Below are 72,089 nucleotides of genomic sequence, written 5' to 3' on the forward strand. Positions count from 1 at the left end.
TGTGGAGAATGACTCTAATACTCTGATGCTAATGACTAACAGGGGGACAATGTACAGTTTCCCATGAACACTTTATTCTTTCACCTCGTGTTCTCTTGATGAAACATGCCACATTTGAATGTCTAATGTTTGTCTTACAAATTCAATTGTCAATACGAAATGGCTTATTCTAGAAATAATTACAAATAAACAGCAAGTGACAATTAATTTTTGAATAATCCAATAATTGTTTTATTTATAACTTCAAGACATTATTGGTGTACATCTATCTATCTATCTATCTATCTATTCATCCATCTATCTATTCATCCATCTATCTATCTATCTATCTATCCATCCATCCATCCATCCCTCCATCTATCTATATATCCATCCATCCCTCCATCCATCCATCTATCTATCTATCTATCTATCTATCTATCTATCTATCTATCTATCTATCTATCTATCTATCTATCTATCTATCTATCTATCTATCTATCTATCTATCTATCTATCTATCTATTCATCTGTCTATCTATCTATCTATCTATTCATCCATCTATCATCTATCTATTCATCCATCCATCCATCTATCTATCTATCTATCTATCTATCTATCTATCTATCTATCTATCTATCTATCTATCTATCTATCTATCTATCTATCTATCTATCTATCTATCTATTCATCCATCTATCTATCTATCTATCTATCTATCATCTATCTATTCATCCATCTATCAATCTATCATCTATCTATTCATCCATCCATCCATCTATCTATCTATCTATCTATTCATCTGTCTATCTATCTTTCTATCTATTCATCCATCTATCTATTCATCCATCTATCTATCTATCCATCCATCCATCCATCCCTCCATCTATTTATCATCTATCTATCTGTCCATCCGTCGGTCTGTATATCATCCATCTATATTCATCCATCCATCTATCTATCTATCTATTCATCCATCTATCTATCCATCCATCCATCCATCCCTCCATCTATCTATCATCTATCTATTCATCCATCCATCCATCTATCTATCATCTATCTATCTATCTATCATCTATCTATTCATCCATCCATCTATCTATCATCTATCTATTCATCCATCCATCTATCTATCATCTATCTATTCATCCATCCATCTATCTATCATCTATCTATTCATCCATCCATCCATCTATCTATCATCTATCTATTCATCCATCTACACACATTCTACTTTAAAATTGGCCATTATGGGCCTGTGCTTATGTAAGAATCAGCGAGGATTACATGGAAATTCCTTCCAAGCAGATTTATAACAATAGACCCCAAGAGTCAAATACCTTAAACAATCCCTCCTATATGCACATAACATCCCAAAGTACAGCATGGCTCAACGACTTCGAGTTGACTGAGAAATAATGATTAAAAAAGTGTCACAGAATCTCAACGAAATTCTAATAAACAATCAAAACATTTCTGAGGATTTTATCATCAGTGCTCTGATTCCCATCTCAACATTGTGTTTCTTTTTTGATTGTTTGACTCATTGTCCCTGTGCTCAGGGTTTAGCAGAAGCTTGATAATCTCAAACAGATTGCTCTCCTGCGGCAGGGCTGTTTGATAGTGTTTGCATACATCTCAGGGTGTGTAACATACCAGACCACCTGACGGCACGCTTGCTTTCATGTAGACCAGGGGCTTTCAACCCGTGCAAACCAACTTTCTCCTTAACACTTCATGTTAACTTTATTTAACATTAACGGTATTATATTAAAATGAAATTCAAACATTAGAAATGTCATTACTTTTCACGTTTTCTTCACAGACTTGGCAGCATAAAATCCCCAAAACAACACGCTTTCACATAGTAATATTTAAAGTTAATAGATGTACTGCATTGTCTCATTTTAGTCATATTCACATTTCAACAATTTATACGCCTTCATATATAACTGCTTTTGAGACTAAAACATTAATCTTAATAGAAGATGCTACTTTTAGACGCAAGACAAGCATTAATATCCACCTTACGTTTCATTGCGGAAGTAAGAATTTCAATTCATTTTCGATCCACTGCTGCTTCATTGTACATCTAATGAGTGATTATAAGGTATTAAGCAATATGTTTCCGTCTAGATATCAAATGAGTTGAATGACTTCTCTAAGCTCATGAGATTTTACTAAGTTATAGAAGTTACCAGTGTGATTACTGAAAATGTTCTTTCATGTATTCTTTAAACGTGTGTATTTTATATCTGAGAGGTGACTGAGGACCCAATGCCAGGAATTGCTCATTTAGCCCGGGTTACAGGCATTAATTATGGACTTGTTTAAACATGTCAACACATGCATCTGCTTTTCTAGGGCAGGGGTTCCCAAACTTTTTGGGACCAGGGACCCATTAGAGCGGAGAAACATTTCCAAGGACCCCCTCATAACAATAACTGTGATTAATATGCTTAAAACTATTTATACTCTTAAATGCCATTGGGATTAATTGCAGTGGATAAGAACACATGCCTTTGGTGTGAGAGACCCGGGTTCGAATCCACTGCGAGACGCCAATGTGTCCCTGAGCAAGACACTTAACCCCTAGTTGCTCCAGAGGCGTGCGACCTCTGAAATATAGCAATTGTAAGTCGCTTTGGATAAAAGCGTCAGCTAAATGAAAAAAAAAAAAGGTACCAGAAAGTGTTTGGTTATGCGCATTCTTCAAAATATCTTCTTTTGTGTTCAGCAGGAGAAAGAAACTCATTCAGGTTTGTAACAACTTGAGGGTGAGTAAATGATGACACACTTTTCATTTTTTTGGGTGAAGTTGTGAACCATCCCTTTAAATTATGTAACGTTACTTCACGTGCATCAACTTTGATATAAGGTGCAATGAGTTCATTATTTTAATGGCAGAACAATCAACAAATCATAACAGAATTAACACTGTTGCAGAACACATCCTAGTGTTACACCAAACTTTTATTTTGGCGGGTTGTAGTGAATTTGTATTGTAGTGAGTTTTGTATTGTTATTATTTATTTAGGCCTATTTTTGTATCAAATTAAATCCTGAAACATCCTCAAAGAGACTCATAGCAGCTCTGGAGATGACACTCGTGTAAAGGCTAGAACATGTTTACTCATGTAGGCCTATGCCGCCTATCAGAGAGAATGAAAGCCCGTGTCCGCCGCATTAAACTATAAAAAAGGTAGGCTAATTGTGACTTTTTAATCTCACAATTCTGACTTTAAAGTCACAATTACCTTACCTTTTCTTTTCTTTTCTTTTTAAATTCAGTGGCGGAAACAGGCTTCCGTTACAAATGACATAGGCAAGCTACTAAACGTCTTAAACAATATTAATTTAAAACATTTTAAATAAACTGACGGATAAAAAAAAAAGAGCGGAAAAATGTAAACCTAGCCTCCTAAGGGATAGTTCACCCAAAAATGAAAATTGTCAGTATTTACTCTCCCTCATGTTGTTCAACCCCGTAAGACCTTCGTTCATCTTCGGAACACGAATTAAGATATTTTTGATTAAATCTGAGAGCTGGATCACTCCTCCATAGGCTTCTAAGGGATTGAAACTTGCCAGCCCCGAAAAGTTATTAAAGACATCGTTAAAATAGTCCAAGTGACTACAGTGGCTCAATCTTACGTTTATCAAGCGACGAGAATACTTTTTGTACGCAAAAACAAACATAAATAACGACTTTATTTCAACTATTAATTTCCTTCTCTGTGAGCCTCTAGTTAGTTAGCGTAGTGTGATAGCGTAGTGCTACGTCACATGTAGGCTCACTATTAGCCGACGCTGGTCATGTGTGTGATGCGTGTGACATACAACAACAGAAGCTTACGCTGTTACACTAGTGAACTGACTCGAGGCCCACAGAGAAGGAAATGAATAGTTAAAATAAAGTTGTTATTTTTGTTTGTTTTTGCGCACAAAAAGTATTCTCGTCGCTTGATAAACTTAAGATTGAGCCACTGTAGTCACTTGGACTATTTTAACGATGTCTTTAATAACTTTTCGGGGCTGGCAAGTTTCAATCCCTTAGAAGCCTATGGAGGAGTGATCCAGCTCTCAGATTTAATCAAAAATATCTTAATTCGTGTTCCGAAGATGAACGAAGGTCTTACGGGGTTGAACAACATGATGGAGAGTAAATACTGACAGAATTTTCATTTTTGGGTGAACTATCCCTTTAACTTTGATTTTACAACTAGGCTAGGATACTGTATATCCGCGGATTCACTCTTCGCTCTGGATATGCGTGCATGTTTGTGGGGGTTGAGAGTGAGAGAGCCGGTGCGCTCTGCCAAGATTATCCCTGATGGTCTGACTGGATTCCGGGGCTCTAAAATTATTTCGCGGACCCGTGGCAACGGGTCGCAGACCCCCACTTTGAGAACCACAGTTCTAGGGTACGCTGACTAGGTCACAGGGGTCATTGAAATCTATAGCTTGAGTGACCATTTCTTAGTTAAAGTCTTTACTTCACTGTTAGATTTAAGTGTCCTCTCCTTGAGAGACAGAACATGTTATCTTGATGTATTGGGAAGTCTCTCTTATTAATCGTTAGAGCCTGACCAAATCCAACCTTGAAGAAGCTGTGTGTCAGAGTGTGTGTTAGTCTTCTAGGAACAAGTGCATTATTGGAGATGGACTGACTTGTTTTCTTCGACATGTTGGCGTCTAGAAACGCAGACCTGGAAGGTTACGACGTCGAGCGTCAGCTGCATAATCGATGGAGATATGCTTCAGTCTATCGGTTTAACTCCGTGTGAGTCTTGAAGCTGAACTTCTGCATGAAGAACATGCAAACTATCTTCAGTTAAAATTCTCTTCAATTTATTATAATTCTGACTCTTGTCGTAAATTAACTGCACTTCTAACTCCTGGTCTTAATCTGGTCCTTGGGTCTTTAACTGAATAAAAACTAGAAGTGCGGTAAACAGCAAAACTACCAGTGTGTTTATGATTATGATAATAAAATAATATGATAAACCAGTTTGCATGTTTTCTACAGCTAAAATAACAAAAAGCGGATGATACCGGAATTCTTGCACATTCATGATTCAACCCGAAATGGTGTAAAAGTAAGGTGGATGAGGTCACTTTTAAAATAATTACAACCCCTGAAAGCCAATGTCAGGTATAACTGAAAAAAAAATGCAATTAGTGAAGTTACTTTCTAAAAACATTCGCCACACATGCTACTTTTGTCATTACATGCATTTATTTGAGAGGGAAAAGCCATACACATCTCTTTGTTTTAACCAGTACAGTTTGATTAATTTAACAGGTAATTTTAAAAATTACTAAAAATAAAGCATTACAAACATTGGGTTGAGGGCACAGAAGTGTAGACTTCAAGGTCAAAGATAATCTGGATGTAGAGGCAAAGCTTCTCTGAAGCCTGGCAGACTGAGCTCTGCTTTCACAGTCAGAGTCAACATCAACCAGACGAGAAAGAGAAAGAGAGAAACCGAAAAGCACCGACCACAGAGCCTGGAATGGTGGCAAGTACTACATTTATCGGGTCAAGCCTCGCTTCGATGTCTCAAGCTCCTCATTTGTCCTACGTTGGTGACATCTTCTGAGGTAAAGTCTAGTCTCTAGTGTCTCCAGCGGCAGTAGCTTCACACAAGTTTAGTGTTTTCTTCATGAAGTCTTGTGGTCCGGTCACTGCCTCTTTGTAAATGGCGGCTTTCATACCCAAACACACTCTTGATTTACATAATATACTCTCGCAGAGCTTCACCCCCATTTATATAAATCAACAGAGCCCCGCCCCTTTCCCAAACCCCAACCAATCAAAATAGGAAAAACTTTAAACTTAATATTTGCTCTTTATAGAATCTGAAAATATACACCAAAAGGGGGAAAATCCCACAATAACAGATTTTTTTTTTTAAAAGAAAGAAGAAAAACAAAGAGGGGGAACAGGGAGGGAGAAGAAAAAAGAGAGAGAAAAAAAAAATCACACAACAGACTCGGGTTGTTTAAAATAAATATAAACTGATTCAGCCACACAGCCAGAATAAAGAGCTGAAAAAAGGTTTAAAGGCGAGTCCTGTCTTCGGATGAGTATGTATGGTGACACACAGGGTTACCACCAATGGAAGACAGAATGAGTTTATTTATGTGTGTGTGTGTGTGTGTGTGTGTGTGTGTGTGTGTGTGTGTGTGTGTGTGTGTGTGTGTGTGAGAGAGAGAGAAAGAGAGTGAAAATTGTACAATTCATTCGCCTGTGTCTCCCGAATCTTCTGGATCACTCAGAAGATTCGCTAAAGATCAACAATTATCCAGCCGAGGCAGAAGCCGATTGCTCCACATAGTCACGCCGGGCTCAAGCGCGTGCGAGGCCCCAGAGATGCTGGTTGTTGGTGAGATCAGAAGTGGATGTTGTGACCGATTCCTGAGCAGCAGCAGGAACAAACGGAAAGCGGATGTGTGTGTCGCTTTGGTACGAGTCTTTTTTTGTGTGTGTTAAAGAGACAATAATAATGACAAACGCACACATACACTCGAGTGCAACGAAGCACTCGCTAAACAACTTCCACCAGCCGGACAAGATCTGAAAGCCAAAACCAATTAAATGTCTTTGCTCAAAGTGTTCCAGCTGATCAGTCTTTCTAATGCATTACAACCTCCAGTCCACGAGGGGGCGACGGTGAGCAGTGACGCGCCGCGATCGACAGCGTGAAGTGGTTGAACAGAAGAAGATCGCCGGTTAGCGAAAAGTGTTTCTCTGCGTGTGTGTCTTTGGTAACTGAACACCATCGCTGGACGAACATACTGAACAACTTTACGGCAACTCACCAATCACAGATGAGGTTTTCGTAATTTGAATATAATGCCAATTTTCACAAAAGGTCGGTCATTTGAGGGAAGGCGAGTCCCCTCTGCTGTTTTGAAAATGTATGGAAAAGACACGAGAAAGACGGAAAGAGTCCAGAGGAATATGAGCAAATGCCATGTGGCAAGAACAAACCGCCTCTTCTGATTCTCACTACACGTGTGGACCCTGAGAAGAGAAATACGGGTTAACTTAACCAGACTTCCTCTTAAAGCACATTCATAAGTTATTATTCCAGGAATTCCTTCATAAACATGGGAATTTCCTTGCATTACCTAGGTTACAGCATTATGGTGCATCTCTGCTGGCGTCCAGACTGGCATCAAGGAGAAGCTCCTCTAAATCCTGCCCGCAGCTCAGCTCTGCAGTCACGCTCACTAACACACACACACACACACACACACACATTATAAAACGGTTAGTTCCAGTCATTGATTCTGATTGGTCAATAGCCGTGTTTTATTCACGATAAAACACGACCGCCTCACGCAACGGTTCTATGTATCACTACACAACACCCCTAGCAACCACTCTTAGCAACGTAAACATGTTTGTTCTCATTGATCTTTTGTTCATTGAAGCTTATACGCTTATTTCACGCAGCCGTTATTTTGAAATCGAAAGCGAGGCTCCGGTGGGAAGAAAACCGGAAGTGTCGCCTTTAATCAAAGCAGAGTCGCGAATGCGATGGCGTATTGTTGCGTTTAATGTAGAAACTAGTTATTCTAAAAATGTACATACATTTCTTTCATACTTTAGACTATATACAGTGAAATTAATTTATAAATATATTTTTTTTTCAGAAAGTAAAAAAAGAAGCAGGGATGAACTATATACATATCCTATATTGGATATTAACATCCAATAGTGTAACTCGCGGCAGCAGTTTCAGGTTGGTAGTCCAAGGCATTGTTGTTTATCTTTACTTCCGGGGTTCTTCCCACCGGAGCCTCGCTTTCGATTTCAAAATAACGGCTGCGTGAAATAAGCGTATAGAGTAGAGTATTGTGAGAGATCGAGTACCTGCATTTACAGTAGATATAGCATTTTCCTTCAGGTCAGTCCTGTATTCGTAATACAAAATCAATTTGAATGTCCGCTGGGATATCTTGTCAGTTAAGGGGTTTTGCCGTGTCCTGACACTCTAGTCACTTGTCACTTGCGTCTTTCTTCTCCGTGTTCACAAGTTTCAGTCCTTTCAAAATAAAAGTCTTCTCTACTGACTGACTGACTCATAAACACAGTCTTTGCCGCCGTCTAATGCCGGAAATAAAGTAACTTCTGTTGCTGTTCACGGTCAGGGACTATTTTTTCTAGCGGAAGGAAGGCTAATAGTGATTTCACTTCATGAAAGTTGCATTGATACATATTTTTCATGGTAGAAAGCAAATACTGATACTGACATATGAAAATGAAAATGCAGCGAGATTGGGAGACCTCTCTGTTAAAAACCAACAGGCCTGGACAGGCGCATTAATGGGAGTTTATTCAAATCCATTTGTTTATTGCACCATACAGTCGCCTTTGGTCTGAATAGGCCTTAGCAAGAAAACACTGTTTTTCATAAGCATGCAAAAAATGTACAGCATGACCAGTGTAGTCCGATTCACAAGAAAATGAGTTTATAAAAAGTATTTTAGGTCTAATCTTCCACTGAACAAGCATTTCTGAAAAAACATGACTCACTAAATGAACTGCATGTTATTACTTTAAGTGATGTCAGTCTCATAATCAAAAGCAAGTGTAAATTTACATATTTGCATTTTGCAACAGATTTTCTTTAATATATAATAAAAGAAATGCAGATGTATAGAAAAGGTATGCATCAAAAATTCATGTTTTTGGTGCATATAATGGTCTGGTAATATTTTATAATAGGGGTGAGAATCACCAGAGGCCCCACAATATGATATTATTGTGATTTTAAACATTTAAGTCTTAATTATAAGAAGTCATAATCTGGAAGGGAGTAAATAATAATAAATATAAAAAATATATTATATTGGGTTTAATCAGACTGAAAGGATCGATACTTGGTGTCCGTGTATTGAAACAATATCCCCACGCAAAACATCGCAATACTATAATGTATCGTTTTTTTCCCCTCCATCCCAATTTTATAATGTCATCTAATCAACACGAAACAAATGATTGATGACTGTTTACTATTGTATTTTTAGAGCTGCTTTACAACAGAATTGAATTCTGTTTGCATCACTGAATCCTTATTTTCCTGTTTATCACTGTAAAGCTCCTTTGAAACTATCTGTGATTGTATAAAGCGCTATAGGTGACTTAACTTCACATTGAGATTGGTGTGAACAGGTCTTAGAAACCAATGAAATGTCATTTAATCAAATGACACTTCCGTACGCAAGTCCATTTACGCTTGATGGACTTCAAAAAAAATATATACCCATTAACTCCCATTATAAAATGGAAGAGTCAGGACATTATTTTAAACTCTGATTGTATTCGTCTGAAAGAAGAACGTCATATACACCTAGGATGGCTTCAGGGTCAGTAAATCATGGGCTAATTTTCATTTTTGGGTGAACTATCTCTTGGGGTGTTTTTTGGGGTCGACGGCTTACAAAAACGTATTTCTGGGTTTTTCGGCTTGTTTGCTGTACACCTTGCCACATAGCAGCTCTTAGACATTGTTTTATTTTTTGTTACAAGTCAGAAATGACAAGGAGGCATCTTCTCGCAGTGCAAAGTCAATGCAGACGGCTGGATTGTTTTCCCCCCGGTGGGCATGGTTTTCAGATTACGACGCGTGTCGGCAGGGATGGCTTACTGACCGGGCCTATGGGGCCAGTGCCCAGGGGCCCTTGACTACCAGAAGCCCAGGGAGGCCCTGGGGTTTAAGGCCGCGCAATCCAGATTGGTTGAGAAGACCCAATAACAATGAAAACTAATGTTTATTAATGCTGTAATATATGTGTCACATAGCATACACAAGGCTCTTGGACTATGAGGGCTCCCTGGAACTTATTGTTGGGCCATGTGAATATGAAGCCCAAAACCTCTTATAGAACTATTTTCACATCCTGTTTGAAAATATATTAGAACCAATCTTTGAGCTTATTTTTTAGTGTGAAAGGTATTGGAAAAAAGTTGTTACACGTTGTTTGAACCACTGTAAAATATGCACCTTAAAATAAAAAAGGCAATTAAGCAGAGTGAATATTGGAAATTACAGAATTTTTTTTACTGGTCAAACCCCAATTTTTGTAGCCACAGCACTCGAAACGACTGGTCCAATCAGATTGTAATACCTATCACCACTAGACTAGTGACGTCAAAAAGATCCACAGGGTTTTGTGAGACTATGAAGGGTGAACCTCAGTTCTTCTAGATCCGAGGGCAAGAAAAGTTTCTACATTTTTAAGTTAAATGCATTAATCTGAACTTTGAGAGTTCAGAAATATAAAAGCTCAAACCCATGTTCAGCAGGCAGCCTATGAATATAAATCATTAGAAAGGATTATAAAATATTGGGGGTGGTAAAAAAAAAAAACCTTCCATCACAATAAATGTATTGAAATTCTGTTTGGTCGCCAAATGTTTGGAAAATCATATTAAGTTGAGTAACAACATGTAACAAAGTTTATATAAAATATGGTAAATATCAGGTATCATATATAGCTACACGGTGTCGCTCTGTCTCTATAGATGACATGGACTACAAGGTAATCCAATGGGAACTCACCATGCTCCATAATGCAGCTGGCTGGTTTGAGTCCCTCCGTTTTGGGCAGGTGAAAGGCAAACTCTGGCTTCAGCCCATTGGGTAACACTATTCCCGTGCTCATAACCGGACAACCCTCGGCTTCCTCTTCTTCAGGAGATCCCTCTTGTGCACTAGAGACCTCCGTTTCCAGGAGTTCATGACCTCCTGTGACCTCCAGCTCTCGCTGCTCACTGGATTGCAGTTCTTCAGGGTTTAGCGCCCCGCCTCGAGACGGTCCTGACACTGATGGCTCTCTTTGGGTGGGACTCGACTCCTGCATCTGTTCAGTGTGAGAGGAGAACATCTGGTCCTCCTCACTGGTATCTTGTGATGTTTTTGTCTTTGCATTTACTGGTAACTCCTGCTCTAAGTGAGTCTGATCGAGTCTAACTTGGCTTTCAGATGGCGTGGCAAGTTCCTGTGAAGCTTGCTGAACTTCATCAGAAGGAGTTACATTCTCTTGCTCATCTGCAAGTGAGGACGTGTTTAGTACTTCGGTGGGCGCTGGTGTCGTTTCTGCATGTGATGTTAACGTACTGAGTTCAGACTCTGCTAGTTGTGTTGATTTCTGCTCAGGCGCTTGTGAAGGTGCATCTAAAGGTGCTTTTATATGGATTTGTGTGGGTGTTTCAGATGTTTGGCTGTCTACCGCCCTCTCGAGGACACATTTTGGCAATGCAGTCGCCTGTTGCTGCTCAGGAGGGCTTTCAACACGCGTTACCATAAAGATTTTGTGTCCTCTGCCAGGACTAGACACAGAGAAAAGGCGGCCAGGAGATGATGGGGCTCCGGAGGAAACACTGGCTTCTGTCACTTTAATTCCTGAAATGAGGGCTGGAGATCCTGGTAGAGGCGGCGCCAAGGGCACAAGCTTACAGGTGTTTATTGCAGGAATCGGTATTGGAGATGTGCTCTGTGTTGAAGCATTCAATGCCTCTATGGTCTCATCCTCATCCTCAGTGTCTGAGTCAGAGTCGTCTTGCAGTGTCGTTTCTTGATCTTTGACTTCTTGTTTCTCAAATACGTCCTCTTCATTGCCCTCCTCGCTTGATTTTTTGTGTACAGCAGCATTTTCTTCCTCGCTTTTCTCAGCAGATGCATCTTCCTCATCCTCCTGAGCTTGTTCCTCTGTGGTGATTTCTGGCATTGAAGCGGACTGTCTCATTTTCTGTTCTGTTTCTTCCTTCTCTTTGGCCAAGATGAAGTTCCTCTTGCAGCCATTCTGTATGTCTGCCAGCAGGGCGCGCTGTGTCTCAATGAAACTCTTCACCTGTACAAACAGAGAGAGAGGAAAAAAAAGCTGTAGTGCAGTTATGCAATAAACAGAGATCAATGTCATAGTTACATTTGCTGAACACTGTGGTAAATAATTAACTAGTTAGTGGAAAAATAAAATAAGTGGCTCCAATATAACATTACATTGTAAAAGAACAGCAATATTTACCTTGATCTTAAAAACAAAATCCCACATGAAGATTTTCATTTAGAGTTTTAAATCAGTCTTAACTCATGGAAATGATAAAACGTACCATATCTAATGTGGTATCTGTCTTAACGCTCTCATGCACATGGATGTAGTGAGATAAAGAAGGATCATGAAACTAGTCTAATTAAACTGGAAACATAATGCCCGAAAAAAAACAACACTTTGAAACTAATGTTGCGACATATTAGCATATTAGTAAAATCATTGTAAATGTACCCAGTCCTACTTTATATCAAGCTAAATCTTTTCCCCTCCCCTTTAACAAACACTCACCGTCTCTTTCTTGGGCTCTCGGTCCAGGTCGAGTCGGAGCAGAGATGTGTTGACTTTAAAGGCGAGGGAGAGAGCCATGAGGCCGCCGGTCTTGATTTCGTTCTCCCGCATGTCTAACCGGAGGAGCCTCGGACTCTCCGCGATGAACTCCGCTATAGCGACAGCTCCTATCACATGAACAAGCACACGATCATCTTTGTGCTCACACAAATTTAAGGGCTGCACGATATTGGGAAAAACGTACATTGCTGTATTTTGTTTTTCTGCAATATATATTGCGACACAAAAATAATTTCACCAGATGATTTGAATAGCTCTATTTTAAAATAATTCATCATTCTAGAATAATTGGGGTGATTTTGTAGAGGATTGAATCTGTGTAGAAAAATACAATAGAAGAAAGATACAACTGAATTAAGCAGTGCTTTATGTTTTTCAGGTAAATCTAACAGTATTTAGGTACAAAAATGTAATAGTCAAATGTAAAATAACAGTCTTCGCTATATAAATGAAGACCTAAAATGACATGCATCATTTTTTTTTCTCTGTTTACAACACATAACCGACTGTGTTTACGAGGATTCTCACCGAGACGGGCATTTTGTATTAATGTTACGTGCACGTGTCTGTTTAAGCTCACATGCAAATGACAAACTTTCACCCTATGATGGTTAAACTTTCCAAATAATCCACGAATCACATGCATTTTGAACCGGGCAGCATCTGGCGCATACGGATCAACTACGATCCCTATATTTGACATCGCATATCCTGCGATGTGACGATTACGGATGCGCACATCGCGATATCGATGCTAAAACGATATATCGTGCAGCCCTACTCCAGAATTCAAAGTCATCCATCTTAGATGAAGCAAATTCATAGTGGTCTTATGTAACTTCACGTTTGCACTCCAGATCGTACCTTCACAGGAGAGTTTGGTGGAGGCCAGACCCAGCCTGAGGATGGACCGGTTTGCTACGAGTCCATCTTTCAGTTTGTGCACTCCTTCGTTCCCTACTGCATTATGACCCAGGTTCAGTGTTTCCAAGCTTTGAGTGTACGGCTACAGCAGCAGAGAGAGAAAGAGATAGAAATAGAAAAAGAAAAACAATTGAAGGAACTGAAAGTGGATTAAATATTCAGTGTGAACTATGTACCGGTGAGGGATATTGTATATAATTTGCGAGAATCAGGGAGCTGCAATCAAAATGTGGGGTATTGAAATCGATTTTAAATGCACACTCGCTTTTTACATTCTCTTTCGAATTCGCAATCATGCATATTCTGCGTATAGGAAGCACCGGTCTGACAGCACATTTGACAAGATAATATATGTCATTAACGCTCAGGATCTGGACCAAATCCTCCCCCATCGTCTTGTCAGTCAACTTTTTTTAATTTTTAATTAATTAATTAATTTTATTAGGGACCATGTACAATTTCAAACATGAATGTTAACATTTGATGCATTGTACCAGATTTAGCCATAGGCTAATTTACATCTGCAGTCACGGTCATATCTCCTTACTCGTGTCATGTGATAAGTGAAATCTGACTCCAGTTACTCGTGCTGTTTGGAGCAGAACAGACGCTTTCAGTTCATAATTGTTGTGTCCGTTGTTCAACAGAACTGAATGGTAAATGGTTATGTGGTGGATATAAAAAAGAAAAAAAAAGTTTAAAATTGCAACATGTAAACTCAAAATTCCTCAGAAAAGTTAAAAAATTGCGAATGTAAACTGTGAATTATGAGAAAAAAGTTAAAAATTGCAAGATTTAAACTCAGAATTCATAGAAAAGTTTACAAATTGTGATATATAAACTCAGAATTCCAAGAAAAAGTTTTAAATTGTGAGATGTACACCCAGAATGATGAGAAAAAAATCTAAATTGTGAGATATAAACTTATAATTGCGAGATATGAACAAAAAGTTGCAATTACTACTTTTTTATTCCATGGCGGAAACAAGCTTCCATAGGAATCTAACAGGAAATACTGTATTCTTGCAGTAAAGTGTGTGGATGTACGCTCAGACACTGTTTATAAAGCACACAGCTTGTTCAGAAGGCATGCACATACTGCAGTGCATTACACACAAGGCTGTAAGAATGTGTGTGTCTTTAGTCCTTAATTAACAAAAAGATGCCAGGACACACATAAACAAGAGCGTTGCACAGTCAGCAGCTGCCAAACAGGCCCAGCATCCTCTCAATCTCCATAATGACCATCTGACTGACTGAGGACAAACCTCATCTCACGGTCATCTGTGTGCGGTGCTGTATTGTCAGTCATTTCACAAGAAGGCATAAGGAGATATTGTTATGTCGTATATGCAATACCGGTCAACAGTTTGTATTTTTAAATGTTTTTAAAAGGGGGCTTATATGCTCTCCAAGGCTGAATTTATTTGATCTAAAGAGTAAAAACAGTAAATATTTAAAAATACTGTTTTCTATTTGATTATATTTTAAAATGTGTAAGTAAGAGTGTTTTTTTTTAAAAGAAATTAATACTTTTATTCAGCAAGGACACATTAAATGGATAAAATATGACAGACTTTTATAATGTTATAAAAGATTACAATTATTATTCCTGTTCTTTTAACTTTCTCAAAGAATCCTGAAAAAAATAAAAATAATAATCTAAGTACATATTTGACAGGTTAAAGACCGATTGAAGTGTGAATTTTCACAGTTAAAAGATTTCAAAGAATGTAAGAAGTCAAAATGATGTTTAATAAGGAACAAAAGAGAACTGAGAACTGTCCTGTTGGTTGATTTTTGTAGTTTGTTCACCCAAAACATTGTAAGTATATCTAGCCAGTAAAAAATGTTTACAACCGCAAATATATTACTATAACTAACTAGACCTGAAAATATTAGTCGATATTATCATAAAAAATGGTCAGGGTTTTTTGTTGTTGAATAATCAGTCAAAAAATAAATCACCCTCATTAATCTAATAATGGTTAGATTAGTCGATTATTAAAAATAATCATCAGATGCAGCGCTATTACTAACTAGAGATTTTCATTGTCAATTAAAAATGATCAATAAATTGTTAATACAATATTACTATTATTTTCCTATTACTAAATTATCAGCTTTTTTCCAAGCACTTATATTTAGTAGTAGTAGTATTATTATATGTATTACACAATTCTATTTCAGTAATACTTAATTTTAGTTTCTGTTACATACTTTAGTAAAAATGATAAATCATGCTAAACCCTAAACCAAACCCTACAGCAAGTAAATGTTGTTAACTAAGATTACTCAGTAGTTCATTGTATGATTACACTAAAAAGGACACCTTAAAACAAAAGAGTAACCTCCATTTCTTACAGGAAATTTTCTCAGAAGACGACGGAAATCTGTGTTGAGCTTGGAGTGAATTTTGGGACAAAATCAGCTTTGCTTTGTCATGTTGCTCTTGGTGTGAATAAGCCCTGAAGATGTAGAAGTCGGTGAAACTGTGAACATTTTTAAGACGCGTTTTTTTTTATTCTTTAAAAATGCGTCTTAAGACATATAACATGTTTTATTGAGACTTTACTGCACTTAATCTGTATGTGACTTGTTTGTTGTGTGTTTTGTCTTATGCAGTGACCTGTATATTGCCTGTGAGGTGACCTTGGGTGTTATGAAAGGTGCCATTAAATAAAATGCATTATTATTATTATTACTGTTCATGGAAACTTGTGTGACATAATTTCATGGATGTTTACCAAAGCGGCGGTCAGGTAGCCCATGCCATTGTGTGTGAGCTGGTTGTTCCAGAGCACCAGAGTGACCAAACCCTTCCTCTGCTCCTTGAGTCCCTCACATATATACGCCAGCCCTGAGGAAACAAGAAAAAGCAGATATATCCAGAGAACACAAAGAGCTGAAGTGTGCTACAATTGGTTGAATGACAAGTACAAAGATTTCTGAAGGAGGAGACCGAGAGGAGAAACGAGGTCAGACCTGAGTCTAGTATGTGATTGTTTCTCAGGTCCAGAATCTGGATGTTGTAGTTGAACTTCAGGAGGTTCCCCAACTGAGCCGAATCCTGCAGACCGTTCAACTTATTATCAGCCAAATACAGCTCTCTGAGGTTCATGTTCATCTTCAGTGCCGTGGCTGCACACACACATGAAACAAGTTGCCTTTTAGTTGCTTCATTCATTTGTGGAAAATGGTTAACCCTATAAATTAGGATCAGAATCAGAAAGAGCTTTATTGCCCAAGTGTGCTTGCAATGCACAAACAAGGATTTTTTCTCGCTTCTATATAAATACAACAACAATACACATAACAATACAATTTAAAAAGAAAAATATGAAAAGCATAAAGACCTAGAATAGGCATATTTACATATATTGACTTATTTACAGTCAACAGTATCATGGATCATGAATAAAAGTGAATTAACAAGATATTGCACTAAACAGTGCAAGCCTATGGGAAGAATATTAAAGAAGTTCTAGTGCAGTGTTTCTGAAACGCTGGCCAAAACAGCCTGTCAAAACGACAATACAACTCATCCAGATCATCAGCCAGATGTTGATTCCCAGCATATTGAGGTGACGATGTCTTGTAATTGGTGAGGTCTTTGAGGATGTTACAGGATTGTTGGATGAAAACTGTTTATCCAGCTTTTAAGAGGAGCTTCTCTTTACTCTTTCATCAGGGTGTTTTTGGCCTGTTTGTACACAAATTTCCCCCCACTTCTGTAGGCATTTTCTTTGGCTTGGCAAAGCTGTTTGAGTTTTGCAGTAAACCATGAGGTCCTCGAGAATAATAAAAACAGAGTCCGGGTGATTTTGCTACACGTCTGCAATGTGATCAGCCAGTGTTTGCAGCGCTGTGCTCACGCGGGCTTGAGGAGGGATGTGAACATTAAAACAAACAAGAAAAACTCATGCGGGAAAATAAAAAGGCATTCTAAGTAGAGATGCACCGATTGATCGGCTGGTGATCGGAATCGGCCGATTTTCACGTGATCGGCCATGATCGGCGACCGGCTGGTCAGTCTGACATTTTATGCCGATTTTTTTTGCCGGTCAAATGCACTCGGGCATGATTAACATCGCGCAAAATCAGCATCACACGTGCTCACGGAACGCACATGTAGGAAACCTCGTGAATTATGGCCGTTTCACACTGCAAGCGTGAGCAGCGCAGGGGTTTTTTCCCCCCGGCGTGCATGTTTATCAATGAGTGCATTCACACCGAGAGCAGGAGCAGCGCGTGAGCGTCGAGCAGGAGTGTCGCGTGAGCTGCAGTGAAGCGGGGTTTCGGCGCAGAGTCTATTATTGCTGCGCTGCTCGCGCTCAATTAAAGTGATTGTTTAGCCTGGCTGGAAATGTGGCAGATGAGAGAAGAACTGTTTGCGAAATAAAACTTGCCATTGATGTACAAGTGATTGCAATAGGCTGTGTGTGTGTGTTTTGAGAAACATCTTTATACTGCAAGGCTATATTTATTTTATTTGCTATTTAAATATTATTTTATTGCCATTACCTGTTTTCATACAGAAGTTTAGTTTCGTAAATAAGTAAATATATCACTTTTTTTTAGTTGAGTATATGGAAATGAAAATGGTTCTTCCATACCATAACTCTGCATTTAGATATGTGTGAATTTCCCACAACAGGTGTAATAATTTATATAGTTTTATTTTATTTTATTTTATTTGTTCAAAAAATGTTCTATGTTCTATGTAAAATGTTCTATTAAAGAAAAGATGAAATCGGAATCGTCTAAAATCGGTATCGGCAGGTCAAACTCATGAAAAATCGGAAATCGGAATCGGCTTAGAAAATTGTAATCGGTGCATCTCTAATTCTAAGGCCTCTAAATTATTAGTGGCCAAAACTTGTACACAATCTACTAAATGCCTTATGTCATCTGATTGGTAGTTCACACTCTTTTAGAAAGGCATCATTTGTATATCGTTATTAATATTTCAAGATGAAAATGTACTCGACTAAAACAACAGGTTTACTTGATTTTCCATACTGAATTTTTTTTTTGTTGAAAAATCATGATAAAATGTGAGTATCAAATAGGATACATCAGGCTTTTTCATCAATCATTTTTATTTAGAGGAACAAACTGAGCAATAATATGCAATTTGGTGCACATGCTGATATTTATATGGCCAAAAAGGAAGATGACATTCTGATGTAATGCTTCTAATGCAAATCAATGAGATCTGTATAAAGGCATAGCACACTACTTGCAGAAAATGCATATCATCACTCTATATCTGCCAATAATGTCTTAGTAAGCTGATATTTAAATGCTTAGCAATTAATGCAATGCAATACAATTACGATTGAGAAATTAACACAAATAAACCTCCCTCAAAAGCCTGATGATCATATTAGACACTCACATTTTAACAAACAAAATGGATACAGGGTTCCCACACCTTGGTTAACTTCAAATTCAAGGACCGTCACCTTTCTCGGACTTTCCAGGTCCAATACCCTCAAATTCAAGGACTTAATGTTGGGACACATTTCAAGTGAGAGCAAGGTTACAACGTGTTACCTTGTAAGATGCATTGTTACAGTTTTCATGTGTCAAACACAATTATGCAAAAAAGCTTTTTTTTTTTCGTTCGTCATGGCAACGCACAACACAAAAGTACCTCACAAGGGAAACACAACGTAACTAACGTAAATCAAGCAATCTAGTATGCACAGGCCACGAAGTGTGGTGAAATAATATGGAATTATTTTCGAAAAGTTTTTGATGAACTAGGGCCTTGAATTGTTTCATCTCTCTTCAGATTCACAAACTTTCAAGGATTTCAAGGACCCGTGGGAACCCTTTGGATAATCATATAAACCTAAGTTGTGTTCCCGATCACTGTTTTTTGCATTCATTACCCAGCAGCATTAGCGGTCGTCCTGAGATGCCGGCGTTCTCCAGGTGCAGGACCGCCAGGCTGCCGCTGATCCGCAGCGCTCGGGCCACGAACGGGGCCGAATGGTCCAACAGAGGAGTGTTACGGGCGTCCAGGTACTGCAGAGAGCTCGTCTGGAGGACACACACACACATGGATAAAGATGAGCACACCGGCCGGAGCGGGTTAAAGGATTAGTTCACTTTCAAATTAAAATTAGCCCATGATTTACTCACTCTCAAGCCATCCTAGGTGTACATGACATTCTTCTTTCAGACGAATACAATCTGAGTTATATTAAAAAATATGCCCTGGCTCTTCCAAGCTTTATAAGCGGGAAATTGTATTTTGCATTCAAACGAATTGTGCTCTCCAGCGCCTCGCTTTTTCAAATGCGTGTTGCATCTACGGTAGCTGTTATGTGCCAAAAAGCTATGACAGGATGTCTTCTAACAGCACTTCGTCGAGTTTTCCATCGGGTGAACAGGTTTGTTATTTATAACAAACTGCAACTTGACACAACGAACACACAAATTTTACAGTATGAATAATAACAGTGCAATGCAGCCTTTTAAACTTGCCGGGGCCGTCGAGCGTCTCTCACTGCTCTGCTCCTCTGGTTCTGCTGCTTTCAGTCACATGACGCTGGCTCTGAACGAAAACGCGTTGTGGAAACGCGTTGGCCTAGTACTTTTTGACCCTCTCTGCTATTATAGTTTTGCGAGATGGCGGAACGACATGGAAGCCTCCTTGGACCTACCCGTCACATGTATATAAAGATAATAAATTCTTCGTTTACGAGGATAAGTCAGATAATTGGCAGAGGTATTTGTACACCATTGAGGACACATTTATGAATAAAAATATTAATTTTAGATAATAAAATACATAAAAAACTACACATAGTCCCTTTAATAACCCACAGGAGCCGTTTGGAGTTCGTTTACTGCCATTATAAAGCTTGGAATAGCCAGGATATTATTTAATATAACTCTGATTGTATTCGTCTGAAAGAAGATTGGCTAGGATGGCTTGAGGGTGAGTAAATCATTGGCTTATTTTCATTTTAAAGTGAACTATCCCTTTAAGGGTTTTTCTGTTAGAACGGTGTCGTGTTAGCGGCCCCTAAGTTAATAACTAATGATCTTTGCGACGGAAGTGAATCAATCAAAACTAACTTTAGCTGGACAATAACTTTACTCTAGAGCTGCTGTAAAGCCAAAACAATCTCTGTTACTTTAATTTCCTATTCTCACTGTAAAGCTGCTTTGAAACCATCTATATTGTTAAAAGCGCTGTATAAATGAAGGTGACTTGACAGATCAGCTGTTCCTAACAAGTGTGTCAGGCATGGTCTCACCTTCCTCATCATGTGTGCGGCGGCCTGCCACCCGCGGGTGCCGATGTGCTTGTTGCTGGAGATGTTGAGATGAGTGGCGGATTCATAGTACTCGATCATATCGAACAAAGCTGATGCTCCCTGAGAGACAGAAAAAGACACGCTCTTATTATTTTTTATTTATTCTGTACAGCATTTCAGAACAAAGAGCGAATTAATAGCAGCGTGTTTTGTTTAATCTAGAGAAAGAGACCGTGAAAGGGATGTTTTCAAAACACAAACACACAGACAACCTGAGATACCATGAAATCCACCGGCTGCACCTGTTCAGGGACTGATGAGGGAACAATGTCTCTGTTATCGCTGTTAAGGCACCATAATTAAAAACATTATTAACACATATCACCATGTACATACACAAACGGTCAAAGGTTTGGAATAATTAAGATTTGTTTTGCTTTGGAAATAAGTCTCTTCTGCTCAACAAAACTGTATTTATTTGTATCAGCTAAATCAGTAATAGCTTATTGTAAAATATTTCTACAATTTAAAATTGTAAACCGATTTATTCCTGTGATCAAAGCTGAATTTTCAGCATCATTACTCCAGTCTTCAGTGTCACATGATCCTTCAGAAATCATTCTAATATGATGATTTGTTGCTGAAAAAACATTTATTATTATCATCAATGTTGAAAACAGTTGTGCTGCTTCATATATTTTGAAAGTGTGACACTTTTTTTCCAGGATTCTTTGATGAATAGAAAGTTCGAAATAACAGCATCTCTTTTATGTTTTTAAATCTTACCCCAAACTTTTGAATGGTAGTGTATCACAGTTTTAATAATATCAGAAATATTTCTGGATCATCAAATCATCATATTAGAATGAGTAATGATGCTGAAAATTCAGCTTTGATCACAGGAATAAATTACACTTCACAAATGTAATTACATTTAATAATATTACCATATTTTATTGTATTATTGATCATAAAATGCAGCCTTGGTGAGCATAACAGGCTTCTTTTTGTAAAACATTTTACTTTTGAGCGGTAGTGTAAATAAAATAAAAACAATACATTTTTTCAAGGTAATTTTACTGTATGGCAACCATTAAAATAAATGTGTGATGATGATTAGTTATTTTATATTACAGTTATATAGATTTTTATTCCATCCAGGATAAAAGCCCAGACTGTGTCCCACATGACGCTATAAGTGCTGAGGATTAGCGTGCATGTTTGTACATGAGAAAATGTCTGTGCGTCTTGAAAGAAAATCTGGTTTTGTTTCCAACATTTACACTGGAGATTTACACTCTATCCTATAAACAGCACGAGTCATTCACTTTTCACACAGTGACCTCAGACAAGCCGAGACAAAACGCCTGAAATATTCACTTGATGGACAACGCAGAGCAAAAGGAGAGAGATAAGCCGGGTGTAAACTTAAGATGCGTTTTGGTCGATCGGATCACAAATAGTCGAGGGACAATATTTACGCATTAGGTCAGTAGGTGGAGAGTAGACCGTCTTTTGTGGCTGTTAGTACACATTCGACCACTTGAGCGTTTACACTAAGAAAGCAATCCGTTCAAACGCGTTTTCGACTACCTCTAAAAGTGGTCGAAAGTGCACACTAGGGGTGTCCCCGACTAAGCATTTTCATAGTCGAATCAGAATCGGCAAGTCTTCCCAATAGTCGACTAATAGTCGAATCGTGTGTGTGGGGTTAGGGAGGGGGCGGGGCTTTGACATTTTAAAGCCGCGATGTACAGAACATCACACAAAGATATAGAAAAAAATGTAGAAAAACATTTCGGATCAATACAACTAAGAAATAACATAAATAACTGCAGAAAAGCCACACTGCAGACAGGATTTGCATTTCACATGCAAATCAAATTAAATCGGCTAAATTGCCTGTGCGAGCAGGCTTACCTACAGAACGCAACATCTATGCACCAAAAAATAATCAAAAATTAATTTACAGAATTAAATTAGAACAGAATATACCTTTCTATAAAAAAAAAAAAAAAAAGAAATAAGTCTGAATCAAGTCACAAGATGCAGAACAAATGTGTGCAAAGTGCCGGGGAACATATATTCAAAACACAAGCAACAAATAGTTAAATTAGATTACCCTGAGTGATCAATAAATTCAAAAAAATATATATATTATTAAAACATTGAAAGTATAGCCAGAATGGTCAACTTTGTCTTTTTAACTGCAGAAACAACAATAAACGCTGAACTCGAGTGACAGTTTATCTAAACATGTTCACAGCATCCAAAAATCACATTAGAACCGGCTGAAATGTTTTGAAATCACTTGTACCCTACCTGATCGAGAGAGAAAAATCTAGTGTTTCTCACTGTCTGTGTCTCTGTGTCCGTTTGAGTCTTTTAAACTTGTGTGCGCGGGTAAAATACATTCTAAATCGCTTAACATGAAAAACGTTTAACGGCTTGATGTCCTAAGACAGTTATATTAAAACGCTAATTTTCCTCCCATTGAAAAACTTTATTATGAAGAAAACGCTTTACGTGACTTTCTATAGGAGGAACACGTTGCGTTCATATTCTGGGTTCATCTGCTTATCTGCACATTGTATGGTTTCTTAATGAGGTAGCCTACTATACATCAATTAAGCCAAAAGTGCCCTAGCGTTTTAAAAGCTTTTTTCACGTTAAGCGTTTTAGAATGTCCAGAGGAAAACCAACTTGAGATCATGGTTTTCCTGATGCTAAATCCAGTCTGGGAAAATGTATATATATATATATATATATATATATATATATATATATATATATAGATAGAGAGAGAGAGAGAGAGAGAGAGAGAGAGAGAGAGAGAGAGAGAGAGAGAGAGAGAGAGAGAGAGAGAGAGAGAGAGAGAGAGAGAGAACATCTCATGCCAGCATGCAAACGCATTAACCAGCTCTCAGTCGGCTTATTGAAGTGTGCATGTGTGATATGTAACCTCATTTATTAATAAAGTCTTGTAAACGTGGATTATTTGCGTTATCGGGTTGTATAGTGTGGGTTTTGAATCTAAACCTGAACACCAGGTCATTTCAATAAGCTCTTTTGTGAGTTATCAGCGTACTGGTGTGCATGTAAATGTTACATAATATTCTTTCTAAGCTCTAAAACATCAGAAAATGGTTTGAATAATAAAATTATAATCATAAACGTGCGATAAGCGGACTATTGGCTTAAATGAACGACTACTAGTCAAATACAGAAATATTTAATCGGGGGAAGCCTTAAATAGTACTTTTTTTTTTTTACACACACTCTGTGAAGACTGAAGCGAAACTCAGCTGTGTTTAATTGGTCCGAGCTCTGATGAGAAGCAGCGTATGGTGTTGTGCTCCACCACACACACACACACACACACACACACACACACACACACACACACACACACACACACACACACACACACACACACACACACACACACACACACACACACACAGGCGGGACAGGGCTCAATGTTTCTGGAGGACCCTAAAAACAAACAAAAATGTGCAGTTCATAAAGAGGGTTTGAAGGCGAGGAAGATTAGGAGCGCAGCAAATGCTTTTAGACACAGGAACACAACACACACATGATAACAGTGCTGAGGGTTTACAGGGGTGCAGCAGGGGGACAAAAACTTCCCATGGCCAACACTGGACTGGAGGAGGAAAACCTGATCCCAGACAAGCAGTTACGGGTAGCAATACTAATAATAATCATGCACACAAATAATATAAATAACTAATAAAATACTATAAGTCAACAAATAAATATCAATAAATGCACATTTATATATAAAGTGCTTTTGACAATACACATTGTTTCAAGCAAAATGTTAATATACACACAATAGTAATACATGTAGTAATACATGTAGTAATGTAGCAATATATATATATTAATCAGCACAATAAATATATGTATTTTTATATATATATATATATATATATATATATATATATATATATATAAAAATACATATATTTATTGTGCTGATTAGAATGTGTCTATAGAGTACATTTAACATCTTTTATTTCAGAATAGCAAATAAACAAATTAATAAATACAACAAGCCTGTCTTGGGAATAAATCGATTTCCATGACACATCTCCCTTCAGTAGTGGTGTTGAGGAATGAGTGTGTGTTTGTATATATAGAAGACGCTGAGAGATCCACCCGCTTATGACGCTTATGGCAAAATTAACTCAAAGCCCAGTAATTTGAGTCCAGGAGCGGCCTTAAGTAACCTTTTAGAAACAGACTGAATTTATGTATCCAGAGCTCCTAATATCTGTGTTTATGCTGGACACAATCTGTATCAGACCAGACAAACGTAGCCTAAACGGAAACACCACACAACTGTGGCTGCTTAGCCACTAACTAGATGTACATAGGAGATTTTGATTGCGTAACAGCACTGATAAATGCAATAAAGAGCACTGCACACGCATTTACAGAAGCTCAGGCAGTTTTAAAGATGGAAAGAGAACAAAATGAATGACTCTGCGGTCAGAAAGCTAATCAGTATAGAGCGGAAATGAGATAAAAAGAGCAGCACTCACGTCTTCGTCCAAGTTGGTCTGCTCCAGATCTACTACTTTAAACTGCACCCGCTTAAAGATTTCCTCCAGAGATTCACATGATTTATAGTCCAGCTTCTCTCCTACGAGAATGACAAATGATAAAGAAGAGATATTACTTTTAACTTTTGCACTGATACGGTTTTTTGTATTTTTTATATATATGGCAACACAGATCAAAGCCAAACACACGGCTAATTGCATGGTTTTTCTGTTACTTTACTATTTACAGTAAACCTGAATCCTTGAGGATGAGATCAGCTTGTCTAGGGACACACACCCATTAACTACACAAACTAAACAAGCATACAAACCAGTCGTAACATGCTGAACTCAACGAAGGGTGTGTGTATGCGAATGTGAATGTATGAACACATGTGACCTACAGGGTTCCCACAGCTTTTGACCAATTAATTTCCATGACAATCCCATGCCTTGTTCTAGTTGTTCATAATTCATGAACTTTAACTACATAGATATATTATCAAAAAGTTTGGGTCCTGAATATTTTTTTAATGATTTTCTGAAAAACTATTCTGCTCACCAAGCATTTATTTGATTAAAAATACAGCAAAAACAGTAATATTGTGAAATATTATTACAGTTTAAAACAGCTGTTTCCTATGTGTAAATTATTGCAGTGATCAAAGCTGAATTTCTTTAGCATCATAACTCCAGTCTTCAGTGTCACATGACCCTTCAGAAATCATTGTAATATGATGATTTGTTGCTGAAAAAACATTTCTGATTATTATAAATATTTTTTTTCAGGATTCTTTGACGAATGCAAAGTTCAAAAGAACATCATGTATTTGAAATGGTCACTTTTGGTCAATTTATTACATCCTTGCTGGATACATTTTTTTTTATTATATTATATTATTGTGTAAATGCAGGAAGCATTAGTAAAACCTTATGAATGGTAGTTATATATATGGTAGTGTATACAGTATATAGAGAGACTGAACATATATATATTTGCCAATGATATATTTTAAATAGGAGACAAACAAGAAAAACTCACATTGATTAAAGACATTCTCATGATTGATTACATTTCTATGACTATTCCAGGACTGGAAATCAACATTCAAAATTCCCTGAACCTTCGATGACCGCCCGAACACTGAACATTGTGATAAAGCCCATTTTCAGCTCACCTTTGAGGTCTAGGCACTCGTTTCGCTGTGTCAGGTCTTTTAAGTCCTATGGACAAAAAAAGAAAAAGTTTACTATTAAGAGATGAATGTTTAATTCTTATTGGATAGGTAACCTGCCAATATGTAACATTAATGTAACTCTAGTAAGAAAAGTGTGTGTGCAATGACAAGTGGTTTTATTTATTTATTTAAATCTAAATGGATAGACAAGAATCAATGAACTGACTAATACACTCAAGGGCAATTGAGGTCCTCAATGGGTAAACAGCTTATAAATCATACATAATTAGTTTTTTCTGAAAATGTAAAAATGCAGAAAGTTGTGTGTGATGGCTAGGTTTAGGGGTCGGGTTAGTGTAAGGGGAGAGATTACACCGTTTCTACAGTATAAACACCATTACATCTATGGAGAGTCCCCACAAAGATAGCGAACCAGACGTGTGTGTGTGTGTGTGTGTAGTAACATATCTCACACTGGAACTAGGGGACTAAGAGCTGAAAGTATGCCAGTATAAACGTTGAATTCATACGTTTCAAGGCTGTGTAAACACTAGGATGTCTGTGCTGTGAAACACCAGGGGCAGCTGCCCTAAACCTGTTCTCTGATCAGCAATCTCTCCAGAGCATTCAGAGTCATCACCTGACATTCAACGCTGCCATGCAAACAGCATCTGACCCTGAGCTTTCTAATGTGACTTCAATGAGCCTTGTGTTTCTGCTGTTATAAAAACCACCTGCGGTCATCTTTTCCTCAGCAATCAGAGACTTGTGTGGTGTGCACTTGTACGGGTGAGGAGGGAAACTGTATTAAAGAGGATCTATTATGGTTTTTTTTCCCATGTTCATCTTTCTTTAGTGTTAAATTTAGCTGTTTGAGCATTAAAAAGCTCTGCAAAATCCCTCCAGCGGGAGTTATTCTCTATATCAGTGTTTCTGAACTCCCTGAAACGCCTCCATTGTAGTCTTGAGTTTCTTCTGGGAACGAACACGTCACAATATTCCTCGTTTAAATAATGAATACGCAGAATAAAGGGGCGGGGCCTGGTTGAGTTAGTTAGTAGTGTGTTAAACTGGTGGTTATGGGAAAGGACGGGACATTTCCCAAACACACTCGAAGCACTCGACCAATCACAACACACTGATCCAGCCGACCAATCAGAGCACAGTGTGCTTTTCAGAAGGAGGGGCTTGATAGAGACAGGAAGTAAACAGAGCGTTACTGACAGACTGAGAAGAGACGAGCTGCAACAATGGATTATGGGGACAATTTTCTTTTTTTTAAATTCAAGAATGAAAACCTATTTAGTAGATCCCAAACCAATCAAGTGCATAATATGGCCTTAAAAAATAAAAAATATATGGCCACTTGCCATCTATGTTAAGTAAACCATCATAAATGGAGCATTAATCTACTTAGAAGCTTTCTCTCTCTCTCTTTCTTTTCAGCGCATTTCTTTTATAGGCCTGTTTGTGAAGTCATTTTTCCAGGGGTGACTAAGCAATTAAGAGAGAGGAACACAAGCACAGACTGAGGTGGTGGAAAAACACATACGTACACACGCACTCAGTAATGACCGGCTATTTTCTGCCCTGGGGACTCCCAGTGGAAATTTACCACGATGCCCTCGGAAAGGATTTAACAGACTGATGTCCTTCTGCACAACTACAGGTTACACATATTGCACCCAAAATACATTACATGAAAAAAGTACACTTGCAGAGAAAAATAAAGGAATGGAAAAGAAACAGATGGGAAACACAAAAGAACGGGAATGGAGGGAAAGAGGGGAGGAGAACGACAGCATGTGCTGGTTGGTGAGTGATTGTGGGTGTTAGCTGGCATCTCTGTGCAAACATCAGGCCATGATAGCATAATCGCTCTCTTTCTGTCTGTTTTCAGTGACTCAGCTAGTAGCAGATGGGAGAAACTGCTCACTCTCTCTCTATCCATCGATCTGTTTCAGCGGGCATGCACGTGTCCTCCTGTCTCATCAAAACAATCTGCATTCTCACCTGAAATCTTTCATGCATGTTTGAAATCAGATTTCCATTACACAAGAGTAGATGTTAAAACTTCATGCTGAAGTTAATTAAAAATCACCCCGTCTATTTTCTCATCATGCATTCAGGTCCGTTTTGATATGCAAGCCTATCGATGAACCATTGCAGTGTGGAAAATTTAACGTCTTTTTTCATCTCAAAGTGAAAGTTACGCAACAGTAGGTTTCATCAATTTGGACTGTTTTTTGGGCAACCATGAGTTATAAGTTTAAATTAATTTAATTTAATGAATTGATTTCAATTGGGGTTGATACTGGTAATTCTCAGATTGTATATTCTTAAAAAATTCATATATATTTGAACAAATATTCTATTTTTTTTTCTTGCATCACATTGGTTTTTCTGTGTTCATGTAAAATTTCAACAACAAAAAAATTACCAAAAGAGCTAAAAATAATAACATGGTTTTATCATCAAGTTTTATTTTTCTCCAACCACAGCCATAATTCGTTTTTCATGACCTGTTTTTTGTTGTTGTTGCTGCAGAACCGTTAAGACTCTTGTAGTAACGACAAATTTGAACCTTTGAAAATCATAACATTAGTAATTACAATGGATAATTGCTTATTGTTATAGGAAGTCTAGTAGTAGTTAAACATTAACTGACAGAAAACAGGCACAATCCCGTTGAGCTCCAGCCAAACCATTATAATGCTACATGCAAATAACCCAGAATTGGACTGGGTGTCTGTGTGTCATCAGGACAAGGAGAAATTATGTTTGTTGACTCAGTATGGGCCGTTTACAACGCTGTGCCTTTAAGAGGCTTTAAGTAAGCGAGGCGCAGCCAGAGAGAGTCAGGAGGCATGTGATTGGTCCAATGCCAGAGGTTAGTGAGGTTATATGTTTGTGATCAGAGTACAAATGTAATCCAGAACAACAGGCCAACTGGGGATACAATAGAGATTACTAACGTGCACAGTTAAGCTTTCTTCAATGAGTGTGTAATGTATGGAGAGTTGAGGCAAAAATGCCACCAAATTTCAAGGTAAGGGGTAAAAAAAATGCACAATAAAAACATAAATTCAATAAAAACATAAATTCAAGTCATGATGTGAAAATGAAGTGTCAATTGCAGCATTACATCTAAATCTGCTCATGTTGCATCAAAGACTACTTTTACCTATTTTTTTGCAGCGTTGAGAATTATAACCAACACACAAATTTTTCTGTTGAGTGTATGAATGCAATGGCCAATCAGAGGTGTTTAGATGAGTCACCAGCAACTGAGAAATCAGCTGAAAATGGCAGTTTTGTTCAGTGCGCGCACTTGCGAACTCTCTAATCATTAAAGGGATAATGTGTAGTTTTTTAGGTATTTTATTATCTAAAATCAATATTTGTATTCATAAATATGTCCTCAATGGTGTACAAATACCTCTGCCAATTATCTGACTTATCCTTGTAAACGAAGAATTTATTATCTTTAAACACATGTGATGTAGTTCTGCCATCTAGTCAAAAAGTACTAGGCCAACGCGTTTCCACAACGCGTTTTCGTTCAGAGCCAGCGTCATGTGACTGAAAGCAGCTGAACCAGAGGAGCAGAGCAGTGAGAGACGCTCGACGGCCCCGGCAAGTTTAAAAGGCTGCATTGCACTGTTATTATTCATACTGTAAAATTTGTGTGTTCGTTGTGTCAAGTTGCAGTTTGTTATAAATAACAAACCTGTTCACCCGATGGAAAACTCGACGAAGTGCTGTTAGAAGACATCCTGTCATAGCTTTTTGGTACATAACAGCCACCGTAGATGCAACACGCATTTGAAAAAGCGAGTCGCTGGAGAGCACAATTCGTTTGAATGCAAAATACAATTTCACCGCTAGATGGGAGAAATTCCTACACAATGTTCCTTTCACAACAAAGTGCAGATATGATGTAAACGAGATTAATTTTGAAGTGAAGACAGCTTCAGTGATTTCAACAGGAGTATTTGCCAGAGTGCATAACTCCGTGACCTTGCACTAGACTAAAGTCATGGACTGCGCGCTTTCTGTATACAAGTTACTCGAGTTTTAATAACCTTTTTCCTTTTTGATACTTAAATACAAGACATAATAATGTTATGTCTTGATATTCTAATGCATACAAATCAATAAATGAATTCATATTTCTAAACTTTTGTCTGAGTACCATACAAAAATATGACAAGCAATTTCCCCACTCATAATTTATGTATTCTATTAATCAACATTAACAATCATTATTACAACATCAAGAGCAATATTCTGCAATTTGTCATAATATTGCAGTTCTGCCATGTAATGAATTCCTTTTTTTATTTTAATTTTTTTATACTTTGTATACTTTATGTAGGATATTAACATTGTGCAATTGTTGTGTAAATACATGTATGCCACCTTTGATCAGCATTAAACAGTCTGTGTAAATAAACATACCATGTCAGATGCAGCTTCTGTTCCACCTTTGCAGTATACAGATGTCTTTTGTTCATGTTGATAAAATTGGTAACAATCAATAGTATTCTGACTGATTAAAGTAACTGGTTGAATACATTTTGACATAAAGAACAACACAGAAACATATAATATGGTAATCAAATATTGCAAAGCAAATATTGCCTCAAAATGGTAAATAGTTACTTTCTGACCCAGGTGTGAATGCAATGCTTTTATGACTTCGAAGAGGACTTGAAATAATTTCCAGCATGCTTTTGCGAGGTGTTACCTGTATCTGTTTGAGCACTTTTGGGATTGGTTTGCAGTTGAGCTTCTGGCATGCTTGTCTGTAAGCATTCAGAATCTCCTCCACCGTCACATTCTGGGCTGCAGAGACAAAACCACACAAAGAAAGGGTCAAAGGTCACATACAGTGTATGCTACATATCATCAGTATCATCAAATGGCATCAGTATCAAAAGTGTAGCGTCTGGACGAGAAAGAGAGCGAGAGAGTAGGGCTGCTCGATTATGGCAAAAATCATAATCACGATTATTTTTGTCAATATTGAAATCACAATTATTGGTGGGTGATATGATCAAAGTCATAATTTATGATATAAGTCCTTTTAAATGCAAGTGAAATTTCAGAATTATCAATACAAAAGCAAAAACTAATACTAGGTTGATTAATGCAAGTAAAAAGTCAAGACAAGTCAACAGTTAGCAATACAATCAGAACAAAGAAACTAATAAAAAAAAAAAAAGAGTCAAAATACAACAGAACAAAAATACAATAAACAGTATAAACAGTAAATAAACAGTGCTTTAAATAAACAGTGCTTTATGTTTTTCAGGAAGATGTACTAACAGTGATATTCAGTAGAGCTGCACGATTATGACAAAAATCGTAATTGCCGATTATTCCCTTGAAATTGTAATTGCGATTATTAATTACGATTATTACAATTTACATTGAATATATATAGGCATTTTATAATACATGTTTACACAAAAATTGTTAACACACACACAAGTACTGTCCCCCTTTACTTAACATAAATTGTAAGAATGACTAATAGTAAAGACTACTAATAGATAAACATTAGGACTATGCTAAAGCAATTAAATAGCAGTCCCAAACTAGTTTTTGTTAATACAATGTTGATATGAGCCACCACAGTCATTTAAAAATATAAAAAATAACACAAAGTGAACAAAAGTGGCATTTCGGGGTTATGGAAACGACACTTACCATGGTAAATACACAATACTAACAAGAACTGTTAATGAAACAGCTCCTGGTGAATAGAATGAAAATCATACCTGCATGCAAATCCTTCTCAGCTAACACGTGATTTATTGGTATTTTACTTTTATTTCGTGACTTACTAATTTACATTGTAACGACGTTGCATGCTCCTAGTTTCTTTCGCACTTCATACAGTGAAGCGATACACAGCGCGCGCCGCCGTATTTGCGCGTGCAATTGAAGAGTGTCCGCGCTACGAGCACAGTATACCGGCTGACAGGACAGTAAAGTCCGTTTTTCTGAGGTGAAAGTCTTTTTATTTCAGCTTACACTTACGACACTGCCTGGTATGTCATATTGTGCTGGGTTTTCTGAAGTTGTCGTGATTAGTCGTCGATAACAACACTATTTTAGGGTTCAATTCTCCCTACTAACTAGTTGCTTATTAGCTAGGATATTGGCTGTTTATTTGTACTTATAAAGCACATATTAATGCCTTAGTCTACATGCCTTAATCTTAACCATTACTAGGGCTGGGCAATAAATCGATTTTATCGAATAACTCGAATGAGCAGTTTACGTCGACTTGTTTGAATGAAAATCGTTTTTCTCTTTAACCTCCGCTGACGCTCCTCTCTGAGCTCCCGTAAGTCCGAACTGTATACAAACTATACACAAACAACATGGCAAATAGCACAAGAACACCCGCCAAAAATATTTACAAACTGAATCCGCAGGGCTGCCAACTCTCAGAAATTCACCGTGAGACTCACACAATTGTCACTTTTCACACGCTCTCACGCCACACATCATTTTCTCACGTAGAGAAAAATCGCGAAGCAAAGAGGACACTGACACCGACAGACAAGACAGAGAAGGTTACTATTGATGACATGAAACAAATTCTCAGCTCTCAGATTCTGTCAATTTAATTACAACTTTCAAACAATAAACACCGTATCAGCGCTTGTAAAAGTAACGTGAGTGATCGCTGACAGATCTCAGTTCAAGCGGCACGTGAACCGATCTTCTGTTACTCTTTATTACTAGTTAACAGTAAATAAACACGAATAATCAATAGGCAATTTGAAAGATACAGTTCAACTTACCAAAATGTAATAAAATGGATCAGTGTATATTTCAACCGCGGAAAGAGGTCCATAAAACAGCTGGAGAACAATGTGTCACGTAACGTTAACATTAGCCTCAGGAAAGCCATTTAATGACCATAGCACGTTAGTTGGGCTTAAAACAATTGCTTTAGAGAGGAGTATTTTGCCAAATATGATAAATATATATTTTTTTTAATATTTTTACCTATATCATTAAAGGTGCTCTAAAAGCGATGCTACGCATTTTTTTAGGCCAAAACATTTTTTGTCACATACAGCAAACATCTCCTCGCTATCTGCTAGCTGCCTGTCCCCTGAACACACTGTTAAAAAACGCGGTCTCTGCAGACACCCCAGGCTCCACAAACAGCAACAAAAACAAACTGGGCTAACCCGCACCACGAAACATAACTGTTCCAGCCAATAACCGACAAGAGGATTTTTTTTTTGGGGGGGGGGGGGGGGGGGGGGGGGGTTAGTGCGCGGATGAGGAGGAGGGAGGGTCTAGCTAGCCTCCATTTTGTTTGACAATACTTCAAACGTCAACAAGTGACGTCACCCAACATCGCTTAGAGCACCTTTAAAATATTATAACTTTTTTTAATAAAAAACACATTATATTTAATTTGAGATGTTATTATTACATAACACATTAACATATCTACTGTACCTAATATTTATCCAAAGGAATCGATATTGAATCAAGATCAGAATCAAATCACTTGAACTGAAATTGTGAAATTTGTGTCAAGCAATAATAAAAACAGTAGCATACCAGTCATTGTACAATATAAACATTGTGTTGTCACTAGAGATGCACCGATTGATCGGCTGGTGATCGGAATCAGACGATTTTCACGTGATCGGCCATGACCGGCGACCGGCTGGTCAGTCTGATATATTCCGATTTTTTGCCTGTCAAACTCAGTCGGGCGCCGCATTATTAACATCGCGCAACATCAGCATCACACGTGCACACGGAACTCACAGGAAACCTCATGAATTTCGTCCGGTTCACACCGCAAGCGTGAGCAGCGCGTTTTTTTCCCCGGCGTGCATGTTAATCAATGAGTGCATTCACACCGAGAGCAGGAGCAGTGCTGATCCACTTGTCCGACACAGTGTTGCCAGATTGGGAATGTCCAATTATAGTACCAGTAGTTCAAAATTATCGTATTTATTGTAAAATTATCGTACACGACGTAAACGTGCAGAATACAGCTATTTATCCCAACATGTAGGATGGATTGTTTGGTTTTGATGATTGGGTGGGGGTGGGGGTGGGGGGGGGGGGGGGGGGGGTAGTGTTGACGTGCTGGCCGGGCGACACCGTGTGGTGCCTGTGTGTGTGTGTGTGTGTGTGCTTGCGTGCAGGCAGGCGAGCTTGCGAAATGATTCTGGGTCAGAGAGAGAAGCGGTAGGATGGGTGTTTGGACGAACGACTGAAAACTCTGAAATTATCGTACATTATGAGATTTTTTCATTGATCGTACATCGTAGAGAGGTCAAAATTATCGTACAAATACAATAATTATCGTACATCTGGCAACACTGGTCCGACACGACTGTCGCGTGGTGTCTTGACGCCTCCCCCACATTAGTACATTGATGGGCGTTCCTCTGTTTACCGCTATGGGCCTGGTTTTGACCGAGCGGGACATGTTGCGTATCAGAACAGAGGACCTGCGAGAGACTTCCCCCCGTCTCCATGTGCTCTACTTCTATTGGATAGACTCATTTGCATAAAGATGGGCATCGGCCAGCTTTTTGACGCGCGACAATTTTTCAAATGAAGCGCCACCTTCCCAGAATGCTTCGCGTGACGTCACCCATAGGAATAAAGCGGAGCGCAACGCGACAGAACTGTCGCACGGACAAGTGGATCAGCACCGTCGAGCAGGAGCATCGCGAGACCAGCACGGAAGCGGGGTTTCGGCGCAGAGTCTATTTTTGCTACGCTGCTCGCGCTCAATTACAGTGAAAGCACACTTTTGTTGGACAAAATAAATATGATTTCACCCAAAAAGAGCCCAGTGCATGTCTGGTGTGTTTTAACAAGAACTGGAGAAGGCTATGTCAGAAAAGAAATTATTTTTATTATTTCCCAATCGTTTCCCTGCATTTGCTTCACTTGCCCAAGCTTAGCGCTTGTTTAGCCTGGCTGGACATGTGGCAGATGAGAGAAGAACTGTTTGCGAAATAAAACTTGCCATTGATGTATTAGTGATTGCAATAAGCCTGTGTCTTTGTGTGTGTGTGTGTGTGTGTGTGTGTGTGTGTGTGTGTGTGTGTGTGTAGAAATATCTTTATACTGCAAGGCTATATATATATATATATATATATATTTTGCTATTTATATATTATTGCCATTACCTGTTTTCATACAGAAGTTTAGTTTCCTAAATAAGTAAATATATGACATTTTTGTATAGTTGAATATAGGAATTGAAAATGGTTCTTCCATACCATAATACTGCACTTACATGTGTGAATTTCCCACACCAGGAGTAATAATTCATATAGTTCAATTTTATTTATTTTGTCCAAAAATGTTCCATGTTCTATTAAAGAAAAGAAAGAAAATAAATATTTGTGTTTGCTGTAAAGTGGTTAGAAAAAAATGTAATCGGAATCGGCTAAAATCGGTATCGGCGGGCCAAACTCATGAAAAATCGGAACCTAGAAAATTTTAATCGGTGCATCTGTAGTTGTACTAAACTTAATAAAATTCTGTTTAGTAACCAAATGTTTTGACAATCACAACACACTTATTGTGATACAAGTGTTTTTTTGTTGTTGTTTTTTTACATCCCCTCAATCCCAATCCACCCATTTTATGTTATGTTACGTTATGTTATGTTACATTTTCACTGTTTACAAAGGCAGGGCCTGCCATCTTGTCTTGTTGGCTTGTTGTTTCTGATTGCACTTTAACCCCCAGGGGTAAATCCAGGTCAAATCCCAGAAGGGAAAATCAACAAAAAAAAAAGTTAAAACTTGTTTTGAACAATTTCTTTGTCATCTGCAGATTGAATTTAATTTGGGGGGTTGGGGTAGGAATTGATTTAAATCGGATTTGTGAAAAAAATCAGGGATTTTTTTTTAGGCCGTATCGCCCAGCCCTACCTAATACCTAAACTTAAATGCAAAAAAAAAACTACCTTACTAACTATTAATAAGCAATAAATAAGGAGTTTATTTATACCGAATAAAGAAATCCAATGTAAAATAACACTGCTGTGCTATATACATTAAATATAGACTAATCCTCATTTAAAACTACAAAAAATATTCATTCAAGAGCAGCGAGAGATTTTACCTTTGTCTTTTCTCGTTTGATTAACATTAATGACTGCAGCAGTCATGTTGCAGGCTACGGTCACTTTAAGAGCTGCACGGATCCAATATACTGTTACACACGCGTTTCGAATACGCTTTCTCAAATGTTTACATTTACTTAAGGCATAACCGACTGTGTTGACGGGGCTTACTGCGCTTTTAATAACACTATTTAATATCAAGCATGTCCCACAGTTTAGCAACAATAGACTGCATTTTAAATCACTCACTTGTTCGACTGATTTGGATGTTAAGTTTGACTTTGGGAGGAAAGAAAGCCCACCGCTGTGAAGGAAAGAAAGGTGCGTGGGACATGATTAACTTGATTATCTTGATATTATAGTAGAGTCACGCGACAAATGTGTAAGGGAGGCAGGACCTGCGTTAAAAACTGGTAGAAAGTGGTCAGCAAAGAAATCTGTAGTAGAGGCAAAGGCTGCCCTTCAAATTGGGGATATCATGGGAGAGGTACAGCATGGAAGAGTGGGTTTTGGGCTCAGTTTAGCTCCTCCTAAATGGCACAAGGCAGGCCCAGCTCAAAGGAGGAAGCTGGTAGTCAACGAGGTGCGAAAGCAGGAGGAGAGGATGAGAGGTATAAAGGCCATTTCCCAGGCCAAGCAGGGAGATTGGATGAGATGGGACAGTGTGGAACAACACAAGATGGGCTGGCAAGACCTTTGGTCAATGGAAGAGAGTAGGATCCGTTTTCTTTATCAGGTCAACATATGATGTTCTCCCATCACCACAGAACCTAAACCTTTGGGTAGGAGAGGATCCTCTTGTCCTTTGTGTTTATCACCTGCCACATTAAGGCACATTTTGACAGGATGTAAGTTGCCACCTGTTCTAGCAAAACATTACACACAGAAGACAATATTGCTCCGCCCAGGCGAGCAACCACCAAGAAAGGGTGTTAAAACCACTTCTCGTCCAGGACAACTGGAAGCTGCTAGGGACTGGAAGATGCTGGCTGATCTTGATCAACGGGTTATTTTTCCACCTGAGATTGCCACTACTAACCTCCGACCAGATATTGTTCTGTGGAAGTGGGTTGTCGAGGTTTTGTGGCACACTCTACAACCCGGTTCCTCAGAGACGTCGGATTCAGTGGCCAAGAGTTGTGTCGCACAGTAAATAACTTATCTGAAGCAGCAGAAAGGAGCAGCAACTGGCTGTGGTTGAGACGGAAAGATTCTGGCTGGCTGTGTACAGGCCGCCATGCTACGGTTTCGAAAAATTCTTGAAAACTCTAAGAGTCTGTTGGTTTATTTATATAGTATGCACTGTAATATTATGTTCCTGTGTATTTTGAGTGAATGAGGATTGGTGTTTGGACAGATATTGTGTTTTGCGGTAGTATGCCATACGGAAACGTTGCCACTGAACCTGCTTTAATGACGACAGTGGGGCTCGACAGCCTTAGTCAAACGGGGTTGGCGCATATGGTCGGGTTGTGGAGAGATTGTGAGAGACTGTGGTTAGGTCACATGTGAACTGTGAGGAAGAAGCAACCTCAGGAGTAGGAGGGAGGTAAAGGTCAGTAAGCTGGGCTGAGTTGAGTGGGGGACGGAGGGGGGTGACTCTGGGACGCCAGAGTCACTGTCGAGCCCTCTTGAGGTGTCGTGGGCTAGTCGACGAAACACTGAGGACGGAAGGTGCCCACTTGAAGACCCTAGAGATGTCCCCTACTCAGCTCAATCCAGACGGTTGTCATGGGGGGACCGCACTGTGGTTGCAGCCGTTGTGTGTGCTGACGCGTGTTAACACCAGACAGAAGGAGATTTACATCACCATATGGAAAGAAGCGTAAATGGATGGAGAAGCATAGGTTACTTTAAAGCTACGTCTTAGTTGGTGCTTATCTTGGCGAAAGCTGAGTACAAATCAGCATGAAGTTTTAACATCTACTCTCGTGTAATGGAAATCTGGTTTTCATAATCGTTAGAAGCCAAGCCGATATCAAAATACGAAATCGCACAGTCCTACGAGAGAGCAAACGGATCTGTCCTCATTGAGTCTGGGAAGAGATCAGTGTGTGTACACTGTGATTCTTGAGCGCTCTCAGAAGGGCCTTTGTGTAACACGAACACACACACACACACACCCACGCGGTCTAGACCTTCTAAGCGCCGTCTAAAGTCATATGACGTCATACATTCATACTTATTGTTTTGAGGTGACACATACAGATTGCAATATGGTTTAAGCTAAAATATCAGGGCCCTACAGTGTGAACATTCGCTTGCATTTGCCCTGCGGTGATACTACAGTGTTATTTGTTATGCAAATACATTAATCATAACATAAAAGTAGGCGACTGAAATCTTAAAACAAAAGGAAGCACCAAAACCTATTACATGACAACTGTTTTGGCACAAAAAAACTTTAACATTAGAGGCAGATATCAGAAAAAAGAATAAAAAAATGCTTAACATAACCCACTTAATATAAAATATATATATATATATAAAAAATTTTAAGTCATTTAAAGAGCAGACTCAATGTTCATATGATTCGCTTGCATGACGCATGAAAACAACATGAGAGTTAGTAAATGCAGAATTTAAATTTTTGGATGAACTAGCTGTTTGCAGTTTGGGAATCGTCAATTTGATGCTTTCTTGCGATTAGAACTGTGATTGATAACACTGATCATCTGAAGCGCTGGAACGGCACTCCTCAGAGTGAAAGCACAAACACACATTTCAGATCACATTTAGTTTAGAAGTATGATTATGTAAAGCGTTTAGAATATCGCAATAGTAGCTATCGTATAGAGAGCTTAGTATTGCGATTTGTATCGAACAATGCAGCAGCGCATTAGTTTAGAACGGCGATTAATTTGCGTGTACAATAAACAGTTTAAAACGTGCATTCACCCGATAAATTGAGTATCGAGATGGTATAATCAACTATAATCAACTTGTGGAGCGCACTCCGAGTATGCATTTAATTGCCACTTTTTGGAAATGGTGCGTAAAAGTGGACTTCAAATATTTCTTATCCTGTTGCGCCCTCTATAGGCCATGAACAGAGACTAGTCGATGTCAAGCTTAAGCGACATTAAAGTCGACTAGACGAGTAGTCTGTGACCAAAGAGACACAAAAGTTAAAATTCTGGTTTATTTTTACCCTGTAAACCAGCTGTGCATGCTGTTGATTACCGCATACAAACACATACATGCACCGCATACGTGTATAAATGAACAGGAAACATGTTTACAGTAAACAATCACAATGCAAGCTTTGCAGGACTGAAGGTTCAATAGGAATACTCAATCTTGTGTTTCTGTTCAAGCATTCTTCAGTCATTTTACTGAATTTCTTTACTACAAATGTAGGTAGGGACGATGTACAGAGACCAATCGGACACTGTTTTACAGCTGTGCTTGGATTGATCGCACAGATTGACAGGTCTTGATTTACTATGTGACATAAAACAGGAGTGCACAGCTGAAACAGTGCTGGAAGATCAGCACTCATCAACCAGGAACTTCTTATTTATTCAGTGTATAACTATGTTATGCTTTGTGGCCTTTTTCACATGTAGCCTAAGTAGTTCTTATGTTCAGTAAAACACTTGTGTAAAACACAATAGTTGGCTCAGATGCAGTTGACATGATTGTGAACAAGCCCAAACTTGATTTTATGACCGGTCATATATACTTCATATCAAGCACAAATAACAACAAATTTTTATAAATATTTTTTTTTTTTAGGGGTCTAAGCACAGCACAAGAACCTCTGAACATGATAAAAATAAATTTTCTTCAAAATTTGAAAGGATTTCTATCAGTTGAGACCATGTACTTCATACACCTTGATGCCATAACTTTAAGTATGCCACTTAGATGAGAAATCATTTAAAATGCCTTCAGTGTGATAGGCTGATCATGATGACAAGAAATCAATAGTTGGTATGGGCTGCAAAAATCCTGATCAGAGCATCCCTAATTATTGAGCATGAGGTCATTAGGTTGAAATAGTGAGGAGGAAAATATCAGTCATTAGGCTGAAATATTCTTTGTATATGCAGAAAAATAAAAACACTGAATTCAAGAGAAAGACTCACATAGTCAAGGTGTTATAGAGTCTCTGTTGTTGGTTTTTTGCACACACAAACGTATAAACACCACAGAGCACCAGTGACCATGTGATGATGTGCTGGTTGATGACTCTAATGATAATTACCCGTTTGGATGCAGTCCTTCCACGCTTGCTTTCATCTAATAAGCTGCAGACTAATCATGACCAGTCACTTTACATGGGCTATAAATAAAAATAAATACATGAACGAATGAGACGATTCAGTTAGAGTGCATCGTATGTCTTTCAACTTCTCCTCAGGCAGTCTAATTAAACTAAAGTCTGCTCTAAAAGATTTTCAATGGCTCATTCTCCATGAGCGGAGCTCAGGAACGTCTTCTGGAGTTTCAGCAATACTTCTATAAGCCAGTCTCTCCAGTTTTTAATAAGCAATAGGCCTACCAAACCAATGCTAAATAATTACAACAAAAACTGCAAAGTCGTAAAGACAAAACAGTTAGTCACATTACAAAAGTTTTTGGTTAATTTAAAGATTGGTAACACTTTACAATAAGGTTAATTAGTTAATGCATTAACTAACATGAACTAACAATGAGCAAAACATTTGTTTTGCTCAGTGGTAATATTTCTAAATTGCATTTGAAAATGTGGCGGTGATACTGTGATAACCACAACACTAAAGTATCACAGTATCTCCGTTCCTAATGGTACATCCACTACGTATATAGATTATGGTATCACGAGAGTGGGGTGAATTAATGAAGAACTGTCTATCAGCAAACAGTCTTTGGGGAAACCTGTGGTTTGCATTCCTCTGAATGGCGTCTTTCCAACAGGGCCGATGGAGAACACTTACTGGAGTGTGTTGCTGAGCTGGCCAGACTTGTAAATTAAAGACTGCTTCTTCAGATTAAAACTGATTACAATTAGATCAATGCACAGAGACTGGTACTGCAGTACACAGTCCTAGCAAAACGTGCAGAAACATGAGTTTATAGTGATAGTTATGTTATAGTCATGTCATAACCTATGACTTACTTTCTTCAGTGAGACAAAAAAGATATTTGAATAATATTGGTAACTAAAGAGTTTTTGATGAATGATGCCAATGACTGATTCAAAGCTGATTTAATTTAAATATAGTAAATAACCTGAATTGAAATTTATATCTAAAAGAACACGTCAACTGACTTCATGCATCTACTCAAATTCACCTTGCCATGAGTTGGTTAAATAGCTCTAAAAATCTCAGAGAAATTTAATTTAAAACTAGCACATAATATCTGAAACAATTCTTAGTAAGGCTACACGATTAATCGGAATGAAACCGCTCGCGACTTGGCAAAAGTCTAAACCTTGTTTTATGCGCAGCTTGTCAGTGTGGCACGGCTCGGTGTTCAGCAGTAAATGCTTCATCTGAAAGCCAGAGTTTTAGAAAAAAAGTCTGTATTTTTAGTGCCTGATCGCCTCATCCAGCCTCTGAAACTGCTGTGCTTTCCATAGGCGATGTGAGGATTATTATATACACTGGAATATATCGAGGTTAAACATTAAACACATTCAAACTTTGCTCACCGTTTCTGCACTTTATTTCTATTTCAGAAAACTGTACAACCAACACAATCTCATGGCAAATCATAACTATTTTAAGTTTTGTCGAATTGATGGATAATTCATGTTTTCATACGATATAAACACACGCCAGTGACGGGTATGTTTAGGGGTGGACCTTCACTTTTACTTTCTCCAATAATCGTATGTTTTTGTACAATTCAGATCTGCAGTTAATGATCTCCACATCCACTTCCCTTTACCCCATAGATAAAACGTTATCAAAATGACTCCAGTTCGCATGGATCTTAGGAAAAATCGATTCTTAGATGCATCGGGATGCGGACGATTCTGAATCGAAACTACGGATTTTCTAAATGCTAATTGATAACGTAATGTTGACGTAACGCAAATGGCGCCTGGACAGTCGTAAGCTCAGAACAGGTTTACTCGTGGGCTGATCTCAATCACGCAACACAGCGCTGGGAGATCCAGTGATAAAGTGTTTGAATTCACCGCAGAATTAATAATTTCGCAGCAAGATCGAATTGGAAGCATTGAAATTTGGCGCAGAATTCTGCAGAATAAACCACGTGTCAGATTAAAAAAAAAAGAAAATCGCCAATGTGGAAACCAGGAAAACCTGTTTAATTAATCAAATATATTGGAAGTAAATTCATTATGGATCATTACAAATACTTTGTTTTAAAAGTACCAAGTAGTCACACAATGAGAAAAAAGAAAATCTGTATAGAAAAAAGAAAAAAAAGATGCATCAAAAATCGTTTTATCGTTTCGCAGCTCGTTAGGTGCCTAGAGATTCCCACGCCTAATGGATCCGCAGAAACGACTAAAAATCCTGTATTATGCAGATTCAGTCGAGGTGGATCGGTCGAGCTGCGAGTCCCACTGAGCTCTTCGAGATGAAGCTGAGCTCAGTATCAGACCATTGTATTGTGCAGCCCTAATTCCTAGAGTAATTTTAGTAACCTGATGTAATGCAAAACATTACATCAAGTACATCAGTGACAAAAAACAATATGAACTCTAAAGTTTGGAAACATTTTATAGCACAATTCAAAAAGGGAGTAAAACTAAATTCTTTGCAAATCTCTTGAAATCCCACCACACTATCCAATCCATTCAAACGCATACTTGCAAGTACACCATTGATGTAAAAGCAGCAAACATTAGAGAACTGGAAGAGCTTGTAAATTGTAAAGGCATTCTGAATACACTGCGCACCTTTTTCTTTCTGAGCAGAGGTGTCGATCACTTATATGATCCGGTTCAACAAAATCAGTACATTTACACCAAACCCTATGCTTTTGAAGGTCATTGACAGGAATGTTAAATGCATATTGATGACAACTTTACAACACAAAAATCTTGCCCTGGAGCAAGCAGTTAAAGCTAACCACAGAATACCAATGGCCAGTGTGAATGAATTGTGCCACTTTCCTGTGAAATACATCCCTGAAATTCTCTGGAATAGTCTACTTCCCTGCCTTGAAGCTTCTGAATATTAAAGGTACAATATGTAAGAATTTTATATCAAAATACCCAAAAAACACTTGCACAGTGTTATATATTTCTTTCAATTGTGTACTTACATTATCCTATGTTTCCAAGAATCTGTAAATTCAGAGAAAGTCACAATTTTAAATATGCCCGTCCCTTGTCGCCTGTCAATATGACGTAATATCCACGCTATCCCTGGTTTCCAATAGTACTCCCATAGTAACCATGGCGACAGATGTGGACAACTGCGTTATGTCTAGCGGCATGCTCACACTGTTGCGGTTTAGTTCAAACATTATGGACCATCGGAAGCAGACTCGGGACAAAAGGAGAAATAAAAACGAAGATCAATAGGGGCATGGCGTTTCGGAGAAGCCGAGAGCTCCACGACAAACTTCGACTTCACAGAAACGCCACTCTTGCATGTACTTTATTAGACAGGTGAGCAAATGTACATAAAACGAATCAATGTTATATAGCTCAACATGATGAAATGTTAGAATATGATGAATTGATCTAGCAACGAACTAACACATAGAACAACATTATAAAGTGACCTGTGTAAGTATTAATCCAGCACTTGCGGGTAAATTCGGTAGAATGAAATGTGAAACTCCTTTCTATGCGCGTGACTCGCGTGTGGCGCTGATATCTCTCTCTCATTAGCAATCGCGCCCTGCTTCATACCACAGTCATGTTAAAAACATGAATGTATTCACTCATACATAAACATTATTAGATCCATCGGCATGACAGCAAGTTCCATGATTCCGCTTATTCACTGCGTCATCAATATACGCCTTTGTTACTGTAAGAGGTTAGCGACCCCTAGCGGTGAAAAAAGTTACATATTGTAGCTTTTACTGCGTAATATATTTTTGTTTGACAAAGATTAATAATTGAGGAAACAAAGCCAGAGACCATTTTGATCCAGCTCAAATAATTAAAAAATACAAATACTATAAAAGATAATGCTACTAAAATATTCAATTTTCAACATCAAAGCTACTCAAAATAAAAAAGGGATACATGCATGCAATAAAAAAACAAGAAAATGAATATATTGGAATTGTTTAAAGTTTAGCTAGAGTAACAAAGTTCTCTTGAAAATCTTTAATTACTACATTTTCTGATTTAAACATAGCAAAATTGACATGTCAATTTAAATATAGCCCAACTTCTCAGAATCAGAATGCTTTTTTTGTCATTGTACAACAAAATTAAAGTGCAAATCTCAAGGTGCTTTGGGAGAGACATTATTTACATACATTATAGACTTATGAGAAATAAGTAAATATTAAACATCAGTAAATATTACACTTAGTCCAGTCAATTCACTCAGTCAATTGCAAAAGTGTTTTGAAAACACATTTTAAGGACCCTCACGGTCAAAATTGTATATTTAAATAGACAAAAGCATGCATTCCCCTCAGGCATTTGAGAGATCAAGACTAGTGGTCGACCAATATATCCCAAAGGAAGATATTTTTGTCCCTCCATTGACAGTCAACTCAACTACTACTTTGACGCTTCAAAAAAATACATAAATGGATCGGGAAAGAAATCTCTCAGATTTCATTAAAAATATTTTCATTTATGTTCTGAAGATGAATGAAATTCTTACAGGTTTTGATTGGAATGATATGAAGGTGAGTACTTAATGACAAATCTTTGGTTGAACTAACCCTTTAATTGAACAGCTAAACAAAAAAAATGGTAAACGAAAGTAAACGGTACACGAAAAAGTAGCATTTGCTTTATTAGTAATAGAAAGGCAAAGTGGCAAACACTAATACTTTCTCATACCATCAGCATACATACAGCAATTATGCATTTATATCATTTTAAACCTCACCCACTTTGTCGAATCCATCTGTGAGGTGTGCGTTTGTAGCCAGCATGATCAGTTTAAGGCTACTTTGTGTGTGATGGTCGGTCCATATGAACTGAATGCGAAATGGAGAGTTCAGCTTTACGATCAACAAACTTTAACCCTCTGAGGTCTAAGGAGTTTTTGGGGTCCTTGAGGTGTTCTGACATGCTCTGACATTTGTGCTCTTTTCAGTTATTTATAAACATGTTCATGGCAAAGGTGTAATTACACTCTATATAGCACAAGCGAGGCTACCGTTGTGAGCAACATGTATGTACATGTTTGTATTTTTTTAGAGAATAATGTTTATGCGTGGTTATTAAAAAAACTTAAAGTGTCTGAAATAAGGCCACAAAACACATACTACATATGTGTCTACAAGACTTTTGACTGATGAGTATTGTTGCCTAGAATTTCTGCTTCAAAATGATCTGAAAATCATCCTGCCTAATCATTTACACAAAACAATACATTGATTTAAATTTTATAAGACAACTTTTGTTTGGAAAGGCAATATGCGTGGAGGCGTGTTTACACCTGAGAAGACAAAGGCCGGATAATGTGCCACATACATAATGAGCTGCATATTAATTAGCCTTTCACACAGGTGTGTCACAGGATCCCAAAGAATACAAGGACAAAATAAATTATCTATATATACATATTCAGACCTGCAAACTCCTTAGAGTAAAAAAGGTGACAGTGGGGTGGAGGGTGTGGGGGGCACATTTCTGCAAACGACACATTTCTGTAGGGCTGCAACAACTAATCGATAAAATCGATTATAATCGATTATGAAAATCGTTGTCAACGAATGTCATTATCGATTAGTTGGTCTGCTTACGTCACGGGGAGCGTTTACTGGTACGCACACACACGCAAGGTCTCTCTCCCTCAGGCGCTCTGCCGAGCGCGCGCGCTACACGGTTTGGAGCATCACTTATTCTAAAAAGAATATCAAGTATATGTTAGAAGAATCTGACATAGGGCTGTGTTAATAGTAAAACGTCCGTCATTTAACGCATTTTAAAAACACGTGATGGATAATAAAAAATGCTTTCTGGCATTTTGACAGGAAAAAAACCATAACCAAGAACAAAACAGTTCGTCAATTTTCATTTTACAATTATCATCTCTCTCTCTCTCTGTGTTTGTGAGAGAGAGAGAGAGAGAGAGAGAGAGAGAGAGAGAGAGAGAGAGAGAGAGAGAGAGAGAGAGAGAGAGAGAGAGAGAGAGAGAGAGAGAGAGAGGTACTTTAGTTATTATAACACAATAACGTAACACATGCAGGCTACGTTTCTCAACACTGAGAATGAATAAATAAACGCCTGTTTGCAGACTCGCTCTTATCAGTAAATTAATCCACAAATCACAGCACTTTCATAATCAGTAAGCCACAGCGATTTTAATTTTATTTAGATTTATTGTTCATCAATACTTAAGCTTTTTATAATTTGCATGGCTGTATGATGTCTTCATCTTATCTGAGTGACATGAATGACGGAGTATTTTAAGACAACCCATGCGATTGCGATCAGTCCGTGTGATAATAGAATCCAGATTAAGTTAACTCAATACAATATTTAAACTTTCCACATCCACCTCAGCCCGTTTACCTTCAGGAGTCAGAAGTACTGTGACTACTGTAGCCTTCTGTCCTCGCTCATGAACTCAGACAGAGGCGGCCGCGGGAGTGGAAGAGGATCGAGCGGGATTCTTTATTGCTGTCGATTTTCAGTCTCTGTTTAATGATAGGCCTTACGCATCTGTCAATCATACCCGCTTGCTATTTGGGGAATTAACCCAGCGCTATGATTGGTCGAACTCTGCTTCATTTGCTGTTGCTTTTTTTTTGCTTTTTTTCGCAGACACGTCTGTACGCCGGAAATCTGGCCGCTATCAGGCCTGCTGATAAGAAGAAAAGCAAGACATTTTTTTCTATCGCTCTCGCAATAGTCGACCTCAGAGGGTTAATCCCCTGATTGCAAACTATGCTGCACTATATCCAGATAAAGCCACTGTGTCATATTCATGTCATTCTCACTTTGTGCTGTATGTAAAATTAGTGTTACCTTGTCTTTATTTAAAAAATAAAAAATTATTGGGTGCTCCGATTGATCGATTGACCGATAATTGCTTTGGGATGTGAGATCGGCGGTCTCTGTAAAGGCCGATCAAGAAAAGCCGATCAAATGACGCAAAACTCGCTAGACAATTTTTTATGCCCTGGTAAAAATGGCTTCACCGGTCTGGCAATTCTACAAGGTGTGTGAAAAACACAATTCATTAGCAATCAACCTGCAATGTGTGTACCATGCCGCTACCCGCTTGTCAAACTGTGCAGCCTCTCCGTTCAACCCGTAAATAAATCCATCGATCCGCAAACTACGTTTGAGTTCTTAAATGGGGTTAGGGTTTTTGTGAAAAATACTGTAATAGGATCACAGAATCAAGATGTTGCTGTCTAACGTATAAGTAGCTAAGTATGTATAGTATGAGTTATTTTAATTCATTTTCAAATTATTTATTTCTAATTGATTCAACATTAAGTAAAATAAATAAATATAAAATATAGGCCTATACGTTTTGGCTTTATCTCGGCCACCCTGCTCTCTAATATATCGGCATCAGCCATCAAAAAAACAATATTGGTCAACCACTAATCAAGACGGCACATCACACGAGTTTATAGAAGTGAATCCTTCTGGTAGAACGATAATTAGGCCTCAGTTTATCCAGATACTTTGAGTCCTCAAACTTCAAACTGTAAAGTACAGCAAGTAGCTCCGAGCTAAACTCTGCACTGCCGTCTGATAAGGATGATATGTAAACAAAAGTTAAATGTTGGCAATTAACGTGAGGTGCTGTCAGCAGACAGAATCAAGCCCCTCGGGGTATCAGACAGAAACACTCGCACACTTGAGCAAGACTGCATGCTGTCCTCCTTTCCCATAAAACATGCCTAGACATCACTGACTTCATTTCCTCTGAGCGGAAGGCCTGACGAAAAACGCAGCACAAAAGCTAGTTTTGGTAACGCGTTTCTTCAACTATGGACACTTTTGGCCCTGTAGATACACTAATTTGTCCAATAAAGTCTGTTTTCTTCTCACATCACGTCTCATATTTCATAAACTTTGCAAGACCTTTATTAGGAGCAAAACTGTTCATTTTGACAAATTATGGAACTGAGAGACAGTCGTCACTTGTCACAATAATGAAGGCATGGGGAAAAGTTCCCAAGATCTTTATAAAGTGACTGTAATGATAAATAAAGAACGCCTTAACATTAAAGTTATTTATCGAAAAGTTCTAGAACTTCAATAAAGCTCCAATGTTTCAGACTCAGCATAAAATTGCTCCCAAAGTTGAAATACCACAGACCAAATGAGATTGTGTCATAAACAACAATCTCCTCCGTAAGCCTCCCAATAACACAGACCAACAAAGCATAAAAAATGAAAGCAATCTTCTATTCCTCCTACCTCTTTGAACTCATTGCTATTGCCCTAAAGTTGCAGTGACAACGAAAGTCAGACTTTATAATAAGGAAAGCCAATCGCTTGGGTTGGTAAAAGGATGTGATATTTTCATATTCATGATGAGGAAATGCTTTAATTCATTGGCTTGATCTTCCATCTTTTCTTTGTTTGGAAAGAGCAAATGTGTCTGATTAGCCTGTTAGGTGCCCTGAAATGATAAAGCATCATACTAATAACACCAATAAATCTAGATAAAAGTAAAATTTAAAAAAAATTAAAACATAAAAATGGAGCAAACCAAGCAAAAATAAATAAAAATGGGTAATTATCAAGAGGCTAAAGCTCCGGTTCAAACGCTTTCCAAACTTGACCAAAGTATTCTTGCAATAAATATCATTCAAAAACTGCATGATATTTTAGCCCATGTGCCAGATCTGAACGAGGGGCCCGAGCTGTGGCTCTCAGGGACGCCACGGGTCAGTAACATCTGAGCGATACGTTCAAAAATAGATCTTCACACCACCTCATTCCAGCGGACCTCAAAGTCATTCACACAGCAGTGCCACGGTGTGTGTGTCGAAAGAGAGAGAGAAAGAGAGAGAACACACCCACACCCTTTCCCTCTAGCTAAGACACATCAAAAAGGACCTGAATGAAACCATCAGCAGTGTTTAAAAGTGTAAAATCTGCCTCAGGACATGGTCAGATTCAAAAAGCTAATATCTTTAGATATTATCTATTATTTCTCATAAAATTATTATAATATAAAATAAAAATAAATTAACCGTAGAAACTCAAATGGGTGCGGCAGTTGCAGGAAGCAGATTTGTCACATGGTTTTTAGACCGGGATCCTGATTAATGATCGATCAGACACGAGTGATATCTGCCCTATAAGCCTCGGGACATTTAGAAACATCCCAATCCAGGAACTAGGTGAATAACATGAGAAAATCATCATGCATATAAATTATGGAAATGAAACTACAACATAACCATTCATAAATTAAAGGGATAGTTCATCCAAAAATGAAAATTCGTTCATCTTCAGAACACGAATTAAGATATGTTTGATTAAATCTGAGAGCTGGATCACTCCTCCATAGGCTTCTAAGGGATTGAAACTTGCAGGCCTCGAAAAGTTATTAAAGACATCGTTAAAATAGTCCAAGTGACTACAGTGGCTCAATCTTACGTTTATCAAGCGACGAGAATACTTTTTGTGCTCAAAAAAACCCCAAAATAACGACTTTATTTCAGCTATTCATTTCCTTCTCTGTGGGCCTCGAGTGAGTTCACTAGTGTAACAGCGCAGCGCTTCTGTGTTGTACGTCACACGCATCACACACATGACCAGCGTCGGCCAATAGTGAGACTACAAGTGACGTAGCACTACGCTAACACACTACGCTAACTGACTCGAGGCCCACAGAGAAGGAAATTATTAGTTGAAATAAAGTCGTTATTTGTGTTTGTTTTTGCGCACAAAAAGTATTCTCGTCGCTTGATAAACTTAAGATTGAGCCACTGTACTCACTTGGACTATTTTAACGATGTCTTTAATAACTTTTCGGGGCTGGCAAGTTTCAATCCCTTAGAAGCCTATGGAGGAGTGATCCAGCAATTTATGTGTTTGTTACTACATACCTCCTGTAATTTCAAGCAAATCAGACCATTGTTTACCTTACTAGCTGTATAAGATTGTGTGCTACACTAATATATTACTTCACAGGCATTAATGGCTTGTACTTTTAAATCCAAAATATTATAAATTTACAGTTTATTGATGGTCTGTGATTTTACACTGCTTTAATTTTAATAATATTTCATATTATTATCAGGTGAGCTTAAATGGTGCACTACAATGAAAATCACAGAGCTTCAGTGTGACATCAATTAGAAAAAGTATGATTTCACAGATATTGTAAATAAGAGTTGTTCATATTAAGATATGTATTAAAGTGATACATGACCTAGATTATTTATTTAGCAAAATATTGTCCTTTAAATTTTACGTAATATTTATTAATTCAAAATTGTTGCTGCTCCAATTAAGCCTCAGTGTGTGCTCCCTTTAAGCTCATCCACATTGAACGTCTATGTAAATACCTTATAAACAGACTTGATGGTTGTCACTTTAAGTTAATCTTTATAAGATCATTAATAACTTATTTTTTTCACAGCCTTGAGATGACAAAATCTAGACAGAATTATAGTTTATTCTAATATAACGACTTCAGAGCTCTTACACATACACACGGGAGCGTTTGAATGCAGGCGTCTATCAGCGGATCAGTTTATCAGTGGATATATTAGGGATCCTCTGATAGACGCCTGCTTTCAAACACTGATAAGAAAAGCACGAGGTGAAGACATGTTTTTGAGGTGTTGATCATTGTAGCCAATCACAGACATAGCTATATTGAGTGTGTGAACGCATTGGCCAATCAGAGGTGTTTAAAGGAGTTCACTTTAAAATGAAAATTACCCCATGATTTACTCACCCTCAAGCCATAGGTGTATATGACTTTCTTCTTTCAGAAGAATACAATCGGAGTTATATTAATAAACACCCTGACACTTCCGAGCTTTAAAGTGGCAGTGAATTGCAACCATCAGTTTGAAGCTCAAAAAAGTGCATCCATCCAATCGTAAAAGTTAATTTTTCATGATAAAAGTGCATCCATCCATCATAAAAGTGCATCCATCCATCATAAAAGTGCTCCACACTGCTCCGGGGGGGTTAATAAAGGCCTTCTGAAGCAAAGCCATGAGTTTGTGTAACAAAAATATTCATATTTCAAACTTTATGAAGTAAAGAAACTAGCTTACGCCAGTTAATTTAATTACCACCAGTTGCGTAAGTTGCGCTTTAGACGCAAGTGGAGTACCAGATCTGATCTTTTAAAATCTGTGCTTGATTTTAGAGTTCTGTTGCGTCTGTGATTGACTCTCTACCTTCAAATAATTTTTTTTTCAATTATTCTTTAAAAAGGTTGCTTAAAATAAACATAAAACATGTTGTGAGCTTATTGGGAACAGGGGTGTGCTTAAAGGGTACAAAATGTACCCATTAAGCACAGCCAGACTTTTTATATTTAATGATGTACATCTAAATTGAAATACTTTTGTCATTTAAAATAAAATGAAATATTATAGTGTGAGAGATTAATATTTTATTTTAAAATAACTTCTTGTACTAAAACCAATATCTTGTGCACTAAAAAATGTCTCAATGTAGATTTTGGTGAGCTTAATAGGTACGTTTACCCTATAATTATTACAAAATATTTCCTTTTCAAATGGTTTCTACAAAAAAAAGCAACACAAGCACTTGAATAAATGCAAAAAGAAACAGTTAACAGTTGTCTTAAATTGTATAAATGCATTTCAGATCAAGTAAATGCAGGCTTAGTAAGAACAAAAGACAAAATAAATATATTTTTTTTTAATAATAAATTCTTACAAACCCCAAACATTTGACCGGTAGAGTAAAAATGTAGTTATAACTGATTATTTTTATCAGAACATCCGTAAACATCCCTAAAATTTGTGAATTAAAGTCACCCTGTAGTCAATAATTTATCCATTAAAACTCATCTTTGATCACCAAAATGACATATTTAAACGCAGTTTAAACGCCGCAAATGTTTTGACTTATGAATTTACACATGGTTTGTCTTAAAGCATATTAAAAACACCACATTAACATATAAACAAGATTAAAAACTTGATTTTTACCACAGGGGAACTTTAAATCATTATTGTAAACGCAATTAAAAGAGAACAAACAGCTTGGTTTCAACTCAGATCCACTGGCTCTCTCATGAAGTCAATGATAGGAGACACACAAACACTATAGCTAGTGTTTCCCTGAGACCAAAAACTCTGGGTCAGAGGAAAGGGTGTAGGAAACCAAGCTACAAAAGTGGGAAGTTCAACCTCAGAATATAAGGAAACTATAGTGTACAGTACAGTCAGGTCACTTAAACTACTTCCTCATACCCAAATAACAAAGAGAACAATGTGAGACTGAAATAAGACCTGCCAACACCTGTGATATAAAAGCTAGCATTCTAATATCAGCTTTAATGCGATCAGGGTTCACTCACATGAGTAATTAAACTAACAATAGTTACTCCATTGCAATTAACTCGTAGTTGCTCAAAGTGCAATATTTGCGAGTACAGCGACCAAGTACACTGTGCTCTGCTGAAAGTCATAATAGTGGCCGAGCAGGATCGGGATTGCGGGAAATCTCCACAGACAACATTACTTGGAAATTAACCAGCAACCTTTGTGCTAGCTGATCAGATACCTAAACATTACAGGCTATTACCACAAATATCCTGGGATAACTGCACCTAGATCCTTTAAAATGCACATAAAACTGTCTTTTCCAAGAGTAGGTTTAAGTAATGAACACTAAGATACCAAATTACACAATGCTTTTGCTTTAAATTAGTAAACACTACTAATGATCTTTTAAACGACGTAGGCCTTTAAATGTACAGTACATGTAACACTTTGTTTGCAACAATGTTAAAGTTATTAAACTTGGTTAATGCATTACGTATCATGGACTAATAGCAGAATTTATCAATAAAAGGTAAAAAAAAAATTAATAGGCTACTTTTGTTCATTGTTAATTCATGTTGGTCCATAATACATTAACGTTCATTTAAACAACCTGAAATGTTAAAAATGTGTCAGTAGAAGAAATTAGCATTAACCAAGATTAATACTATAAAAGTATTGTTCATGATGTTAGCATATATTGTTTTTGTAAATTTTAGCAAAATAAGGGTTCAGATTTTATGCAGTCGAGCCTATATTCATATTTGAATGCAAATCAATCAAATACATGTTTACCATTATATGTCTGTAATTAATAAACCATACCAGTTAGTTAAAGCTCAAGTCAAGTGTCTTTGACAGACTTCAAAAGATGACTACAACATGAAAACTAGGCTAATCGAAGTACAATACCAAATATTTTTAAATATGCTGAACTTTCCAACTTCCTTTATAATGTGACAACTAAGTAAACAAACAAGCAGCTGTCAGACAAAACCTTGATACAAAGATTCATTGTGTCTCGACGGCTTTGTTGATTTAATTGTTGAGTTTCCACAGACACACACACACACACACACACACTCAACACCTTGACCAGTGCGATATGCAAAGGAGATTCGCTGCAGGGGAAACAGAGACACACCTCAAAAACCTTTGGCCTAGAAAGCAAAGAACAAGACTGTTATGTTTTTGCTGGCTCAAAGACATCAGACACATTGCGGCCAATCAAGCCGAACAATGTGCGGTACCCTGGGTCATTGTGTTTTACAAGAGATGAAGCGGTACTCGGTCTACAAGATGCTGAGATCTCAGAATGAGCTTTACACAACACCGTCTGGAAGAGTTAGAGAGGTTTCTCCATATCTGTGAGACCGATGCCTGAGGCTCAGAGACGGATCGCAGAAGCTTTCTGCAGTTGTTATGGAGCCCGTTGAATGACCCTGAAGGACTCACGGATCAAATGTCACATGGATCACGGAGTCTTTCAGGAAAAAGCCACCGTTCTCGGAGCATGACAGGTAACAGAAGCCTTGTTCAAACCTTGGCTTCAACTAAGCAAAGTCTGAGCACAATTACGCAAAACCTTTCAGACAACAATGCAAGCCACAGGAGACGAACTCTGGATTTGAGATGCGACTTAATATTTGAGCCCAAGAACTGCAATGCTACATTCACACTGTCCAAATCCGATTATAAGTGTATCCGATTGAAATCTGTTCTCAAAGATCTACAGTGTCTCGCAGGTGTTTTGGTCGGGTGTGTGTGCACCGTGGCGCTCTTTCGTTTTTCTGAAAATCTTTGTAGGTTTCTATGACAATGAGGTTTCTTTGGAAGGCCTATACAAAGGGGTTTGCAATGTTTTCTTACAATATGATGACGCAGGACTACTACGTCTAATAAAGCAGAAATGTTGGCAGGCGCAGCTTTATTAGGTGTGTGGAAATGGTTGACTTGCAGTGGCTGGTGAAGACAGGCTGAAACAGATTATATTGAATGGGATTTCAAACCATAGCCTATAGCTAGAAATGGATTTGTCAGATTTCAGGTGATGTTTTGCCAGTCACACTTGCTAAATACATTCAGATTCCAAACGAATATGCACAAAAATCAGACTTGGATTGACAGTCTGAACGAGGTTTAAAGATCTACTTACCGTGTCTCCAAGGGTCCTTCGGCTCAACGGCACCAGAGACGATGTCCTCGTCTGATGGAAAGGTCACTCTCTTTGACCCGTGCTTAATCCCAACTCCCTCGTCCGGTGTTGTAGCCGAGACGGGCATGTTGTCGTCCCTATGTTCCTGCGAATGCAGTTCTATGACTGATATTTGAGAATTAACACTTGAGGCACTTTCCTCGCGTTGAGTCTGGGCCGCTGGTTCGAGCTCTAAAACCCCATTTTCATCGAGACTTAAATCGACTCCAATATCCATCTCCCCATCATCTGCTTCATCACCAGCATCTCCAACAGAACAGTTGATCACTGGCGGTTCCTCAAACTTGCTTAAACTCTGTTGAAAGTCACCGGCAGAACCATTTAAGGGGTCGGCGGATACTGCAATTGATCCATTGTTTTTACTATGCGGTGCTTTGAGCTCTGTGGAACCATCATCCTTTAAATGGATGTCTTTTAACCTGGCCAGGACGGCAGTGTCCCGTTCCCCTTGGTCTCCATCCAACGTGTCACGGGCAAGGATCTCTGGTGATACCGTGTTGTCAGGCACATTGCACAAATCTATAGCATTGCACAAATCTACAGCTTGATCTTCGCAATTCATCTTCTCATTTCCAGGGAGCTGGAGCACGCCACTGCCTGTCGAACACTAAAGTTCCCTCAAAACACCTACAATGCAGTTCAATTCCAGGGAGAAACAGTTCAAGATATCCTTAGTGAGTGGATCACTAAATAAAAGTTCACATCATAGAATAACGTGTATTTATACTTGTCTTATTTATGCACCTAAATGCCTACATACATCGCAGTAGTCTTAATTGTTAAGGGTCGCATCAGGAAAATCAGTATCTATGTCCAATTATGTGCTCCAATCAAAGTTGTAAACACCTACAACATCTTTCACAATCAAACTGAATCCGTTTTAACCGCATTAAAAGTCTCTGATGCACTTCATGTTAACATTTTCAGCAAACATTGTATTTTTAATGTCCCTGTGAACCATTAACACTGTTAATGTCCTCTCATCGCGTTGAAGAATAAGTTAAGAACTGATAGATGCATTTAAAGCAAGTATAAACAAGCCGTGGGATGATGAAGATTAACGTATGCTGATGAAGACCAGGCTTTCTGGACTGGCCTGCTGTCCTACACCAAGACGAATAAAGTACTAAAACTGACTCCTTAGGCAAATCATCTAAATGTTTAACGCTTCAGTCGTGTTTTTAAGCTGTCAAGACGAGGAATCCTGCACTGTCACTTTCCGTGTCGCAGTGAACACGAATAAACACAGGCGTCACAGTCCGGAGCGCGCGCTCATCCCAAATAACCGCCACGAACGTACTCGTTTTCTCCGTATAAACACTCTATTCCGGCCGTCTTGTATGAACGACGCTTTTCACATCGCCTAAACCCACAGACGAGCAGAAAAAGAGAAAAATATTGGACCCGTTGAAGCTCCAGTCCGGACCGACTGTGTATGTGTGTCTGTTGACTGTTCGGAGATACGTCATCATCCCCCCGGTTGGAAACGCTGTCGAAGATTTCAGCAGGCGCACTTTCGGTGCTTCAACTTGAGCGTTTTTTATTTATTAGGGAAATGCCGGGAAAATTACAGAGTTGCTCACGTGTTGTGTTTCTTTAGCAGATTTTCATTTGCAGCAATTGCGTTTGTAGTTTATCTAGATTAGCATTTATAATAAATCACTATAAAAATCTCAACGAATCAGTTGACGTTTGAACCCTTCCAAACAGCTGTCACGTTGGATGGTTTACGGCGCGTGTTACAGAGAAAAATGTATGATATCTAAACGTATATATATTGCATAGTTATTTATTATATTTTCGTAAATACCATGTACATAGGAAAATGAAACTTTGCAAACCAAGTATTTATAAATGACGTCGAAAATATGTTAGTCTTTTATACTATATATATATATATATATATATATATATATATATATATATATATATATATATATATATATATATATATATATAGTCATTCACTATCTGTAAAACATATTTTATATTATATTATATTTATCTTATATCATATTATATTAAATATATTTATTTATGTATACAATTTATATATTCTGATGACTCGTTCTGCACTAGGCTGATTTTCATCCAATCACATGCTTGCTACAGTAAGTTTGCCCCTCCCCTAACACCAACGCAAGTAAAAGCCCGGCTGCATCTGAAAGGTTTAAAATGCTTCCTTCACCGGCATCTATGATCAACTCAATATATTTTTGCTGAATGTAATTCCTCTTCTGAGAAGTCTATCTGACGTTTAGGTAAATGTTGATAACTTTTGCATGTTTGCTGCATGGTATTTTCTGCTAAAATGTTGTTTCTTTGGTGACATTCTTAAGTTTATGTTGAAAATGTATACAAGTCTCACACAAAATGTGTAACTCACCTGAACTGAAGATGTTATTCTCTGTGTTTGTGTTATTTGTGAGGTTTGTGTTGGCCCTGCTACAGTGATAGTAGTACCATTAGCCCTACCGAACAAATGGCAGCACACACACAACACATTTTCATAAACCTTGATATTTATATAAATAGCATGGTATTGCATGCTACATGTCCAAACATCATGATTCTACTATGGTACATGTCCAACGTCTGCTAATTCTCCTCTTATCATTTTAGTTTTCAGAGGGAGTTTATGAAATAGTTTTATGAATTCTTGCTTTCGTTTTTAAATCTTTACAATACATGGAAGGTACTTTAACACCCGAGTTTGTGTTCACTGTAATATATTCACTCAGCTCAACCATCTCACCACTAGAGGTCATCGACACCTCAATTCTAATTTGAGTCCTGATCAAATTCTGATCTCTACAAAATAAAAATACTGATGCTAAATAAACAGAATTCCAAAATAGAAATAAGTTAATACTAAATGAGCTAATAGCCAAATGTATGTTTGTATAAATGTGTAAGTACCGGTCAAAAGTTTGGAAACTAATATTTGTATTGGCTTTAAAAGAAGCCACTTATGCTCATCAAGCCTGCATTTATTTGCTCAAAAATACAGAAAAAAATATTATAAAGTAATTAAATTGTTTTCTATTTTAATATAGCCTACAGGCCTACTTTCAAATGTAATTTATTCCTGTGATTAAAGCTGAATTTTCATCATCATTACTCCGGTCTTCAGTGTCACATGGTCCTTCAGAAATCAGTCTAATATGATGATTTGCTGATCAAGAAACATTTATGATTATTATCAATGTTGAAAACAGTTGTGCTGCTTCATTTTTTTTTAACCTGTGATACTTTTTTCACAATTTGATTAATAAAAATTTATTTTGTAACAATATAAATATTTACTGTCACTTCTGATCAATTTAAAGAGGCTTTTTCAGTGAATCATAGGTATGATTATGATTCAATGAAGAAGGCTGATTGTCGAAACGTTTGATTGATCTATACGTGCTTTGTTGCATAATAAAAAAGTGTAATAATTAATTAAGAAGACACAAGCGAGTGCAGATCTTTTGTTTCGCAATGTCCAGTGATCTACGCACACAAAAAACGGTTGAGTGCAGTTATTATATCTTTTTTTGATTTATAAAAAAATATTAAGCAGCACAACTGTTTCCAACGTTAATAATAAATCTGCATATTAGAAGGATTTCTGAAGGTTCTTGTGACACTGAAGACTGGAGTAATAGTTAAATGAGGCCTTCATTCATATTTTACACACACACACACACACACACACACACACACACACACACACACACACACACACACACACAACACACACACACATATATATACACACACACTGTGTTTATATACACACAGTAGGCTATATAATGTATACATTATATATATATATATATATATATATATATATATATATATATATATATATATATATATATATATATATATATATATATATATATGCTATATTGTATTGTAACACCATACTAATACTGTGTTTTACCCCCTTTCGCCTTCGGAACTGCCTTAATTCTACGTGGCATTGATTCAACAAGGTGCTGAAAGCATTCTTTAGAAATGTTGGCCCATATTGATAGGATAGCATCTTGCAGTTGATGGAGATTTGTGGGATGCACATCCAGGGCACGAAGCTCCCGTACCACCACATCCCAAAGGTGCTCTATTGGGTTGAGATCTGGTGACTGTGGGGGCCATTTTAGTACAGTGAACTCATTGTCATGTTCAAGAAACCAATTTGAAATGATTCGAGCTTTGTGACATGGTGCATTATCCTGCTGGAAGTAGCCATCAGAGGATGGGTACATGGTGGCCATAAAGGGATGGACATGGTCAGAAACAATACTCAGGTAGGCCGTGGCATTTAAACGATGCCCAATTGGCACTAAGGGGCCTAAAGTGTGCCAAGAAAACATCCCCCACACCATTACACCACCACCACCAGCCTGCACAGTGGTAACAAGGCATGATGGATCCATGTTCTCATTCTGTTTACGCCAAATTCTGACTCTACCATCTGAATGTCTCAACAGAAATCGAGACTCATCAGACCAGGCAACATTTTTCCAGTCTTCAACTGTCCAATTTTGGTGAGCTCTTGCAAATTGTAGCCTCTTTTTCCTATTTGTAGTGGAGATGAGTGGTACCCGGTGGGGTCTTCTGCTGTTGTAGCCCATCCGCCTCAAGGTTGTGCGTGTTGTGGCTTCACAAATGCTTTGCTGCATACCTCGGTTGTAACGAGTGGTTATTTCAGTCAAAGTTGCTCTTCTATCAGCTTGAATCAGTCGGCCCATTCTCCTCTGACCTCTAGCATCAACAAGGCATTTTCGCCCACAGGACTGCCGCATACTGGATGTTTTTACATTTTCACACACTTCTTTGTAAACCCTAGAAATGGTTGTGCGTGAAAATCCCAGTAACTGAGCAGATTGTGAAATACTCAGACCGGCCCGTCTGGCACCAACAACCATGCCACGCTCAAAATTGCTTAAATCACCTTTCTTTCCCATTCTGACATTCAGTTTGGAGTTCAGGAGATTGTCTTGACCAGGACCACATCCCTAAATGCATTGAAGCAACTGCAATGTGATTGGTTGATTAGATAATTGCATTAATGAGAAATTGAACAGGTGTTCCTAATAATCCTTTAGGTGAGTGTATAAGCACATGCGCGTATGTTAATTTAATTACATTTAATCTGACCGCACAAATTATTGTACTAGTTTCTTGTACAATTACTGTATAATGATAGTGAGTGTAATTATTAAAAAAGCTGTTGCTTGGCTGAAGACAAGTCACTTATACCTTTCTAGACCCTTGTTCTCAATCCCAGGGCCCACTCCAATGTCTCAATCCCACTCCAATGTCTCAATCCCACTCCAATGTCTCAATCCCACTCCAATGTCTCAATCCCACTGCGAGTCGAAATATCAACAAGCCTCAACACTCAAAACTCTTGGCCCTCTTGCATTCCCCCATTACAATCCTGAAACTACTAACCAAACATCTCAGTTCTTTATAAAATGGCTCTAATTATGCAGGTCTGTCTAATGTGTGATTTGACCCTTCATCTGTGCAGAAGACAGAAACGATTACCAGAACACTTCTGCATCCCGGGACTCCAGCTGTAACGCAGTCATCAGTGGTTTAATATAGCGAGAGCGAGCGAAGACGAGAAACAGAGACCTCCCACAGGTGGCTGAAAGTAAATATTTTAACATCAAATTGGAGGCACTCGCTTAAGTTTGTTTTTCGAAAGTGATTTTTCTGGTTTCCTCTGGAATTATTAATGGCTACTTGCGGCTACTGCCAAATGCCCGGTTTGAGGAAAACCAAATGCATCCTCTGCACTTTTTCTTTAACCGACCGTGAAAAGAAACGGAGACCAAACGTGGGAAAAAAGCAAAGACTGAAGCTTTGCGATGTGGCATAACGGCTCTTCGGTTCATCGCTAGCGGACTCCTGTCAGGTGTGGACAAGCCTTATTTGACACCACAGGAAACCTCAGATCTGTTTGAACTTCCTGTAAAGTTGCCATGGTTGTATTTTTTAAGTCTCCCTCAGAATTTGATTTATTTTGCACATTGTGCAAATTGAAAACGGATCCAACAATGATCCTTGTCATAGGGGAGGCTGCCGTCTTCGTCAGCTTATTACTCATGTGCTCTTCTCCAGAGATCCATTCAGCTGACATCAGTTTCAGGATTTCTGAGATTTATCTGCCTCGGGCATAAGAAAGCCATAGGTCTTGTTGAGGATTCAGACTTAAAGAGTCAAAGTTCACGAAATGTGTTCAAATATCAAAAGGCGCTGATATATGTGGGGAGTATCGGGAGCATTTGAAGTGTGTTTATCCCATCCATCTTTTTGTGAACTGAAAACAGGGCCAATCACAGGAGACGACTCAATCTTAATGTTTGCGTTGGCTTTTCCTCGTGTTTCGTGGTGCGATGGTTTTCGACAGATCTGCTCTTTCCACCTGTTTCTGTGCACCGTGTATTAGGTGTGTGAGACAGGTGCAGTCTCGCTGCTTCTCTCTTCTGTCGGGAGCCTGATCTCCCCCAGCCGGCTGTAAATCCACAAATGTGGCGAGTTGGAGGATTTTACTGTTACTCAATCTCTGGTCGTGCTTTGCTTTATGGAGATGTCAGGCAGAAGCTGGGGGAGAAGCCATTGGGTCCCAAGGAAAGAGTTCATCTTCTAAATACACCATATTCAAGAGTTAATCGCTAATGCTTTTCACACACTTAGGGAGTGAGAATGAGGCTTCGGTCAGTGAAGTGCTGAGAAACAACGTCTTTCCTTGTTTCATTTACATTTTAAAGCGTCCTTGAGCACTGGAAAGGCGCTATATCAATACAAATTATTATTAAAGTCAAAAAAATACAATAACCATCATGTTTACACACAGCGCCTCCACACTTATGATTTCTCTCAACATGGGGACAGGAGAGCTGTCAGTCAAAACATGGGATGTTTGAAAAGTAACTCATCTTGTTGTAAATTTAAAGGTAATAGTTACTTTAGTCTGATATGTAACTACGCACTGTTCGTGGGACACTTGTTGTTTCTAAAATATTTGCCATAAAATACATTTCATACAAACAATCAGTTCAGTTTCTCACTTGAATGCAAAATATACACACTACCATTCAAGAGTTTACGGTCAGTACATTTTGAATACTTTTATTCAGCAAGAATGCATTAAACTGATCAAAAGTGACACTTTTAACAAAATAATTTCTTTTTTAAATAAATGCTGTTCTTCTAAACTTTATATTCTTCAAAATAGTTAATTCAGCATCTTTCTTGAATAACTGCTAATCTACGGCTGCCTTCATCAGTCGTAATACATGTACTTTCTTAAAAGTGTTTGAAATGCTTCAGATTTAGAGTCGCCCAGTCAATAATTTTATCCCTAAACTTTATCCTTTTATCTAAAACTCATCTTTGATCACCAAAATTACATATTTAAATGTTTTTTCCTTGAAAAAAAGTTTCTTTGTGCCTTAAAATAGCTTGAATGTAACTCTACACCCTTACCTCATTTGTGATTATATGAATATGCAAATGAGCCCCGCCTCCACTCACTCACTCACACAGCTGAGAGATCCACTCGTTGACGATCACACGTTGATCTGATTGGTTACAAGGTAATTTGTGACGTCAGAAACACCAGCGATTTCAAATCGTGTGTTTGAGACTGTCTTTGGTTCACTGCAGTTTTAAGGAGAAAATACACAACAATGGTGTTGACTTATGAATTTGAGCAGAGTTTGTCTTAAAGCATATTAAAAACACCACATAGACATATAAACAGCATTAAAAACTTACTTGATTTTAAACACAGACAGACTTTAATATGTTGGCATGTTTCTGTGCTGCACAATTGCAATGGTGTTTTAGGTGGTTTCTCGATGGTTTCTCACTGGACCCAGCCATAAAAATGTATTCTCAAGTTGCTCGGATCCTATAGTTCAATGTAAATATGTGGGATTTTATGTGAGATTACCCAAGAAAAGTAATCTTGAAAAAGTGTAAACAAGCTGCATGATTTGAAGATGCCTATCATCCATTTTCCCAGACTACATTATTAGTTATTTCCCAGATAAGACCTCAGTTTGAACTGTGAATTTGTGAGATTACACTGAAAACCACAGGAGTTTAAACTCTTTACACAGCAACGATATACTAAAAATAGAAACTTTTTTTTGTGTGAGTGTGTTTTTCGCGTAACAACTGCTGTATTCTTCTGCCAGGCCTTTGGAAAGTAACTCTAACTGAACACGTTATATGCGCATTATATCCCCGTTTTCACAAATTCCCATTTTTGTCATTTACACGGAGACAATAACGTAAAAGAAACTTGCACTTTGAAACCCATTTTCAAAAGTTTATGTTTTCAGCCCCCCAATAGCACTGTTGTTGTGTAAATAAACATAACAAGTTAAAACCGGTTTAAACAGACCCTTAAAGTCCTTGCTTTCATAACCGTTTGTCAGCAGGAACATTCAGATTAATTGCAGCATAACCCGACTGAATGCTCATCCTTATTGGCAATTCTCATGAAATCACCCCTGAAATCACGTCCATGTTTATTTCTGTTATATGCAGTTGAGTACAGGGCCTATTGGACTGCACACTTGGTCAGAGAAAGAGAGAGAGAAATATAAAGGTTAAGTTTCTGGTTTTCCAATCCCAAAGGACACTCTTTATAAACAGGCAAACATTTTGGGCTTGTGTGTAATGAATGCATATACACGTGTATTTATACAGATGGTACATATTTACAGAACCTCACATGAACACGCACACGGGCTAAATGCAAAGTGTCAGTCTATAAATAAATTCTGAGACTAAATTTCTGGGATTTGTTTTAGCATAAAGAGAAATATTCATAAACGCCTTCATAAGGGGTCAATCATGGGACACTCGTTGTTGTAGTTTTTTTTTAGGGGGATTTATTTCATAAAAACATTAAAAAAAAAAGAAATTTATACTTTTATTCAGCAAGACAACAAAGACATTTTTAATGAAACAAAGAATATATATATATATATATATATATATATATATATATATATATATATATATATATATATATATCAAGCGGCACAAAATTGATTTCAAAATTGATAAAAAATAATTTGTTTCTTGAGCAGAAAATCCGCTTATTAGAATGTTTTTTGAAGGATCATGAGGAAACTTTAGCTAAAATAGAAAATGGTCTCACACTTTTACAATATTTACTGTTTTTATTGTATGTGGGTGTTTTTAACCCTTAAAATGTTTTTAAAAAATTCTAAAATAATAATTAAGATATATACACCTAATGTGTTTTCATGGTGTAATAAAGTTTTCGAAAAGTTCACGAAACCTACGTGAAGATTCAATTTCAAGAACTAAACCAGGTTTTTAAAAGACTTCTCCTCCTCATCAACTCAAGACATCCTTATATGTCATTGACCCATATATAAACATGCAAGGCAATTTGTAAAGTAATACCCACACTGCAGTTCCGAGACATGTTTATACGTCAGTGTAAATTCAAAGTCAGTCAACACAGACATTAATCAAATCGATCTTTTGACACACACGCACTGAAATACAAACACCAGCCCTACATGCTTCCTGTCATTTATCCCATCAGTTCTGTCGTTTATTAATGAGCTAAAGGACTCAGATGGCAGACAGGCGTTAAACCGCAATTTGCTCTCACCTTTCTCTCTGTTTACCTCTCTATCCCTCTTTCTCTTCCTCCCCATTTCCCTCAAGCGTTTCTTGGGCCTCAGGACAGAACGGGGGTGAAGGAAGAAGGGATAGGCCATCGCCGGCTGATAACTTCCACATGTCTGTAAGGTTTTTAAATTAAAAAAGCTCCTCTTCTCCTTGAAAACCCCGACAAACGCAACAGAGGAGATATAAAAGCCATGGACCTATTTGATCTGCGACGAGCACCTGCGAGTGGGGACCGTTGACCAGTCAGCGCAATTTCTCTTCCTTTTCCATGTCATTAGAGAACAGGCGTCCTGATTTCCCTCCTCTTCCTTTCATACGGCCATCTGTGCGTCCATTTATTGAACTCTACCTGTGCTGTTTGACCCTCTTTCCTCTCCAAAATGTGATTAAACGCTCTTCATCTCTTCCTACGCCCCAACTCCCGACCCAAAGGACAGTCATGTATGAATGCAAACGCTTCACACGCAAGCTTTTTTGTGTTACTAGCTACGATTACATGTTTATTGTGTAATTGGAAATCCAAGTAATTGGATTTATGGACTGAAAAACCTTCATGTAAACACTTCCATCGATCCGACTGAGCTTGATCCGAATGTATTTGAATCAAACTATTTCCTCAATCAGATTCAAAAGTACCTTGCGCACAAGTTTACATGTTTTACGTCATATGAACATGCGTATCTAATTTCTTACTTACTGATTAGTGGATGAGACTGAGGGTGCGTCCCAATCAGAATGATTGTTAATATGAGCTTCCTTGTCAAAAATTGGACATAAATGGATTCTCAAGTTAGATTTACGACTGGGAAACTCATTCTGATACCCAAGTTTCCGAGTTGAGCACACCAAAAATTTTAAACATGCCGGAAGAGAGAACTATTGATTATGTTTTATTCATATTTTCTGTTTCATCTCTTGCTGTTACAGTCACCATTGAATATTGATTAAACCTTCAGTTCATTTTGGCTTTAATAAGATTTCCACAAGAATGAACCCAGTCCTTCATGATTCTTTTTCTTTCCGACAACAAAAAAATAATGATAAAGATATGGTTTTAAAAATCGTTCTTAAAGAATTGAAGAGTCCACACCACAACTATAAGGATAACGGGACAGATATAAAGGATGTTGGAGTAATTTTCAAAACAGTTTTTTTTTCCCCTGGCTGATGAAAAGATTGACAGCCAATCAAAATCCATCCTGCTTTAAGCTCGAGCAGTTAAAGGTGCAGTGTGTGATTTTTAGCGGCATCTAGTGGTGAGGTTGCGAATTGCAACAAACAGAAGTTACGGTGGCTGACAGGAATAGATGCCGTCGTCTGAGACAGCAGAGAGTAGCCACTTAAGCAATGAGGTTTCTTTACAAAGATAAATTAAAAAATTAGGTTTACTTGATCATTCATTAAAACGATAAATTATTGCAACTATTATTGTTACTTGTTCATCATTGTGTAAGTGTTTTATTCACTGACTTTAGCTAGCTTCTTTGCACAAAGAACAATAAAGTGACTAAACACGCTCTGTAGTAGTTTGTCCATTTAGGGCCTCTGTAGAAACATGCCGGCTCAAAATGGCTATTTCAGTGTAGACCCGCGGTGTGTGTAGATAGAAATGGCTCATTCCAAGGTAATAAAAACATAACGGTTCATTATGTAAGATCTTAATACACCACTGAAAACATAGTATATTATATTGCATTTCTGTCAACAGATCCTCCTAAATATTACACAATGAACCTTTAAAGGTGCAGACAACAAAACTGCAGTGCATGCTTATAAAACAACGATATTGTGCATTGGTGTGTGGACACTAATATAATTATCCTCCGTTATCGTTATTCTGTGACTTCTGAAGGTCTGAGGTTTCACCTCTGACTGCTTTTCACTCCTCGTGTCCTCTCCCTACTTCTTTTAAATGTTAATTTCCGCCCTGGATGTGTTTGGGAGAGCTTCCTGCTCCAGTCTCACTGGTTTCCCTGGGAAAGATCTGTAGGAAGCGGAGTGGATGGAGTTGCTGTGTGTGTCCTGGCGCCTGAATGCATCCAGAGAGCCGTTTAAACGCCGACAGAGGGGCGGGTGTCTGCATCACTCCGTTAGTTTGCCCTTCTCCGTCAGATCGCTCTCATTACCGGCAAGACTCAAGTAGTTGTGCTTGTTCAGGACCTCGTCCATGGGATCTGTTGTTTGCTTTGACATCTGGGGGAGAATGTGGGGTCCTGGAGGGAGGCTCAGTTTTGCTGTTTAAACCTCTTTCTCTCACTGGTAATATGTCAGATTTGTCATCTAGTAACACCTGTAATAAGTCTGAATTACAACTTGCATATGCTGCACTAGTAAAGATCATACAGGCCTGTTGATGAAACATAAAGGGCTTTTATGATTCTTTAGTATGTCTACACACTCTGCCTTTTTCTTCATACTGTATGCCTGAGACTAAAACACGTCCAGGTCACATTTCACCACAAAATCAAAAGAAATTTTTTTTTTAATTATTTTCGCATTTCCATATCATAATAAAACCATTAAGATTTGTTTTGCATTGCTCTTTACTCTCATGATCATTTAAAAGTCATACTGACAAAATCTCTTCATCAGTTATCTATGGTGCTTCACATTATTTTAATACATTGTAGATGCAGTAATATACAATGCAGTATTTTTATATGCAACAGCATAAACATACAGTAGCCTACAGCAATTAGAAATGAATATTTTTTTTGTATTGAAGTAAAATAGTTAAAATGTACTCAATTGTCATTAAAATAATATTATTGTACTCACTGAAAAAGGTTTTCTATAGGCTATGCAGAATAGAAAAGGCTTATTTTTTTCGGATGATTTTAGGGTGAATGTCACATGTCTGAATTACTGCTTGTAATGAAGGCCACTATGGTGAAATTTTCCCTATTTATGTATTTATTAACAAACTGTTCATCTTTAAACACCATCTGACACCCTCTTCAGCAAACTGGAAGCAATCAGGTTGAGTGGGACACTTTGTTAGGGAAAGTGGGACACTATTTTATGGTTAAAATAAACATGAGAAATACAACCCCAATTCCAATGAAGTTGGGACGTTGTGTACAACGTAAATAAAACCAGAATACATACATTGAAAATGTGTGGCGCATTATGAATCCCAAAATACAACAACAGAGACCTTCAGTTAATTAATACTTGGAAGTATTTTTTAAAAATGCATTTCTGGAACTAATGCAAAAATTGTAACATTGTAAACTTCACTTTACATTCAATGAATGGAGCTTTCATTAAGGCAGCTTTTTGGGGGCGGACACCAGCAGGCTTTTCCGCAGAAAAACCAGGGATGCCATTCATTTTGGTGTACTGGAACGCAATACGCCGTATATCACTGCGTTCCAGGGCGAACCCCCTTTCAACTAACATTTTAACAAGGCTAGCCAATTCACTCTCAGCCTGAGCTGAGAGCAGGGGTCTCTTACCTGAGCCATGGTTGGTAGCCCTTTCACTCGCCTTTGCAGGGTTGATTTTGGGATGTTCTATGCCCTGGCTAAAAACCTTAATTTTGGTTTGTGTCCTTCAGTCACCTCTTGCTCATATTCTTCAAAACCCCTTGCCATTCTCTCTTCACTCCACTGGTTTAGTTTTCTTCCTTTCCTACTTTGCTGTCTTTTCCTTTTCTGTATTGCCCCGTTCTGTCCTCTCTCTCTCTCTCTCTCTCTCTCTCTCTCTCTCTCTCTCTCTCTCTCTCTCTCTCTCTCTCTCTCTCTCTCTCTCTCTCTCTCTCTCTCTCTCTCTCTCTCTCTGTCTCTCTCTCTCTCTCTCTCTCTCTCTCTCTCTCTCTCTCTCTCTCTCTCTCTCTCCTCTCTCTGTCTCTCTCTCTCTCTCTCTCTCTCTCTGTCTCTCTCTGTCTGTCTCTCTCTCTCTCTCTCTCTCTCTCTCTCTCTCTCTCTCTCTCTCTGTCTGTCTCTCTCTCTCTCTCTCTCTCTCTCTCTCTCTCTCTCTCTCTCTCTCTCTCTCTCTCTCTCTCTCTCTCTCCTCTCTGTATGGGTGCCATCTTGCGCATATTAAAGTTACCAAGCTAACATTTAATATCCAGACAAATTATTGTTACTTATAACTTTAAAATGTTATCTTTTGTTCATGAAATGGCTGCACTGTGTTTGCTAGCATTAGCCCTAAAACTGTCCCACTCAACCTAACACTGTCAGGTCGAGTGGGACAGTGCTGTGAATCTAATTTTCACAAATATTTTATACAGTTCGATGCTCATTGTTGTTAATCTCTAATACACAGACAGTATAAATGTATGCAGAAGCAAAAGTTTTATTGTTACATCATAAGTGACAGAATTATCAACCTTATTATTCTAAAATAATAATGGCTTACCGCGAGGTCCCAGGAGTCAAGCTATTTGAAAACAAACAAACAACCGGACCACATCTGTGATGTCACACCAATCACAACCTTTATTTCATATACAATAGACATTCAGCTACAACACAGTAACAATTGTTTTGTTGGCTTACAAAATTAACCCTTTACAGTACCCAAAAGCTTAAGTGTCCCACTCAACCTGATGTCCCACTCTACCTGAATTCACCCTATTCTGCTACACTATTTTGTTCGAATTGTTTTTATATTTTAGCATCAAAAGTGAATCGTCAAAATTGCAATGAATACTACTTAACATATAATATTGGCCTACAGGTCACAAACGTAATGATCAGCAGCAACAGCACAAACGAACTAAATATTGTGCTACTGAAAAAAAGACTCTAATCGGGGGATTAATTTTGGAATCTGTTAATTTACATAATCCGTCCAAACGAAATGATTCATTAGAATATGATTTTTTTTTAGTGCTTCTTTTGTAAGGGAGGACTGAATTAAGTGATTCACTAGACTCAATCGAATTTCCAACACTACTACATATGAGAGAAATTACAGTTCAGGGTGAACCGATTCACTAATGATTCAAACAATGTTCCAACGCAATGGAAGAGATGAGCAATAGTAGGAGAGCGCGCGCTTGATTAGCCTATAGAGTGCCGAAGTTATGACGTCACTTTGTAGGCCAAAACGCGGAAGTGAGTTAGCATTTTAGCACTTCCGGTTCCCTTGCCCGCGGGTTTTTTGAATGGGTTTTTGCTAAATCGCCTGAAATAAGGTCTGTGGTTAACAAAGCCTCTAAATATTTACACGTTTTGATCTATGACATAAAACACACCAGTTACAACCTGCTTGTGTTTTCTTTTAACTTTATTGTGTCTGCTTGTGGTTTTTAAAACTTTATATAGGCTTCAAAATGTATAAATTTTGGATTAACTTGTAAAGATTATCTTGATAGACAAAACGTGTAAGGGTCACAACTCTTTGTTGAACACAGATCTTATTTTTTGCGATTTTCCAAAAGTCTATGGGGAAAATGCATAGCTTTTCGATCGAGGGAACCCATGCGCCGCTAACTTCCGACTTGTCCTACAAAGTGACGTCATAACTTCGGCACTCTATTCCCTCAGCTCACGAGTCGACGGTAAGTGTACATTTGTCCTTGTATGATCATAAGTAACAAAAGTGTTCTGGTTCTGGTCAGAAATGGAACGGGACTTCAGTTTACTGATCCAGTCAGTTCACAAAATCGAGGAGCATAATCCTGCAATGAGTGAATGATCCTGCAAAAAACCTATTTTTTTTATGTAGGCCTACTAGAAGTTACACTATATCTCTTAGGCCTACTATGCAATTCTGTACTTGCATTGTTAATTTTCAGGAATTATTTACTGCTTTAATTATTTAAATGTCATTTCCTAATCTCTTATCAAACCCAATTTTTTTTAAGAGGGCTGTCTTGAAATATTTAAAGTCATTTCTTTCAATATATGAGCCCCTAATTCTGGTTTTGAACACAGTTTTCCTGGAAAGAGCTTATTTTTAAATGTGAATTAAAGCTATTTTCTGTGTATGTAGGAAACTTACTTGATTAGTGTGCAGCTTGGCGCTGAATAACAAATACCAGTTTACAAGTAGCATCATAATTAACTGTTTTTGCAAAGTAAAATAACTAGATACAACGGACACCGAAAGCCTCAAGTTTAAAGTTTCGTTAAAAATACTGTGGAAAGATAATGAAAATTTATTCATTTCCCTGGGTCTAGTCTTTTGCACCTATTTGTTTCGGGTTTGCAACATGTCTCCTTTGTTGAAGTCGAATTGGCTAGGAATTTGCTCTTAAACTGCAGCTTTGTAGAATTATACTATTGACAAAATCACTTATTATAATGTGTAATATTTGCTTTTGTCATCCGTGTTACTCTCCAACACGGCTCCGCGTCACACATCAGACTGTGTTTATATAACCATGGCAGCAACAACTACGGTGATTCAAGACGATGACAGATTTTTGACATTGTCTGAGGCCTGAATGCAGAGCAGCCTTTTCTCATTTTGTTCCAGGTCTGCACATGTGCTGCTTAACAAAAGTCAGACTTGGACATCTTGACTGCAATTAAACTGCTACAGTTTATGAATCTGAGGGCAGCCCAGTCCAAATAAAGCACAGAATGGACTGCGTGATACATAGCTCTACCAATGGGATATTCAGAGTATAACTCAGTCCATGACAGGGGACAGGTCCAGTGTGTCTGTTTATTTGCATTTTGGACACAATGTGCACGGCAGCGTAATTGCTGAGGATCCTCTAAGAGGTGGTCCAGCACGATCTGAGATCAACAGACTGGTTTTAGTGGTTTGCTGATATTTGCTAAAGCTCTGCTGTTTACCATAATAAATAGGCCGTTTCTGTGCTGTTGGTCTCAAAGTACAAAGTTTCACAATAGCACGACCCCAGTGTGCTGATAGCATGAGAACTTCAGATATAGTGTGTGTGTGTGAGCGATATAGAGGATATGTGTTGTTGTGAGTGTGTTTGTGTGTGGGATGGTGAGCTGGGTTGGGCCAGAACAGGAACTGTTACGACTTAGCACGTTTGGTTTTCTCATTCTGGCAACGAACAGCATGTCATTTATCTTATTGTACCATAACCATGGCCAAAAAAACAGAAGGGAACTTACTGATTTCTGAATCTTGACCTTGTGAAACTTTAGGCCTTCCAGTGCAAATCTGCCAGGCTGTCTGAATCAAAAGATTATCAAGCT

General features: G+C 38.0%; 1 protein-coding gene and 1 long non-coding RNA gene across 3 annotated transcripts; one reads left to right on the plus strand and one right to left on the minus strand.

Annotated features, from left to right (window-relative positions):
- Positions 1-5,200: 5,200 nt before the first annotated feature.
- Positions 5,201-56,769, minus strand: LOC143738869 (protein phosphatase 1 regulatory subunit 37-like). Of its 2 annotated transcripts, XM_077230943.1 has the most exons (14): positions 55,213-56,769; positions 31,095-31,192; positions 30,806-30,850; positions 26,345-26,390; positions 25,167-25,267; positions 20,599-20,718; positions 19,222-19,372; positions 16,307-16,462; positions 16,069-16,181; positions 13,262-13,403; positions 12,338-12,504; positions 10,558-11,848; positions 7,118-7,219; positions 5,201-7,010 (listed from the first exon to the last, which is right to left on the minus strand). In XM_077230943.1, exons 1-13 carry the CDS (start codon positions 55,832-55,834, stop codon positions 7,131-7,133), a joined length of 3,141 nt encoding a protein of 1,046 aa, XP_077087058.1. In that variant the 5' UTR covers positions 55,835-56,769; the 3' UTR covers positions 5,201-7,010; positions 7,118-7,130. The 2 variants fall into 2 exon arrangements, with proteins under 2 accessions (XP_077087058.1, XP_077087059.1); XM_077230944.1 differs by lacking the exon at positions 30,806-30,850 and having other exon boundaries at positions 55,213-56,745.
- LOC143738871 (uncharacterized) lies at positions 27,855-30,829 on the plus strand. The gene is made up of 2 exons (XR_013204058.1): positions 27,855-28,159; positions 28,245-30,829. It is a non-coding gene; the product is annotated as an uncharacterized LOC143738871 (long non-coding RNA).
- Positions 56,770-72,089: the final 15,320 nt, after the last annotated feature.

Source organism: Siphateles boraxobius, unplaced genomic scaffold (genome assembly GCF_051911475.1).
Source record: "Siphateles boraxobius isolate OS27281-9 unplaced genomic scaffold, OSU_SipBor_1 157, whole genome shotgun sequence".
NCBI classification, from domain to species: Eukaryota; Metazoa; Chordata; class Actinopteri; order Cypriniformes; family Leuciscidae; genus Siphateles; species Siphateles boraxobius.

Excerpts from the sequence above, each read along its gene's own strand:
- LOC143738869 (XM_077230943.1), bottom strand. The coding sequence starts at position 55,834 with ATGAATTGCGAAGATCAAGCTGTAGATTTGTGCAATGCTATAGATTTG. Across the intron at positions 19,373-20,598 it reads CCGCACACATGATGAGGAAG|ACGAGCTCTCTGCAGTACCT; the intron begins GTGAGACCATGC and ends TGTGTCCTCCAG. Across the intron at positions 13,404-16,068 it reads GCTACCTGACCGCCGCTTTG|CCGTACACTCAAAGCTTGGA; the intron begins GTAAACATCCAT and ends CTGCTGCTGTAG.